The sequence below is a fragment of the Vombatus ursinus genome, unplaced genomic scaffold (assembly GCF_900497805.2).
Source record: "Vombatus ursinus unplaced genomic scaffold, bare-nosed wombat genome assembly UNPS02014959.1, whole genome shotgun sequence".
Taxonomy (NCBI): Eukaryota; Metazoa; Chordata; class Mammalia; order Diprotodontia; family Vombatidae; genus Vombatus; species Vombatus ursinus.
The window spans coordinates 18455687-18527775 of NW_020954737.1; the positions used below are offsets into that span (position 1 = coordinate 18455687).

The 72089-nt window shown below is 36.7% G+C and overlaps 1 protein-coding gene across 1 annotated transcript; it reads left to right on the plus strand.

Annotated features, from left to right (window-relative positions):
* Window positions 1-7885: 7885 nt before the first annotated feature.
* On the plus strand, window positions 7886-47955 carry SLC25A36 (solute carrier family 25 member 36). The gene is made up of 7 exons (XM_027845249.1): window positions 7886-8022; window positions 14092-14262; window positions 17512-17589; window positions 24979-25079; window positions 35172-35238; window positions 41983-42272; window positions 43886-47955. The coding sequence occupies exons 1-7, from the start codon at window positions 7982-7984 to the stop codon at window positions 44077-44079; spliced, it is 942 nt and encodes a 313-aa protein (XP_027701050.1). The 5' UTR covers window positions 7886-7981; the 3' UTR covers window positions 44080-47955.
* The last annotated feature ends 24134 nt before the right edge of the window (window positions 47956-72089 follow it).

Here is a 72089-nt window from a genome sequence, read left to right on the forward strand (position 1 = left end):
TAAGTGGCACAGTGGATTTAGCATTGGGCCTGAAGTCAGGAAGACCTGAATTCAAATCCATCCTCAGATACTTACAAGCTGTGTGACCCTGAGCAAGTCATTTAACCTCTCTTTGCCTCAGTTTCTTCATCTGTAAAATGAGGATAATACTAACACCCACCTCCCAGGGTTGTTGTGAGGATCAAATCAAATAAGATAATAATTGTAAAGCACTTAGCACAGTACCTGGCACATAGTGAGCCCTATATAAATGTTAGCAATTGTTCTTTATTATCATTAATATTATTATTATATATATGCATATATGCATTATACATACATATATACATTTAAGTATACATACATGCATATATGTTTTCTATATATGTGTACATGTATCTACATGTATGTATGTGGGTATGCCTATATTTATGTTACTATCTATACACATACATGCATGTGTGTCTATATAGACATATAGATATATAGACATGAAAATATCACAAGCAATACAAAGCAGCACATGTTAAGTGCCAAATGAGTTGGGAAAATGATATGAGCTAAGGTTCAAGGATGAGAATGAATCTGGAACATGTGAGAGGCAGCAATTGTATTACTCAGCAATACAAGGCCTTGTACACAGGAAGCACTTAATAAATATGTGTAATAAAGATCATATACAGAGTAAAAGAATAAATTCTACTAAATTCTACATGTCTCTATTAAACATCCACCTTTTGCAAGGACTTGTGCCTTAGAATTGGAGAGATAAAGATGAAAGCACCCTCAAGAAGTTTTCCTTCTCCTAAAGGGGATGTGGCATGTACACTGTTAAGTGATTTCTAAAAAACCATAATCAAGCATTTATTAAGCACCTACAATTTTGTTAGGCACTGTAGTATGATGGGGCAAAGAGTTCTAGGAAAATTTAAGGAGTAAGGGAATACTTTCAGCTAGTAGGGGGAGAGAAGGATTCAAGGAATGTGATTCAGAGCTAAACTGCCAAGTTTGAAGACTAAGGGCTATCAGAATACATACAGTAAAAGATTTTGGTCAAACACCAGTGAAACTGGATGACCCCTGAAGTTCCTTCCAACTCTTAGAATCTGTGATAATGACCCAACTGGAGAAGACTCATGCGGATATTAAAGAGGTTGATTGGAGCCAGATTTATAGAGGGTCTTGACTGCTTAAATATAAGGTCTTTGAACTTATAATATCAGTACTAGGGAGCTATGGAAAGTTTTTGGGCTGAGGGGGTGAAATCAATCATTCAAGAAGCATTTATTAAGCACCTAGTATGTGCCAGGCACTAAGGAAACAAGTAAAAACAATGAAACAATTCCTACCTGTAAATTTAAATGCTAACAGACAATACAAGTGCATATTGTATTCTAGCACACAGAAAATAAGTATAAAGAGAATAAATAAAAATAAATAGAAAGTAGTCAAATGCAAGGGAGTTTGAAAGGGAAGACACTAGCAGTTAGGAGGATCAGAAAAAGCTTCCATATAGAAGGCAGTGTTTGAAGGAAGAGAAGGATTCTCTGAAGCAGAGATAAGGAAGAAGTGCATGAAAGGGTGGCCAATACTAAGGCATATACATGGAAGATGGAATAATGCATGTGATGTTCAGAGAGGCCAGTTTGGTTGGAGCTCTGTGTATGGGAGGAAGAATAATGTCCAATGACAGCAGAAAAAAAAAATAGATTTCACCCTGGTTTTAAAGGGTTTTAAGAGCTAAGCTGAGAAATTTATATTTTATCTTATTGGCACTAGGAAGTGATTGAGTTGGACAGTGACATGGTCATGTCTCTCCTTAAGGAAAATCACTTTGGCAACAGAGTGGAGGATGGACCAGAGCAGGGAGAAAATTGTAGGAGACTGTGGTGATAACCTAAGTGAAATGGCAACAAAGACCCGAATGAATGGTAGCCCTACAAGTAGAAAGAAAGGATAAGATGTGAGAGATGTTGTGGAGGCAGAAATGTCAAGATTTGGAAATTGATTGATATGTGGGGTGAGGGAGAGTAAGGAGTCAAAAGTACAGAGGTTACCAACCTGGAAGACTAGAAAGATGGTGGTGCCTTTGAAAGAAATAGGGAAATTTGGAAAAGGGAAGTGTTGAGGTGGACAGAAAATAACCAAGTTCAGTTTGGGGTATGTTAAGTTTGAAATGGATCAGGGACTTTCTGTTTGAAATGTCCAATAAGCAACTGATGATGTAGACTGGAACTGAGGGGATAGAAATGATCAAAACATTGCTGTAAGAATATTAATCCTGATGTAAGGTGTTATAGATTGGAGGAGGAGAAACTCAGACAGAGGGGACCACTAAGGACACTATTCCTGTAAACACTAAGGAACAAGTGGATATGAATGGTGACAGTAAGAAAAAAAGGGACAGATATAAGAGATATTACTATGGAGAATTGAGTGTATACTGAAGGAAAAGTACGGCTCCAACAGAAGGCACCAAAAGACGAGTTAGACTTGATTGTTGCTGTGTTTGTCCTTCCCTCTCGAAGAGAGAGAGAGAAAGGTAGAAGGAGAGGTTTCCTTGTGCTGAGGAAGGAGAGGTCACTAGAGAATTGCCAGGCAACCTCTACCCTGCCTAACAGACGTGTGTTCTGTGCTCACAGATGCTAAGAAGCTTGGTTGGAACTCCCAGGGAACAGGACATTCTAGAACACTGTAATGTCAGTAAGGGCAGGATTTGGGATGATAATATAAGCAGGTAAAATGTAATCAAAGAGGGCTCTAAGGCAGGAAGGGCTTGAGGTGGGAGAAAACTAGGAAAGGAAGAAGTTAAGGGAAGGCTGTCTATTCAGCAGGGGGTAGAAAATGATTTACAAACACTTGAAAGACTCACTACTGAGGAGTCAGTGAAATGAATGTAGCAGGATGGAGATTGAAAATCTTTTCTTCTATGGTATTTTTAGGTAGGGATGTTGTTTTGTTTAACATTTTTTTCATATTAGTTTGAATTCCTTAAATGTGTACCTACCACTAGCCAGGAAATGGTTTCTCCCACAACTATCCTCACCTCATTCTGTAGCTCCATGTGGGCAAATTGTAACAGTGGTTTTGGGTTGGCTACAGGCTTTGTAATAATTCTCTACCAAGCAGTCCTAGCACTGGTAGCACATTTATTTTGTTATTAGCAAAGACAAAACCCTTCTTCTAGGCACCCTAGCTTGATACCTCAAAGTAATCTTTGACATCCTCTGTAACAATTCATTTATATATTTTAAAGTCCACAAGGTAATTTTCTCATTAAAAAATGATCTGTGTAGTAAGTAGTACAAGTTTTCTATCTCCAGTTTTAGATGCAGAAACTGAGACTCACTGAGGTAAAGATGGAGTTAAGTTGCCTGGAGATGGTCATGCAGATGGTAGAGTGACAGAGTTAAGACTCATATTCAAGCTGACAAAGTTGGACTTGAACTTTAGGGAGATAACTTTGGCAACAAAGAGACGAGGAAAGACTTGAGTCCAGGAGACTAACCAAAAATGTGATTTTATTTGTGTCTAGCATGTAGTAGGCATTTAATAATTGCTTGTTGATTGATTGCTTCTAAGGTAAAATTTGAATTCTTGTTTAGCATTCAAAGCCATTCCCAACCTGGCCCCCAACCTACCTCTCCACTAAGTACACTTACTACACATTCCTCTCCTACAAGCATTCCAGTCCAGCCAAACTGGCCTTCCAGCTGTTTCTCACACATGAATGGCCATCTCTGTCTCCCTGCCTTTTCACAGACTCTGTGTCTGGAATGAATTCCTTCCCAACCTTCCACTCCTAGAATCTCTAGTTGACTTCATAGCCCAGCTAAAGGCTTCCTGCTACTTAATAAAGCCTTTCCTAATCATCCCAGCTGCTAGTGCCATCCCCCAACAAAAATAACGTTTTCATTTTGCTTTTACTTACAGGTGCACAAGTTGTCTCCCCCTTATAATATAATTCCTCCATGGCAGGGACATTTTCATCTCTGCTTTGGATCCCCAGCACCTAATAAAAGTGCTTGGTGGAGGCCACCTGATACAGTGGAGGGAGCGCTAGGCTTAGAATCACAAGGTCTGAATTCCTATCCTACCTCAGATATCTATTACCTTGAGTGAACTGAGATACCTAGACCCTAGAACCTCCCTGAGTCTCCATTTCCTCAGTTATAAAATGAAGGGGTCAGAATGCATGGCCTCTGAGATCCCTTCTGGTTCTCAGATCTATGATTCTAAAGTAGGTACCTGATAGTTATTGAGGGGCAGTTAGGTGGCACGATGGATAGAGTACCAGGCCTGAAGTCAGGAAGATTCATCTTTGTGTCTGGCTTCAGACACTTACTAGCTGTGTAATCCTGGGTAAGTCATTTAACCTTGTTTGCCTCAGTTTCCTTATCTGTAAAATGAGCTAGAGAAGGAAATGGCAAACCACTCCAGTAACTTTGCAAAAAAACAAACAAACAAACAAACAACAACCACCCAAATGGGGTCATGAACAGTCAGACAGGACTGGAATGACTCAACAACAAAAATACTTAGTGATTGACAATAGAAGACAGTGGAAACATGGGATATCAAAACTGGAAGGGATCTCAGAGATCATATAGTCCATTTCCTTTATTTTACAGATGAAGACAATGAAATCCAGAGAGGCCACATAGGTAGTCAGGAGGCAAAGCAGGCATTCAAACATAGGTCCTTTGATTTGAAAGCCAGCATTATTTCCAAGGTTTCTTTTTGCAAAATGCCAAACTGCTTCATCCAGATTGAACATGGTTTCTGATATCAACCATAACAGCTTACATGAGTAGCACCCATCTCCCGCTTGCAGTGATGAGTTTAGGTCCACAAAGCACGGTGAGCCACATCTCCCCTTAGAGTTCTAGGATTGTTTACTTAGGTGCTATAGTAAGACAGTCGGTACAAAACATGTCCCCCAAAGTCTGTAATATACTCTCCATAGTACATATACCTTCTAGGGAAAAGTGGGCTCAAGCTTAGACAGCACATGTGGCAAAGAAGTAACTCACAGCTCCTGAAAGTCTTTTTTCTGGAGTCCTCAAAATGTTCCCCTGAGGTCTAGGGTAGTAGCCTTTATGTTGGGTTCTTTGTACAGCCTTGAATTTGCTTTCCTCATCACATCCAGTCTGCTCTTGGCTCCTAAAGCAGATATGGCTGTCATTGCATCATTCTGCTGCTAGGATACTGAAGAAAAATGCCAAATCTCCAGACCTTTTGAATAGAATGCTCTCTTCTCTCTGCCAACAGAGACCTGATTCCTTTGGTTCCAATTAGTTTTAAATGGGCGCTAGAAGTTCCTGCATCAATCTGAAAAAACTTCCTATCTACCTAGAGAGTTATCTAGACTTTGTTCACACCTAGTCAACAATCAAGATGAATTCTGACCTAATAAATGTTTCAGACCTAAGTGGAGTAAGGTGATTTTGACTCTTCCCCTGTGAGTCAGGGGAATCCTCATTCTCACTCTCCCTTCTCTGGAACCACACACTTAGGTCAGATTTCATCAATTAATTTAAAAAAGAAAAAAAAAATCAAGCTTCTTATATAAGAAGAAAAGTTTAGTCCCTTCAGACATCCCAGAGCAAGTGTATTTTCCCCCATGCATTAGGAACTGAGGCCACTGGAAACCACCTTCACCCTCAAGTGAAAATTCAAAGCAATTTGGCTAGAGGCCGGCAACCTAGCTCTGGATCTGGACATAGGAAGGGAGTGGGAAGACTGGGGCACTTGGCGCTTTCACTCTTCTACTAAGTTCCCCCCCTTCCCCAGCCCAACTAAGTATTTACCCTAACATAAAAGATTTAATGTTCAAAAATCCCTCTGGGTACCTGATACAACATAAGGCTTCCTAATTTTCTCCAGGGATCCCTGAAACACATAGTGAATCCAACTGGAGTCATGGACTCATGGACCAAATCTCCAGATGTCCCTTTCTACACAGGGTAGGCCCAAATTGTTCCAGGGGTCCCTGTATCATTGGCAGGCCAGGTTCCAGGAAAATTTCCTCTGGGTTACTATACATAAACAGCACCCAAAATTTTCCCCAACAGATCCCTTACACTATCCAAATACAGTTTCTAATTCACCTTTCAAAAGAACAAGGTGGGGGGAGTCTTCACAGACCTATGGAGCTCCCAAAAGGGGATTAAGCACATTGGATACTTGGGGGAGGGGGACCCATAAGTGGAAAGAGGGAATTTTCTAGGCCAGCAGGCAAACCTTTTCCTAAGGAGGAGCAGTCCATAAATAACTCAAACAAGTTGTCTAGATTCATGTCACAATAAGAACAACATTCTGGGTCTAAAAGTAAGAAAGAAAAAAATGAGTATTTTTGAACTATAGCTATGTGCTCTAGATGAACTTCTAGGCACTAGTTTTTCAGGGATACAAAATCCATACTCATAAGGGTACAGTAATACAGATATTAATATCTAAGTATTCAAATAGGCAAAGGTTATTTCAAAAGAACTGAACCCCTTTGAAAAAAACATATTGGAAACAGCAATTGTAAAATACACTTTTAAAAATGTTAACTTTTCTTTAGTTGACCTTGAAAACTAGGGCATCCAATAGCAAAAGAGTTCAGGGTGGTGAATCTCTCAGTGGGTCATCAAAAATATTCATCTTGCACGATTCCCCTACATACAGCTTATCCTCTGGAGCTACTCTCCCAAATCCAGGGCCAGGACTCCCGGGACTGCCCACCTACTGAACAATTGGAATTGTATTCTCAACCAGAAAATACTAAAGGACTCAGTGGTCTAGAGCGATGTATCATTAGGGCTGGTGTCAGATGGACTCCCACTCTACACATATGTGAAATGTTTAAAAACAGCCTAAAACTTTGTTCACAACTAGACCTCCATTGTTACAGATTTTTAATTGCTTAAGAACAATCCAAGCTTTGCTTGCATCGGTCAAACGAGATATTGACCCCCACCTAATACTAGTACAAAGGCTAAATGGGGCGAAGTGGTTTCAACTCTACACGTCCAGAAATGTAAACGTCAAAGAAAAATGGAAAAAAAGAAAAAAAGATTCAGGTGTTTTAAAATGTTTTCTTCCCCTTCCCCCCCCACCCCCAGCAGGGTTGGGACTTTCTGACCCCTCTTTGGTGAGTGTTTTGTTTTGCTTTTTTCTCCCTGGCCTTTCCCTTCTGAGAGTGCAACACAGTCATGAAGTTATGAGACCCCAAGGCTGTGAAGTCGGATGCAGCAAGGTCAATGTGACAATAACCCACTGCCCAGAGTACCCGGCCCTGCTAACGTAGGGCACGGGAAGGACACCAGACGTTCACTGTGCCACTGTGCTTACAACCCGCCCCCCACTTTTCGCTTGGCTGCCGGGGCTTCTAGGCCCCGTATCTATGGCCGCCATCCAGCCTCAGCGCCGTCGTTTACGGAGCGTGAAGAACCCGAGCCGGCGCCCGCCCCAGAGGTACGCGGTCCCCTACCCGGAGGCCACCACGGTCCCCTACCCTCCTGTTTGCCCCCCCTCCCTGCTTTCATTGAGAAGAGGCTTATTGATCACGTGAAAGCGGCGTGCGGGCGGAGTGACGCCATGGCGGGGGCGGGCCAATAAGAGCCTCTGTTTATGTCGGGGTCATTTGAATATTCAAGATTGTGGCCCCCGTTCCGCCCGCCTGCCTTCCCTGAGGTCCGCTTTCCGGGCCCCTAGCCAAGCCGGGAGGGAGGCTAAGGCGGCGGAGGCGGCGAAGGCGGGGAGTGCGGGCCCAGGGGCTGCGGGACCTGAGAGCCGAGGAGCCGAGGTGCGGGCGGGGGGAAGCAGCCGCGTCGCGGTTGCCTTGAACCCCCCCTCCCACTACGCCCCCCCCCTCGGCCACCCCTCCTCTGCTCCCCCCACCCCTCACGTCTGAGCTGCGCAGCTCGGGCCTGCCTGGGGAGCCAAGCCGCCGCCGCCGCCGCCCGGCCCCATCCCGGTCCAGCCTTCTGCACTCGGGGGACATGCGGGAGAGAGAATGAACCAGAGCGATACGTTGGTGCATCTGTTTGCTGGAGGGTACGGATCAGGTGGGGGATGGGGGGGGAGGATGGAAGGGGAGGAACAGAGAAAAAGGAAAGGGGGAAGGGGGCTAGGGGAAAGGGACGGCTTGGAGCCGCGGGGATGGGGGTGGGGTGAGGCCGGGGAACTGCCAAGTCGGGGGAAGAGGGTGCGGAGCCCTCGGCAGGATTGAAACAAAGACAAAAAACAGTAATAATTAACAGCTTGTCTGTCACGCCTTGCCAAAATGCTCCGCGTGCATCCCCTCATGGGGGGGTTCGGGCGGACTGGCGGGGGGCGGGGGAGGTGGCGGCGGTAGTCGTCAGGCCTCGCTCCTTGGGCCGCCTGTCCTCGTGTAGGCTCCGAGGCCTGGCAGGTGGTGACTCTTGTAGGTCGGGGAGAGGAGGAGGAGGAGGAGGAGGAGGAAGAAGAACAAGAAGAGGGGGAGGAAGGCCCAGAAACTGGGGAGCCGGGGACAAAATGGGTGCCCTTGGAGCAGCCCGAGGCCTCCAGGCCCGCCGAGGCTCCCGGCCTTTCTTGGTCTGGGCTCCGAGGAGCTTTAGGACCAGCCCAAGGGGACAGGCTTTGGGCTCTTCTCTAACCCTAGCCGGGCTGCTGCGGATCCACCCCGGTTATGGGGGAGGGGTGTTGGGGGGGGATGCCTCAGAGCCTGCTGAGTTGGAAGCACCCCCCTCCACCTTGTGCCCAAATGTGTTACCTAATGGAAAAACCTTAATGAATTCCTCTGTAGATAAGCTACATTCCCTATTGCTTTACTGAAGTTAACTGGGGAGAATTTCCATGTTTTGCCAGTAGTTTTCTGTGTTTACAGAAACTGGAACTGAAATCTCAGTCTCCTGACGTCTCTCTACCCTTTCCGTTATCTAATGAAGAGGACCATTTATGTTTGCTTTTTCTAAGGGATTTTGAGGAATATAAAGAAATCTTACTGTAATGTCATAGAAGACTATAAGTAAAGCCCTTTTGCATATTCCTTCCTTCCTTAAACTAAATTCCTTGAGAGAGGGTCAGAGGATCTTTTATAAAAGCTAGGTTTTATGCCATATAATTGTACAGTTAAGATCTATGTTGTCAGCTTCATAAGGTTGGGACACTAATTCTTTGTGCAGTGTTTAATACAGTTAGGCACCTAAAAATGCCCTTTGATAGTTCACTTTACAAATCTTTAACCTGAGGTGTTATGTTTTCTGTATCAATTGGAAGTGATAAGACTTTTTAACATTTCTTTTGACCAAGAATTTTTCCCCAAATAAATGTTTTGGGTTAGAGAGATGAACTGAATTGCTAATTAATGAAAATAACCTAAGGATATTTTCCTTTTAACTGGTTTAAACCTTTATGTGATCTTAGTATTGTAGATTTAGAACTGGAAAGGACCTTAGAGATCATCTAGCTCTATCCTATTATTTTACAGAGAAGGGTGAAATTAATTGCCCACATCCAGTCATACTGTATGCTTTGGAGCTGTGATTTGGATCTAGACATTTTAATATTAAATTCAGTTCTCATTTCACTAAACTTGTACCTCACTTTGTGGGATCTATGAGTTTCAAAGGAAAAAAGTATTACCAATCTATTATCTTGGTAACATCAGTCATTTCAAATAAATTAGATTCTGAGTCCATATTAGATTAGGATCACTAGTCAGTTATTTTGTCTCTATTTATAAAGGAAAAGCCTTCACACAGTTTGTTTTTTAAATTTAATATGTATGTATTTTCCTACACTTTCAGTTTTATCAGTGTGAGGATCTCCTTGTACATTATGCAGATCAAGATACAGTCTCCCCCCCCCTTAGGCAATTGGGGTTAAGTGACTTGCCTAGGGTCACACAGCTAGTAAGAGTGTTTGGTCCGAGGCTGCATTCGAACTCAGGTCCTCCTGACTTCAGGGCAGGTGCTCTAATCCACTGGGCCACCTCGCTGCCCCAAGATACATTCTTAAGAGAGTCCCATGGAGACAATGAAAGAGCTAAATGACTTACCCATGCTCACAAAGGTTGTGTGTGTTAGAAGCAGGACTTGACCCCCAGTCTTCCTGATTCCAAGACTAACCCTTTCTTGAACAAACTTTTTTTTTTTAAAGACCTAGGATTTGAGTCTAACAGATTTTTTAGGGCTCAGAATTGTAGGAATAAAGACAGGATAGTACATTGTAAAGCCATTGTACTAAGAGTAAAACAATCCAGATTTTAGACCCAAGTCAGCCATTAAATCATTTTAGATCAGTCCTTTTACAAATTCTTTGAACCTCAGTTTTATAGAATCAGAGACCTACTGGACATTGGGCAAATCTTTCACTCTCTTTCTAGGCTTCCAGTGTTTTCATTATAAAGTGAGATCAGTACCCTCACTATGCAGCTACAACAGGGAAGACTAAAGAGACTGAAAAAAAATGCCCAGTATCAAGGAGTTTTTCCTTCATCTGTAAAATTCGAATTGGACCTAATCTTGTCTTCGTGGATATTGAACATTTAAGCATTGATCTTTATAAGTCCTTTATGGGAGAGTGGATTTAAATTTCATTCTTTGTATGTTCTTAGGAGAAATGTGATGAAATAAATTTGGACTTGAAAATTCTGAGATCTAATTCTTGTTTTCACAGTAACCACATAGGGAAAATGAGAAATGTATCATTATTCTTGTCCAGGTTTTGGTGAGTTTGTGGTTGAAATTGTGCTGACCACTTTAAACCAATATCCCCAGTATGAGGAACTTCTAGTGTTGAAACTCCCTCCACTGGTCTCAGTGAACAGCTTCTTTACAAAGAAGTCTTACAGTTAGGTCTTAGTTGCCTGGGACCCTGAGAGGTTTGAGTGACTTGTGCATGGTCACAACCAGTGTATTTCAGAAAGCAGGACTTGAACTCAGGTCTTCCTGACTCTAAGGGAGTGCTTCTAACCACTACACAAAGCTGCTATAGTTATTACATGGATTAAATTATTAAAGGTCATAAATGTCTTTGGAAATTGACAGGGGTTAAATTTTATGGATAGTTAATATTTCACAGTAACAATGAATTTTATGATAAAGAAAATTTTAACACATTGGCGTTTTCAAACTGCCCAGTAGTGTTTACTGATACATAGTCAAGTAGGTAGTAGCTGTATTGTGTATATATTGGCTTATCAGGATCACAGAAAGATTTCTAGTAGCAAGCGGCATTGTTAAATAAGAAATAGTTGGAAGCTGGCACTGTACCTTGTATTCATCTGACTTACTCACATGCATGCCCCGTGCTTCCCATAAGACACTCTTTGGTCTGATTTATTGGCAGAGTTAATATTCAGAGTTGTTTTTAAGGTATGTCTTTGAGTCATTCTAGTTTTAAAAAATAACTATCCACAGATTAACTATTACTGCCTTTAAAAAAAAGTGATCATAGTACAGTTTTAGCTATAATTCAAATTTTGTGTTATTTTTGCAATTTTTTTTTACAAAAAATAAAAGAAGCTATATAGATTAAAATGTTCTTTGACATTTTTGAGAGAATCAAAGTTCCAATAGTTACTACTATATTGACTGTGCCTAGCTTTACATCACTTAACACAAACGGAGAGAGGGATATTACATATTGAAAGAGTTCAAAAAGAAAACAAAAATTTTGTGGCGTGTTTTGAAATTTGGTATGCAATTTCCATTTTTCTGTGCAGTTTTTTTCTATACTGAAAGAACTTTATAAATGTTAACAATATAAGATATTTCTTTATGTTGAACTCTTAAACTATCCAAATTGTATTACTATTATTGCAATGCTATTATATCAGAAATTGCTCCATTAAAAGAGTCATATCTTAGAAATTGAAAGCGTTAGTTGTGCAGATATTATCATAAGAGTATGTGTCATGAAGACCAATATCTTGTACATAAAAAGTATTCTGGCATTTATGGTAATTTTTACATTCTTCATTTCCTCTTTAAACCTTCTTTAATGTCTGTTTTTCTCTTTTACTTGATTCCTTTCCCCCACTAACCCTTTTCTTTCTCCTTTGCCTATCTTAGCCCTTGTAGGAACAAACAATTTCGTTATTTAGCACCATTCATTCATGGTACTTAGGACTGAAAAGGCTGCTGACCTTCTAGAGTATTAATAGACAGATTATTTCTCAATTGTGGTACAGTAAAAATAATAACCAATAGATATTTGTCATTATTAATGTGAATGTATAAATGTTCTCACAATTACAATATTTATAAAATTTTCCCAGTCTATGATTTTGCTTTGTAGATATTCCATTGGTCAGTGCAGATTACATCCCATCTGCACCTTCTGAAGCATCCTGTGCAATTCTTGAGCGGGTTATCCCATAGTTCCTTCATTTATAGAGGATCTGCCCCGCATGTTGGAATATACCTAAGAATAGCATAATTTTTAAACAGTCTATATAAACATTTATGTAAATTAAAAATAACTGGAATAATAAGGATATTTTTGACATAATGAAATTGTAAAAACATTCAAACAGCCTTACAAATAAGAATATTCCCAAATATAAAAGAAAATTAGGCAGAAGGCATAAAAATACAAGCTTTGCCTATATTACAATCTATATATAAATTTTTTAGGTTATGTTTGGAGGAGTGAATTATGAGCATATTTGACTATAGGTAGGCAGTCATTTTCTTTAACATAGTGATGTTGGGAGAGCAATAAGTGCACTAAGAAGGTGAATAAATGCAAAATGTATAAATATAAAAGATTATGAAATGGTAGTGCTAAAAGGAACCTTACAGATCATCTGATCCAAGTCTTCATTTTTCACCACTGACAACTAAAAGCAGATTGACACCAGTGAAAACTGTGTATGTAAAGATTATTTTGAACTCATCTAAGGCTTCTTTTTTTTAAAAAAAAAAATTTAAATGTAAAATTTTATGTGTCTAATGTAACTGGTGATAATTTGGTTCTTATTGTACTTTTGTTAGCTATCTAAAACAGCCAAATGTTATGTCTTTAGATTTTGTCTTTGATTCTCTGTCCTCATTCACCTTTATTTCTCTTCTGATGCATCCCAGGACAGATCCAGACCTGCAGCTTTTGGTTCTATTTACAGTCAAAAGCTCTTGAAAAGACCAGTCAAATGCATTGCCTGCTGAGCACATCTTATGATTCTGGCTCCATATGAAACTTGACCCTGCGTGGGCCAAGAATCTTAGAATAGTAGTAAAGCTCAAAGCCACTTACCTTGCACATGTCCAATAATCACTTTTGCACATGAAATTCTTTGACAGTTTTCAATCACTGAAGCTCATCTTACCTTCCTTTTTTCGCTTAATTCATTTAGAATTACTAAACTAAATTTTATTTCAATAAAATACTGTTTTCAGCACAGTATAAAAACATAACAGGTTTTCTGGAGGGTAACAGACTGGTGAAGAGGAAAGGATATTTTCAGTCAGAGTTGACGACGTAAATATCAGATAGAAGAATGAACAAGTCAGGTCAAGAACATCTCAGAGATGATCTTGAATGGAATGGTGCAGGGGAAGAAAACAAGCAACAGGGGGAGATGAGGATCAGATGTAACAAGAGTCACCTGAGTAGCTGAAACCACTGGAATGCATACTCTCCCTGTGGGAGTGAATTATAAGGACAGAAGAACTGAAGGTCTAGAGGAATTTCTATAATTAATGGAAAGTGAAGAAAAAAGTGGGCCAAGCAGTGATGGTAAGGAAGAGCTAAAGAAGGAACAATCAGAGAGATGAAAAAGAATTTGACAGGCCTAAGCAGAAGTATCCTTAATGCCTAGTTTCCTCTGTAGACATTTCAGAGATCTTTTTCCCTTCTGTTCTCATTCTTTTCACCTCACTACCTGCCTAAAAATTACAAAGCTTTTTCAAATGTAAAAAGATTTGAAACCTTTTTCCTCCAGGCATTTTTCTTCAACACAGATGAAAAATGTGACAAAAAAAATAAAAATCACTCACCTGTTTCTTCCCTGCTCAGAGCTATTTCTTATAGTTGAGCATCTGGAAGAGGGCAAAGTCTACATGTGGGACAGAAGAAAAAGTTGTTTTGAGGAACAAGTAGAACAGCAATTATTTCTGTGTGTTTTCTTTTTTGCAGATGTGGGGGAACTGTTGGAGCAATTCTAACATGTCCACTAGAAGTTGTGAAAACAAGGCTTCAGTCCTCCTCTGTGACACTTTACATCTCTGAAGTACAGCTGAACACCATGACTGGTGCTAGTGTCAACAGGGTAGCTAGAGTCTCTCCTGGACCTCTCCATTGTCTAAAGTAAGTACGCTTATGTATTCTCCTCAGTCTGTCAATAATACTAAGTAGATCTTGGCATGTTACATATAATTTACAAAATTTGAAACATTTTAAAACTATTTAATAAGATTAGAGAAGCTACTCTGTGTATTCAGATTATTTCAGTTAATGGTATTGTAAATTTCTGGTTGGCCTGTGTGGCTGGAATAGGGGAACTATGATTCTCAAATTATGTGTGTTTGAGTTCTATTTCTGTACTTAGGCAGAAGAACAAAAATATATCTTTTTTGTATCCCTTCCCAGGAACCTAACAGTGATATTACATGCATTAGATTAATGAGTTGATTAATGAGTTATATAATGTTTACATAAGGAGTAGTAGTACCAATATAATCTTGCTTTGTTTAATACTTTAGCTTTTCAAAAGTTATATATTGTGAGGCAGATAATTTAAGTTGATAATAATTTTTGCATGCAGATAGATGATGCACAATTTCATGTGTACATATTGGTATTTTAGCAACAACAAAATGATTTATTGATCTGAAAATAGTATTTATTATTTTTGCCTCCTGATAAAATATATTTTCTAGTAACAGAAATAAAATCATCCACTGTTAACCTTTGCTAAAAAAAAAATAACTTAATAGACAAAAAATAGTAATAATCTTTTTTATGTTTCAAGATAGCTAGAGCTTAAAAATGAGTTAGGAGTTTTCCCAACATTTTTAGAAGATCCTAAGTTTCTTAGAGAATCAAAAATGCCAAATAGTTGATAACCAACAAAAAATTATTAATTGCCTTCCTGTTTCGGGTTAGGCAGTGGAAATACAGATACAAAAATGAGACATCTCGTTACCCAAAGAACTTTCAACAGTCTTTCCTTGTACACCTGAAAAATAGAAAAATCATTGAAGATTAGCATTTTCAGGACTGCTTATGTAACCAAATGTTCTGTGTCTGCGTTTATCAGCCATTTAGAGCTAGACCTATTTGAACTAAGTTCAATGATGTTTACTTTTTAGTAGTAAAATAAACTCATCCTGTGTTGCCCTTTGCCCCAAGAAGATTTCATCTGCTTGTCCTTTCCTTTGTTAAATTGACTAAATTAAAGGGCTACTTTAAGATTTTTTTCAAACTTAAGAAAGAGAATGTTTTATAGAACATCATCTATAATGCATTGATATTTGATGCTACTGACCACCTCTCCTTAAAATATGTTCCTTTTTTGATGTGTGACATTGTATTTTTAAAAATTCTTTTTCATCTCTGTGATTGTTCCTTCTTTAGCTCTTCCTTACCATCATGGCTTGGCCCACTTTTTTCTTCACTTTCCATTAATTATAGGAATTCCTTTAGACCCTCAGTTCTTCTGTCCTTATAATTCACTCCCACGGGGAGAGTATGCATTCCAGTGGTTTCAGCTACTCAGGTGATTTGCCTGTTCTGTTTATTCCTCTGCTCAGCAGCATGAATTATATTCACATTTCTTACATTGCTCTGTAACATTGTTACGTTACTCTGTTTTGTCTGTAATCTTTCTACAAGGTTAGATGAAAAATCTCTGAATGGCAAAGAACTGTATCTGTTGTTTCTTTTGTGTCTCTTCCCTTTACCTAGTAGAATGTGCTGTTTACAATAGGTACTTATTATCATAATATTATCATAATAATAGAGTGGAATACTTGATAACAGATTAGTAGACAATTTAGTAACTTATCTGTTTAAATAATTTTGGAATAGATTATGATTCTTCTCTAAAGTGATAAATATGCTATGCTAAACCTTATTTTCCCTTTAGTGGTTGGTTGATATGTATCCCTAGCTAGGAAATACAACCCAGTCCAGTTGTAGGCAGATTATTGTCAGACTCAGATGTGCATAGGAGTTGCTTGTATTATTATTTTGACTCACAGATTAATCATGAAAATCTTTACTAGTATAACTGATCTCTGGGGGTTTTTCTTTCTTTCTTTTTTTTCTTTTTTAATAAATTTCTAGACAATCTTTCTCTTTTTCTTCATCACCAAAACTTCCTCCAGTGTATCTTCCTCTGCCCCCTTCCAAATAGCCATCCCATAAAACAGAATTTTATTTGCTTGTTTTTTGAGACTGGATCTCTTTATCTTACCTAGCCTGGAAGTACAGCAGCTTCATGGAGCTCATTTCTAATGCTGAACAGTAAGAAGCCTTAAACCTGCTCCCTTTTTCTGAACTGGACTACTTAGCCCCTCCTTAAGCAACCTGATAGTCCTTCGCTTCTGGGGCTCATTATATTAGTTCCAGACATAATATGGACACCTGATCAACTTTAACCCTAATGTAGTTCAGAACCCCCAAACTCAGGTGATCCATCAGCCTCAACTTCTCCCAATAGTAGGGATTACAGACATGTACTACCAGCCAAATATAATATTTTTAAAGTAGAAAAAAAGATTTAAAAAATAATTTGATAGAAAAAAATTGGCAAAATTGATTGCTCCATCAAAAAAAAATTCTGAAAATGTGTGAAAACTACCACATCTCTGGATATCCCACCTCTTTAAAGAGGTGGAGTGGTTGTGTGTTCTCATCCCTGCTTTGGAGTCATACTTTTTCTTTGTAATTATGTAATATTCACTTTTGATTGTGTTTTGCTGCATCTGTGTTGTAAACATTCTATATACAGTTTTCTTGCCTCTGTTCACTTCACTCTGAGTCAGTTCATGTAGATCTTTCCATGCTTCTCTGTATTCATCACATTCAGTCATTTTTTAGAACTCAGTACTGTTTCATTATATCCATATTCCACCTTCCCCCAATCAGTAAACATCTACTGTGTTTCCAATTTTTTGATATCACAAAAAGTGCTACTATAAAATTTTGGTATGTATGGGGACTTTCTTCTTATCAGTGGCCTCCTTGAGCTATAAGTCTAGTGGTGGAATCTCTGAGTCAAAGGGTATGGACATTTTAATCAGTTTATTTGCATAATTCCAAATTGCTTTCCACAGTGGTCATCCTGATTCACAGTTCCACCAACAGTGTACTAATGTGCCTATCTTCCCATAACTCCTCTTTTAGGGAGGAATATGAAACCAATATATGTCTTACCATGAGGTAACTAAATGAAGCCTTCCATAACTTTTTAGATTGTTCTTGGAAAACAAAAATTGATGATAAAAAAAAAGAACAGCACCTGATTAAAGTATACATGTATAATTTGTTGTTTAAAATATTTTTATGACAAACTTTACCTTCCTTATGAAATATTTTCTTTTTCTCTTTCAGGATGATCTTGGAAAAAGAGGGTTCTCGTTCTTTGTTCAGAGGATTAGGCCCTAATTTAGTAGGAGTGGCCCCTTCCAGGTAAAAAATAAAAATAGTAAACAAAAATATTGTTTTTTCGAATTTCAAGATAAATGAACTTTGACAGCTAAATGGACTAAAAGCACTATATGAAAATGTTTTTAGGGTCTTTGTTTTATTAAAAGTAAAAATCTATTTTCAGAAGGTATTAAGTTTGAGGATAGTGGAGTTTTGTGGCCACCTTTTATCTTCTCTTTTTTCCCCCCACATAATCCACTTTTCATTGTTAATACTAATAAGAATAATCATTTAGATTAACAATTGAAAAAATATATAATTGAATATATAAAACATAAAACCTTGGTATGAGAGATCTGGGTACTAGTGAAGAAAGTATAACAAAGAAGTTCTTGAATTTCTACACCAACTAACTAAAATGCTATCTCCCCCCTCTCCTTCATAGCAGTACTTCTTAAGAAAGTAGTCCATGACCAGTGCCTCCCTCCTTACCTTCTCTAACCCTGTGCCCTGCCTCCACCCCCACCCCTTCATTCAGCTACCTTTAATCTGGCTTCTATCCCTACAATGCTAATTAGGCTGTTTTCTCACAGGTCCTCATCTTACTTGATCTTTTTACTGCATTTGACATTATTAAGTACCTCTTTCATCTAGATAATATTTTCTCTTTCCTTTGCTTCAGAGATGCCTATTCTTCTGGATCTCCTAACTCTGATTCAAGGGTATATGCACAGATTTCAAGAGGTCTAAGAACTTGGATAGAAAAAAAATTACAACTTTATTACTTATCTCTTAAGTGAAATTTAGCTTTTCCTTACATTAAAAATGTAGGCAACAAAACATTATTCTGAGAAGAGTTCCATAGTTCCTCGGATTGCCATCTGGAGTCTGTGACTTTTAACAAGTTTAGAACCCTGGCTTTAATTGCTCCCATGTGCTTCATTTCTTATTTTATTCCTAATTCCTCTGAATGGCTATTTCCCAAGGTTCTGATCTTGATTCATGTATAATCCCACTCACTTGCATGCTTCCTTCCTCCTTTTTATCTCTCTTCTTTGGAAATCTCCCTGTCTTTAACTGTCCTCCCTAGGGAGATAAATCTTACCATCATTCATTTGTTCTCCCATACCTGAAACCTTGATGTATTTAACCTTTCCCTGCTTCATATCTTTTGCATTCTGCTTCCTCAGCATCTCTCAAATCCTTCTCCTTTTCTATTTCTGCTATCCTAAAGTAGACTCATTAACTCACTCTTGGACTATTTCAATTGCCTCCTAACAAGTTCCTCCTGCCTTCACTTTTCTTCCCCTGATCTAAGCAATCCTTCATACTTTCTGCCAGACTACTATTCCTTCGGAATAGAACTAATGATACCACTGTTCTGCTCAAAATCCTTCAGTGGTTCCCTATTTCTTACTAAGTAAAATTTAGATTCTGTAGCCTAATACTCAGGGCATTCCAACCACTTCCCTTTCCTATCTATCATATTATTTCCTCCCTCATAAGCTAAGCTCCAACTCAACTGAATTTCTTTGCCCCCCATTCATACCTGATATTTTTTGGCTCCTATGCCTTTGTTAATACTATTTCTTTCACCTAATATCTCCTCTGTCACTTTTCCTGTTATAATCCTACCCATCTAGCAGTAGAGTAGAAACAGTACTTTAAGGTTTTAGAGAGGGGCCATATAGACCTTCTCAGGTATCAGACCAGAGTAGTACCATGCATGATGTCATAGGAATGCAAATAATTTAGAAAGTATGAAATAAAAAATGTTAATTGCTTTCTGAGTTGAGAAATCTAAATAATGTAATTCCAGTTTTTAACATTTGTGATTAATGCTGCACATCCATATGTGGGTATCAAAAGGCGTGTGGGGAGAGCTTATTTTTTCCTTAAGTAATTTAACTTAAGTTAGTGGTCATTTGAAATTTTTCCAAGACAGACCATTGAAGGGAGTAAATACCTACAAAAAGGAACATATCAAAATGTATAAGAAAATGCCATAGTTAGATTTAAAATTTTTGATGGTATCTCTTCAGAGAGTCCTGTTGTAATAAAAGGAAAAACTTTGTCATTGGATTGAAACACCATGGAACTGGGTAAATTTGTAAAATTTTAGCAATAGACCTTTGCATTTTTTTTAAATCTGAATTACATGGGTGGAACCAGAAGTTCCATCTTTCTTTAAGCTTGAAAAATCATGAGCATTTACTATGCTTTTACTGTGTGCCACTTGTTGTTCAGTCATTTTCAGTAGCATCCAACTCTTTGTGAGTTCATTTGATCTTTTCTTGGCAAAGACTAGAATGATTTGCTATTTCCTTCTCCAACTCCTTTTACAGATGAGAAAACTGAGGGAAACAGGGTTAAGTGACTTGTACAGGGTCACAGAACTAGTAAGTGTCTGAGGCTGGATTTGAATCAGGAAGGTGAGTCTTCCTGACTCCAAGCCTGGCACTCTATCCAGTGTACTACCTGTTGCCCAACTACATGCCAGGCACCATGCTAAACACTAGGGACACAAATAACAAGTAGTCTCCCTGCCCACTGAATATTTTAAATGTACATAAATTTATGTATGTACATAAAATGTACATGCGAGATACATACAGAGCCGATGTAAGATAACCTTAAAAGGGAAGGCACAAGCAGTGAAAGGAACTGGGAAAGTCCTCCACAAGTTGGAATTTGACCTAAATCTTGAAGGAAAGCCTGGGATTCTAGGAGGCAGAAGTGAGGAGGCAGAATATTCCATGCATAGGAGACAACCAATGCAAAGGCAAGTTCACGAGATGGAGGTAAAAAGGACAGCAAGCACATCGGGTGTAGGAGTAGTGTAGAAGGTTGGAAAGCTAACTAAGAAAGGCTTAGGTTATAAGAACACAAAATCCTCCTTCCTCCCTCCCCTTCAAAAAAAGGAATTTATATGTAATTATGGGTAGTAGGGAATCACTGGAGTTTTTTGGGCAGAAGATATGGTCAGGCCACCCTTTCCTCAACTGTAAAATGGAGATAATAATAGTACTACCTCCCAGGGTTGTTGTGAGAAGCAAATGAAGTCACAGTTTTACAGCACTTAGCACATAGTAGGTTCTATTAATAAATGCTTATTCTCTTCCCCTTCTGACCCCAGGCACTATGCTAGGTAAAGATACAAACACAAGAGATCCCCTCCTCTGCAGGCTAAACTCCTGATTTCTGAACTTTACTCTGCTACAAAAACCTATTCCCTCTAGAAGTTTGATACACCCCTGGACTTCTCACTTTGGAAGTGCCCTTCTCCAGCATGGCTTTTCTCTCACTGCCTGGTTCCTCCTAGAACCTCCATTCAAAGGAGGACAACCAAGGCCATCTATGTCTATCTGCATTTCTCTCTAGCCTTCACTAGTGACTCTGGACTTTGTCTATTAGGCCCCAGAAACCTCTTCACTTTGCTTTTCTCACACCTGACAACTATGTTCTAAGGAAGATTCCTGGCCTTCCCACATTAGAATGTAAGCTCCTTGAACGCAGATTCTGTCTTTCTGCTTGTATTTGTATTCCCAGCACCTAGTGCAGTGCCATGAACATAGTCAGCTCTTTTTTCTTTCTTTGTGAGGCATTTGGGGTTAAGTGTCTTACCTGGAGTCACACAGCTAGTAAGTGTCAAGTGTCTGAGGCTAGATTTGAACTCAGGTCCTCCTGACTACAAGGTCGGAGCTCTACCCACTGTGCCACCTAGCTGCCCCTACAGTCAGCTCTTAATCAGTGTTTATTGACTTGACCTCAAAAAGAAGCAAAGAGACAGCAAGGTATAGTGGAAGAGTCGTTGGGTTAGAAGTCAGAAAACCTGCATTCAAAGCACAGCCCTACCATTTATAATCCAGGTGACTCTAGAGAAGCCACTTTACTTCTTTAACCCTTTGATATATGAGAGTTAACTAAATCTGTGATATAAAATTCTATTAATCAATTCATTCATTTGATACTTTCTAGTTAATTTGGTTTATTCTGACTTGTTTTTAAAAAATGGGGCCAAAGTTTCCATTATGTGTGAGGACATACTTGGCTTTCTATAGCCAGAATATCTACACAATTCACTAGTGATATGCTACTTGATAGCTATGTGACCTGGGAAAAATTACTTTGCTTCCTCAGTTTCCTTATTTATAAAAGGCATAATGCTTATAGTACCTACCTCAAAGAGCTATTTTGAGAACAGTGCTTTGTAAACCTTTAAGTGCCTGAGGTAAATATTAGCTATTTTTATTGCTACATGACTAAATTGGAGTGGGGGTGATTAGTACAGCAGAACCCACGCAACCCACATCAACATGTAGCAAGTTTCTCCTGAGTTACATTTTTAAGTGATGGGCCAAGCCAGCTCACTTGATGACTGCCCAATCTAACCATTATGGAATGGATCCCCTAAGTATAGTAAAACAGTATTATATTAAAATAATAACTGACTGACTAGATTAAAATGATAGGTTATGCCCTTCTCAGAAGAAGAGATAACACAGACAGCCAAGATTATTGAAGGATAAAAATTATTTCATCAGGAAGAGCTGACAGGAGGAATTAGGTACATAAAAAATGGGGAAATAATTTCTTAGATTTTAAGAAAATTGTTTCACATCTGTAAAAAAAAAAATGTCAGAATTGGGAGAGATGGGGAGAAAATTTGGAACTCAAAATTTTATAGAAGTGAATGTTGAAAACTAAAAATAAATAAATTTTTTTAAAAGTCAGAACTGATATAATGGGCAAGATTCACTCTTGAAGGGGAGCCTGACATATAAATGAGATAGTAAAGTAATAGTTCTTCCCTAGAGGAAGTTCGTGGCATCAATCATAGATTTATAGCTATAGGGGACCTTTTAGGTACTTTAGTCCAGTCCCTCATTTTCTAGATGAAGAAACTGGGGTCCTGAGAAGATTAAGTAACTTGCCCAAAATTCTACCAGTGGTAAATGTCAGAGATGGAATTCTAACCCAAATCCTCCAAACCTAAGATCCTTTCCACTGCATCATACATGAGGTAAGTCAGGTAAACCAGTCATTCCACTGACCCCTTCAAATTCTCACATGCATTGACTTCAAAATAATGTACAACATTATCATACTTTCAAATATAACCCTCTTTCCCAGTTTATAAAAAATTTCAATAAAATGTTTTGGGTTTTTTTTAAATAATGTCATTAACATTTATTTAATCATGTGGGTTTTCTCCTTTGAATTTTCTGATGCTTAAAAATACTTCACCTCACATCTCTATGATGCTTTATTGCTATTAGAGCATTTGCCTTATAATAATTTAGTCAACTATAGAGTGTTAGTTATAGGTCTCCTCATTTTGCAGATGAGGAAAATGAGTCTTGGATCAAATGACTTGCCCAGTGTCAAGTAGCGCATAGCAGAGCAAGACTTGAGACCAAAATTTTATTGTGTTGAGTCCATTGCTCTTTACATTGCCCCATGAAAAATGGTACTTCTGAAATTAAAGTTACATTTAGAAATGTTCAATTTGCCACATTTTATTCTCCCACCTTTGGTTACATTTGGCAATACATATGTATTTTTGTCTGTACTCTATATCTTGGTAAATATGTTATATCATCATTTAATAATTATTTTCCTGTTAAATTATTTCATTACTTAGGTCTCATACCTTGTCTACTTCCAAAAGGATTATAGATTTTAAAATGAAGAATGCCTTTAAATTCATCAGATATTTTCTTTTTTCCCTTTATCATTTGACATATTTAACATTATTATTCTATGAGTCATTTCATTACCATATCATCAAAATTATATCTATTTTTAAGAAAATGCATCCTGAATCGAGGAATATTCAGCCCTTATAGTTGAGCCATGTCAGTATTTTTTAAATAACAATAGTACCAAAGTTAATTTAAACTTTCAGTGCTATACCAATCAAATTACCAAGGGAATACTTTATAGAACTTAATAAAATAATAACAGAATTCATTTGGAAAAACAAAAGGTTTGAGATGTCAACAGAAATGATGAAAAGAAAGAAGGATGAAAAGGGAATAGCACTTGCAGGCCTCAAACTGTAAAGCAGTAATCATCAGAACCATCTGCTGTTGCTTAAAAAATAAAAAGACAGATCAGTGAAACAGACTAGACAAGGGAGAATCAGAATAATGAAACTCACAGCCTAGTGTTCAATTTTGTGATAGCAGAGAATTGGGAGCAAAGCCTATTTCAATCAGTTGGGGAATGGCTAAGCATGAATATGACACATGATTACAGGGCAGCATAAGAAATGATGAATACCAAGATCTATATGAACCAATTGTAGAGTGAAGTAAGCAGAGCCAAGAAAACAGTAAGAACAGTATAAATATGCAGTTTACAAAAATGCAATGCAAGAACAACCACATACATAGAAATTAAAAGTGAATGGCAAAATTATTAAAAGGATAAGCATGACTCAAAAGGAGCAATATGAGAAGACATCCCCAACCCACCATTTTGAAGAAGTGGGAGGTCCACAAATGTTGCACATATTTTCATATTTTTGATCTATTAATCATTTGTGATTTTGTTCTCTTTTTTCTTTAAAAAAATATTATTTGTTATATAAGATAGCTCTTTCCAGGAGGGAGAGGATTACTGGGGGAAAGGATATTGAAGGTGAACTATGGTAATGTAAAAAATAAAAATCATCAAATCATCAATGCAAACTTATTAAAAATAAAAACTAATTCCAAAAGGGATTAATCTAAGGACTTAGATTAATTTCTAAGATGGTTTTCATTGCTAAAATTACTGTCTGTTGGTTTAAAATGTTGCCTATCCTCAAAGTAATAACATTACTATTCATATCTGAATTCTTATTTTTAAATGTGAAGAGAAAGTAGTTCCTAAAACAGGATTTCTTGTGGTTCTTGTTTCATTAGTTAATGCAGTTAAGTAAGTTTATTCAGCAATCAAAAAAAATCAGTTTGCTTGTTTCCTGGTGTCCATACCACATTTGTACACTTCAGTAAATTTATTTAACCTTAAAATTAGCCCATTCCTGGTTTTTCTAATCATCAGAACCTTGTTCAAACACTTTGTTTCAGTTGGGCAATTGCTAAATAGCCTTAACAGCACTTTTTTGTTTGATCAAGTTGAAAAGATGCTAGCAATACAACATCTATCTTGTACTAAATAAATAGTATTCAGAATCTTTTTTTTTTTTTAAGCCAGACTGAAGTGCTTTGTCATTTTTCTAGGAAAGAAAACGTTTGTAGAACTAACAGTAGTAACCTAATGTTAGATGAGGTCATGGATATGCTTAACTAAATTTTGTTTATTATTTTGTATATTTTGTTAGCATTCTAAAATTAAAATGTTTATTTATCATTTGAAGTCCTAAATGAAACAACAGTTATATTCAGCTATAATAATGTAATTCAAGTTTTATTTTAATTTTAGAGCAATATACTTTGCCGCTTATTCCAATTGCAAGGAAAAAATGAACAGTGTATTTGATCCTGATTCTACCCAGGTTCACATGATCTCAGCTGCAATGGCAGGTAAGGATCTGTAACTTTGTTTTTCTAACTTAACTCTAGAACCCTGATATTAAATTAACTATAATGAATATAAATTGGAAAAGTTAAGATAATTTATCTATTTTGCTTTGTTTAATGCAGATAGTTATAGACTTTTACATTAACCACTATCTGATGAAGAATATTCAGTGGCATATCAGTGTGCATTTTTTTGTATGGGAGAGTTGGAGAAGTATGATCAAGTTAGGCTAATGGTAAATATTTATATTGTCTTAAATATCCTATTGAACACTTATAATTTAATTTTACATATATTTTTAAACCCAAGTATCACTTGCATTATAAAATTATGTAGCTGTAATTCATTCTTCTTTCCTCCTTGATTTTTATTTGTTAGTGCATTTTTCGCTATGCTGCATGTTTTGGCTTCTGCCTGAAATGTGCCGGCAGTTCTTGGTAAAGTATTAATTTGTCCTGTGCTTAAGTACTGCAGTTCTTTTTTTTTGTTTGTTTGTTTGTTATATTTCCTTGTAACTGAGATTGAATAACAAAAATGGTCTGGTGAATATGTTTATAGGATGAATGGTGGGAATATATTTTAAACATTTTATTTAAACCTGAGTAGCATTTTTTCTTTAAATCAGGCATAGATTCTTTGTACACGCTTTGCATAAAAAATGTTTCCAGGAATTTCCCCAGTCGTAACTACTTAATTGCAACATTCAATGTGATAGCTTTTACTATTAGAGTAACTAACGTTTCAGAATCTCTTCAATCACATTGCCTAACAGATAGGCCTTAAATGATTGGTTTGAAATCAGCCATGGTTCTGAAACGACTTGTCACTCTGCGTGGTAAGCACAACCAATGTCTCTCATCTGCCCATAAGATGAGATTTGATACATTAATACTTTATCCCAGATAAAACTATGTTGGGATGCTTCCAGGAAACTTTGAAGTAAACTTCTACAGAAGTTTACTTTTATCGACTATGATTTCTTCTTATCTATCAGTCAACCAACAAGTATTACTTAATGCCTAATGTGTGCTGCTCTATTAACTGCCACCTCACTTGTGGTTTTTTGTTGGTTTAATTTTTTTTAAGCTAAATATAGTTTGGTTTGTTTATTTTGGACCATAATGCTAAGTACAGGATAAATAATTAGACCATTTTACCAAGAAGTTTATGTTGAAATACTCACTTCACTAGGTTTTTGAATGATAGTCATTGATTGTCATACAATAAGTCTAGCGTATATCTTATGGAATTTTTAATAGTATTTTTAATAATCATTGAATAATAGAAGTTTGGAGCTAAAAATCTTAAAAGATTATCTTGTCCAATCCCCTCATTTTGCAGAGTAAAAAACCTTATTTAATTTTATTTCCCAAAACAAATTTCCTCATAGAACTTTGGAGCTAGCAAGAATTTAGAAATCATGTAAGTCCATCACTGATAAATTAAAAATATATAAAGTTGTACATATCAAATTGCTTGCCTTGTCAGTGAGGAGAGGGAGGAGGGAGAGAATTAGGAACTCAAAAATTTTTTAAGTTAATGTTAAAATTTGTTTTTGCATATAACTGGGAGAATAGTAAAATACTAAATTTTTTTTAACTCTGTAAAGGTTAGAAAGGTTAAGTTATTTGCCCGTGTCATTTAGCTAGTTAGTGGTAGCCAGTATTAGAACCCAGGTCTTCATGCAGGGTTCTTAAAAAAGAAAAAGCTAAATTTTTAGCAAAAGAATCATAAATTCTAAAAGTGTTGGAAATTGAACTGTTAGTGTTCTCTTGAACATTTTAGCGCTTCTGTACTCAAAAGCTGTATTTGGACACAACCACTGCATATTTTCTACTTGACAATTTTGCTAGTATTCAACCAGCTGAAGAGTTTTCTAGTTTATGAAAAAATATACAACAGGAAAAGAAAAGAAATCAAATAACAAGTTGATCTTTAAGGCCTTTTCCAGCTCTGAATATATGTCAATGATTATTAAAAATAAAAGGCCATGAAAACATTAAGACATAAGTGATATGGGTAATTATACTATGTGTATAAAAGATCATTTATGATATACCCCAACACAAATAATTACTTATGCCAAGATTATAGATTGTAGACATAGTTTTATTCAGCTAAAGTACTTAAAATAGTGGAGTACTTTTTAATTGATAAAGATACTAGGTAAAAATTATTTTAAAAAATAATACATATTATGAATATATTTCCTTTCTCTTTCTCTCCCCTTGCCCTCACTCCATACAAATTTGAGAAAGTTTCAGAAATGTGTAGAGAACTATTGACTTAATATTGCTTTAGATTGTTTATAACAAAATTTTTTTCCCTGATTACTTGTGTTCTTTTTGCTCAGAGAATTATAAAGAAATTTTTGAGTTTTCACTGTTGACATCATTTGAAATCATGAAAATGAGTCAGCTCTCATTTTAAAATTGCAAGGATAGATATTGTAATATAATGTATTCATACCACAGGTGTAGGTTCAAAATAACTTCTCATTGTAATGGCTTAGTATGTTTGTTTCACATTACAAAAAAAAAAATAGTGCAGTGGTTACTTCGGCCTTTTTCCTGGGCATGAACAGATGTTGATTGATTATCTGTCAGTGTTCTTTACAATGCACTGCAATTATTTCCCAGTGTGAATTCCTTGATCGTTTTAATACGTTATTATGATGTTTATACCTGTTTGGAGATCATTTAATTGTGCACTCATTGTATTCTGAGACTACTACTATTTGTTTGCAGTTATGTTTTTCTGAGAATTGTGATTCTAGGGCTTCTTTACAGTATTCATGAGCGTTAACATTGAGCTTTGCAGTTATATACTTAACCACATGATTGGTGAAACTGAATGGCCCCATGCAGATTCATTAAGGTAGCTTTTTTTTTTTCATTCTTGAAATGATCTAGTTCAGTATGCTCTAGATATTCTCCAAAAGAATTTAACGTTCTATAAATATGAATGATTTTGTGACTCAAAAGTGCTGGAAGTAGATTTCTGTGAGAAGCATTAAATAAATTAATGTAGCTACTCAAAAAATGCTAACCTTGTCACTTTAGCAATAGAAAATTTATTAAAAGCAACAATTGGTGGTATTGCCTGCAAGATTTTATCTGTATTTAAAGCACTCTATATACTGGAATGCAAAGATGAAAGAAGATAGTCCCCTTGCCCTGAAGTTAATAATCTAATAGATGTTTATACACATAAGAAGTAACCATCTAGTACCAAATTATTTCTAAGGTAAGGATTTAGCAAAACACCATAAATGCCTTTATTAATCTAGATAACCCCTGAAATCAAAGTTCATTTTGTATTTTAATTCCTTTCATGAGATTTAGTATCAGTATAAACTTACTTCTTGCATTTCCTTGGTTTTATGTTAATTTTTTTTAACCAAACAGCTTGTATATAACAGACCTGATTTGTAATTTTTACTCAATTTTTAGGTATGTTTTAATACTATGTGGAAAATTTCCACCACTCTGAAATTGAGACCTAAAAGTTTGATGCTTTTTTAATAATGTCTTAAATATTTACATGTATTTCCAAAAAAACAGTTAAAATAACAAAAACTATTTGATTAAGAAACTTCTTTTATAGAAAAGCTATTCTTGTCTTAATTCTAAATTTAACAGACATTAAGCACCCTCTGAGAAATAGCATAGAATAGTAGGTATACACTAAACTTGATACCAAGAATACTTGGGTTCAGGTTCTCCATCTGACACATGTTCATTGTGTGATCATGGACAAGTCACTTAACCTCTCAGTGCCCCCAGGTAACTCTCCTAAGACCATAAGGTACAAATTGCCTATCCACATTGGTACAGGAAAAGTCCTTTTACTGATGAAATCACAGGTCCGTATTCCTTCTTGCTTCCCAAAAAAAGCACCTTCTGTCTGCCTTGTGTTCTCCTAGGTGCTGGGGAGACAACTGAGACAGTCCCTGTCTTCAAGAAGTTTATAATCTAATAGTCATTCAAATTAGATACAAGAACGAAAGGGTGTCAGACTATTCTGAGATCAGATGAACTTAACTTTTTAACACTACATAAAACAGCTGTTGGAGGAATGGTGTGGGTTTGTCTGTATTTATATTTAAATGTACATACATACACATTTCTCTATAGAAAGCATATAGTAGAGAAGCTTTTGATTTATAACCACTTTAGAGTAGTTTAAAAATAATTTCACTTTTTGTTTTCATGGTTCAGGAAAGTGAAAGGTAATTTTTAGTCTTCTCCAGACTCTTTTTGGTAGATAATAAATTCAAATAGAAGTTAATATTTAGTGTATAATCAATATGTAACCATTTGAAGCTTCTTATACTTAATAGATACTACATGCATAGAGACAGCCTTCTGCACAAAAGTCAAATAATTTTCAAAGTACATTATTTCTGTTTAATTTAATCAGTGATGAGTGATGTACTTAATTTTTTTATTAAAATAAGCTATTTTATCCAGACTTCAATGAATTTATACACATTTTCTTAATTGTTGATGGCTATTCATTCATTTGGCTGGATATATTTCTTATGTTTGGATATATATTAAGTCTTCCTTTTACTTGTATTTCCACTCTGTTAAAACAAAATAATAAAAATACAGGGGGTCTACTCATGCAGGTTGACACCTTCTTTGCAACTTAGAGTCTTAGAGGGTTGCCTAGACCATTGAGAAGTTAAGTGACTTGTCCTTGGTCTTACAGCCAATCTACGTCAGAGGAGATACTTGAACCTAGGTTGTCTTGGGTCTGAGGCCAGCTCCACAGCTACCTCTCTAGAGAAATAAAAAAATAACCTAACACTTTCTAAAAGCATATGTTTTCTTTTAATGAAGGCTATCCATGATGCAGAAGCTCTTAGACATTCACAGTTACTTTTATAGGACCATTCATATCACATAGACTACTTTAAGAATTTTTGTTAAAATTAGTTATAAGTTCACTTTTTTTTTTTTTTTTGGAGATTTTGTGGTGATTGACTAAGCAGGCAGATTTCTAAAAGTGGTTCACCAACTTCACTAACAATGGATAGTCTTGGTAATAGAATCTTAATGAGCCCTCCAGAAAGCACATTTTTTCTTATTCTCCCTTGACAAGGTTAACATTTTTTTAGTAAATTGCAGGTTCCTTTTTCTTTTAGGTAAGTATTTAACATCACTTAAATGAACTGCTGCAGATGGCAGAAATTTCAGTACTCAGTGCATTTTTTTAAAATCTGTGGCCTGTTCTGATATTTTTCTTTTCTTTTTTTAAACTTTAAAAAAGTTAGATCTCACAGTAAATAATTCTCAAATCCTTTCCAATGGGATTCAATTTGTACACATGTATCTGATGGAGGTCACTGCTTGTTGTTATGATACAGAAAAGCCTGTGTCTATTTTAGGCATTTACTGTACATTTCTCCCGTGAAAAGAGTGAGATCCTGTCATCTCATGCTCCCCATCCGCAGGTCACTTCCTGTAGAAATATGGACTAACTTAAACCTCGTGAGTACTGAACTGAGCGTCTCTTGCAGCCTCTAGTATAAGAAACACACATTTGGTTTTTAATAGTTATGGAATGAGTAGAATGAAGGCAAACATTTTTGTTTTCTAGATTTATATGTGCATTATCTGAGAATGTGTAAAATCAATCTTAATCATTTTGTAGTAGCTTTTCATTTCAAAAAAGTATTGAAGGGAAGGATCCAGGTACCTTATACCTTTCATTAAGTTAGACAGCATATATATAATGACAGTTTTTGGTACCTAGCTTGACCATTACAATTTTGATCCCAGAGCAAAATTTAGGATGCCATATATCAATACTTGCAAAAATTTAGTACACCTTGATAATATTTAATTATTCAAGAGGCAGGGCAGTGTGTTCTGGTATCATAGGTGACACTTGACTAACAGACTACTCTTCTGGATATTTTTTAATCTTATAACTAAAATTTTCAAATCAAATGCAGGATAAGAATACCTTGGATCTTAGCTGTTTTATTTCTTAATTATTATTTGTTTGGAGGTGGGAGGAGTGTTTAGAAAAAATTTCATTTCTAATTAGTTTTCCCCTAGTACATTAGCTATTTATTTTTATCCATATGTAGGTTAACTAATCCAGACACATATCACTAAAAATGCAATACTGCGGGTATTTCTCACTTAATGAAAGATAGGTATTTTCACTGTAGTTTAAGGTAAAGGACATTTCTGTTAGATTCTACCTTTTCTTTGATTTCCATTACAAAATCAGACATGTTCTGTTGAAGAGAAACATCCATTGGTCCCTGGGGAATAATATAAATCGTTCTTTAAGAATATATATCAAACCTTTTAACAATACATATTTAAAAAGGAAAAGTGTATAGTAAAATATTAACCACTGATTACCAATTCATTGGAACTTTACAGTATCACTATTCACTGTAGAGCAGAATGCACGATGTGTTTAATTTATCTTAAATTACTCCATTCATTTGGGGTTTTGTGATTGAAATAAAAAAGGTTGGGTTACCTCATATATCCATATATATACATCGATGTTACAGTCAGGTTCTTTTGTGCTTAGACTATTAACAGTAACCTGCTATACTCAGTAAGTCACAAAATAATAAGACTTAAATAGCTTGTAGTATCAGAAACTACCTAGTACATCCCTGTGTCTTCTGTGTTGTGCAAGAAACTAGCACTTTGGCTAAGGCCTTTTTAAACAGCTTCCAACTACCTTAAACACTCAGAACTCTGCATTCCAAGGTAATTTTTGTACTTTTTTTTTTTACTGGTTTCTTCCAAACATCTTAATCCAGTAATACTTATTCAGTTAATTATATAATCCTTGGAAAGGAAACGATGATTTGTAAAGCTAAGTACTGAAATCCTTATTAGCACTGGAGCCTCACTTTAATGTTTATTAGTATAGTTCTCCAAAAATTGACAAATTTCCAACAATGATCTGAAAATCAGTGGATCGTGCCTGCATTGACCGTTCTGTCTCCACCATGATGGTTAACTGATGGCTAGTGTCCTCATTAGGGGCTGTTCACAGATCAAGATGTTGTTTGTTGAGCGTGGCAAAGTGCTGATTGTTATGAGAGTTGGGCAGTCCACCTGACAGCAGCAGCAGGGACAGTATGGCAGCATGGGACTCCCCCACATTCCGTAAGTTTGGTGGGTGTTGTTCCTCAGGTAATTTATGACTTAACAAAATTCCTAATTTTGGAATTTAAGTGACTTTCAGTTAAGTGAGGAATACCTGTAGTTTGCTTCATAACTTTTAAGTTTACCATAGAGGATATGTTTTAGATTAGAAAGCTACTGTTCTTTTTTAAAAGGTAAATTGTTCTGAGTAATGAAAGGAGGCAGTATGTTACAAAAGGAAGACCACTGAACTTAAAGTCACAGGACTTGAGTTCAAATCCTACCTCTGTCACTTAATGCCGGTGTGACTTTGGGCACATCTCTTCTCTCTGGGCCTTAGTCTTCTTTAAATAAAAGGAGGGGGGTTGGACTAGATGACCTCTAAGGTCCCTTCCAGCTCTATATCTATCTACTATTTCACCTTGCTAATCTTTTTTAATGTTTATTATACTCCAGGCCCCTTACTTAAAGAATTTTGTATCTTAGAACAACATTAGGGGTAGAAACTTGGATATCAAGCTCACATTTTTAGAAATAGACTATAATTTGCATTGTTTGATGCTTAATTTTTAAAATTGTGCTGATAAGCACTAGCAAAATATTTCAACTTAGCCAGTTTTCAAATAAATGTATATAGATAGAAAAAAATGAGGGGGGAAAGTATTTTATTTTGAAACAATGATATGAAAAAATTTTTTGTGGTACAAAGGGGTCCCAGTTTTCATATAAAGCTTCAAAAAGAAGAAATTGTTATTTAAATTTTTAAGAGCAATTCTTAAAAGCCATAATGAGCAATGCATAATGCTTTGTTCGTGTATGCTGCTTGGCGGTTTTAAACTAACAAACCTTTGATTTTGCTGTGTAGACATTTAGTTATGCAAATAAATAAATGAGGAAATGATTAATCATTAATATGAGATGAAATTGGGAAAGGTATTGGTGTCTAAAACTTGCTTCAAAATATAATTCTGGCATGTTTAGTTGGTCCTTTTCACATAGGAAATGGGATTCAAAAGAGGAAAAAACTTTGAAACATTGACAGTTGCAGTTAATGAACAAAATGTTTAAACAGTTCTGAGTGATTGTTTCATATATTCTCTTCTCTTTTGTTTTACTAAAATTATTTTTATTAAAGTTTCCCATTTGTAATAAAAAGAAGTATTCATGGCAACTTCCCAAATACTTAAAAATACTTATTATTTTTAATATCAGTTGGTGTTTCTAGAGTTATTAATCCCATTTTAGTTTTATGCACATGTATTTTAAGGACTAAAAAAATAGGAGTACCTACCTTAAAAAGTACTTATTTAGTACTTAAAAATAAGTACTGAAAAGTACTTTAAAAATAAAGAACTGAAGAATATGCAATCTATACAAAATTGTTTAACAGTTTTGAATTTGTTATTATGTTCTGCATGTCACTGAACCAGTTTTTCTCTCTCTTTTACCCCCTCACCCAAAACATTTTCCTTTTTGCTAAATAGAACAACCCTTTGGGTGGTCTTTAGCAATGTTTACAGTGTTAAAAGAGTGGCTTGAAAACAGTCTTAACTGGTTATTTGGCATCACGTGGGAGAGAGGGCTGTTTGATTGAATTTGGCTTTTTAAAAACTAAATTGGTCAAACCATTTTGAATATTATAGACGTAGCCATGCTGACCTTGAAAGCCAAGATAGGTTTATAGTAAGATTTTTCAGAACACTGCCTACCCTACAGTTTATGTTGCAATATCTAAGTATATTACAACATAACTCTTATCCCAGAAGGACTCTCTTTAGCTATTAAGTGGTACTATAAATATTAAAACAGTTAAGATCCTTACTAATTTTTGCAAATGGGTATTCTAATTTTTTATTTAAATTAAACATGTTGATTGAAGAAAAATGGCAAGAATTCTGTGAAATTTGTGTAGCTGAATTTTGTTACTCATATGTACATCAAAATTTTGTTTTGCACAGATATGAAGTATGCTTTGTAGGTGCCCTTTCATAATACTTGTGTTTCACAAGCCCCTTTCTTTCCTAATTCTGGGAAGGTGTCAAATAATGGATGTACACACACACACCACCCAAGAAATCCAGTGTGTAGCATCATAGATTGCAGTTGCAGCTTAGGTGCTCATTCCTCACAGGAGACCTGACCCCTTAATGTTCACATTAGTAAATGTATAGTATTCTAGCCTTAAAGTTAACTCCACTAGTTAACTTTACCCTGAGATTCTTTTTTCATTGGTTGCAGAAGTGAGAGAAAAGCCCTGATTTTTGTGGGTATGTCTTTAAGCAGATGAAAAAAATAAATTTGATGTATTAACCTTAACATAAAGCACAGTAGTTTGTATAAATAGCGAATAACCTATCATACCATTATTTTAACAATATTAATATTTGTATATTTATACATGTATTTGGAGCCAACCAGTAGTCCTTATTTTTGCAAGTCCTGGTGAAACACTAAAATATTAGCAAATATTTGATGGAGTTAATGAAGTAGCTATCTTAGAGATAGTAATTTATGATGTTTTTCTGAACCTTAGTAACATTGGTTCAGTTTGCATGCTTTTTAAACCTCAGACTAAATTTCAAATGATAGAATGTTTTTAAATAGGTACAATCATAGCTCCTTTTTAAAAAAAATTTTTTTGGTAGAAATTGGTTCCTGAATGAATTTCAGTTTAGGAAATAAAAGATGCTCTCAAAGAGAGCTCATTAGATCTGGAAAAGAATTTATATGCATTTATATTTTGCCTTTTAAAGACTTATTTACCTAAAATCTGAATTGGAAAAATGTAGTCATATGACATAAACTGTAAAATAAAAAAGGAGAAAGTTTTAAAGGAGTCATTTAAAGAATAGCTTCCATCAGCAAAAAGTTACTTTATGTGTTATGGGTTTTTTTTTTTAATTCAGATTAATTTTAGTGTTCTTCATTGTTACAAGAACTAATTTTAACACATTTGTTTAGGTTTTACTGCAATTACGATGACCAACCCCATTTGGCTCATAAAAACTCGGTTACAGCTTGATGCAAGGTATGTAATCAATAAAAAAATGAATTCATTGAAATTACTTTTCAGTTAGATTATTGTCTAGTTTTCTATAAAAGCCAGTAGAAAAGTGGAGAGGGCTAAATGAAAAATTAACTCTAAAGGCATTTAAGTGGCTATTCTAAGTTTTACTCACCATGTTTGTCGATTTTATAGATTTCCTTACAGATTAACACAAAATTTGGAGGGATTGCTAATTTTCTCTTTTTGGAAGACAAAATTGAAGCTAAGAAGATAAAACTTCATAGGGAGAAATATAGAATCTTTTATTTAGATTCAGAAAATCAACCACACAAGTATAAGGATAGAAAAGAAGTTCATGTTTTCTTTCGTTTTTTTAAACTAACCAAAACCTATGTGTTTTATTTGACTGAAAGTTCAGTGTGATATGACAGCCAACAAAACTGACTAGTCTGACCAAATAAATATACTATGCAGAGTTTAACAGAGCACTGCTGGAGCATTGTTTTCACTTCTAGTTGACAGTGAGAAAGCTGATCAGTGGTGTGATGGAAGGATCCTCTGATCTCCGAGGTCCCTTTCAGCTCTGATTCTGTGTGGGAAAAGTAGGTAAGGGATATTTAGCCTAGAAACAAGAGATCTATGATAGCTATCATGAGCACAAAGAATTAGATTTACTTCTTGTAGCTCCAGAGGACAGAACTTAGGACCAATGACTGGAAGTTGCAGAGATGCAATTTCATTTTAATATTTGAAAATTTTTTTTCTAACAAATTAGAGTCATTTAAGAAAGAAGTGGTCTGCTTTGTGAGAAATACCGTGAAGTATTCACACACAAACTTGATGACCTGCTAGAGAGGTAGTAGGGATTTCCTGCATTAGATAAGATGTTGTAGTAGTCAGCCTCTAAATTCCTTTCCAATTTAAGTTTCCCTAGCATAATAGGATTACATCTAATGATAGAGCATGAGTAAAACTGGACATGGACCTATAAACCCTTATGTGAAGATTGTTCACAGCCCACCATTGCATTCTTCTAATCACTGGCTTGACCATGCAGTTTCCATCCTGTCTGTTCCAACTAACAATTCCAGAGGAAGGGAAAAATTCACTACCTTTGCCATTTTGGTAGCAGTGACTTGCTTAAGCCTCCAGCAGGCATGTGGGCGAAAGAAAAAAAATACAGAATAAAGTTGCTGCTTCTGTTGCACTGGTAGCGCTTTTCTTTTTTGCTCCAGTAGTAGTAGTTAAATAAGAGAAAAGGCACTTGTAAATCAGGCTTGTTGAGAAGTAATTTTGTTTTAAATGGAGGTTGTAATGGATTGATATCATACCAGTACAAACCACTTCCAGAAGCAAATCATCTTTGCTTCAACAAAGGGAAGTGTTAATCTGTTAAAGGAGAGAAAGTCTTATAAAAGAAGTCCTAATTTCCTTTATAGTAAACCATTAAAAATGTTTAGTGAAGGGTCACTTGGAAGAATACCTAATGTCAGCTTTTCTGCTGTAGCTGATCAAGAGATAGTCCACATCCCTACCCTTTCATCCATATCACCTAGTGTCACCCAGAACTCCCCACTCCACTCCCTTCTGTTATGCCATCCCTTCTGATGGCTATGCAAATTCCTGACCTGTCCCTTTATACTAATCATGTAGACCCTTCAGAGTGATTATAACCTAACCACAACAGGGCCACACAGGCAAAATTACCTCCATCTCCAATATAGCTGCACCTCATGAGCCAGCCTGCCTGGGTTCACCTCAGTAATCTCCACACCATGGCAAGGGAATAAAAGCCCTCTCTTCCCTTTTCATTTTTTAGTGGGATAGATTCATACAGGACAAGTCAGTACCAAAGTTGTGATCTGCATTACAGATCTCATTCATTAACCTCCCCTCCTCTGAACTTTCACCTGAGGTGAAAGTCACCAGAGTTCACAACCTTGCCATCACTATAGATTCGTCACTTTCCCTCACCCCATACAACCAATCATTTGCCAAACCATAGTGATTCTATCTCCATAACATCTTAATTCTTTCCATTTGTATGCCCACCAACGTTATTCAAGCCCTCGTTAGTTTTTGCCTCAACTATTGTATAGCCTCCTACTTGATTTCCTACCACAGGTTTTCTCCACTCTAGTCCACCCTCCACACAGAGCTAAGGAATGAGTTTTCCATTCCTGTTTTACAGGTAAATAAACTGAGACATGGAGAAGTTAAGTGACATTTATAAAGAAGCAGCTATTAAATATATAAGGAATAATCTCTTTTTTGTAAGTGATCCTTCACCAGATTTTTTGACCACTCTACAGTAAAGCAAAATAACACTTGTTTTATATAAATCCCATTCATTGAAGAAAAAGGGGTTGATTCTGGGAGTAATGGGCAAAGGTGTGGATATCTCCTCATTATAGCCTTCATTTAATTTTTTTACATTTTATGTATAATTTTGGTAATGTAGCTTTTTTAAATTAAAGCCCCAGGTTGCTGAATCCCAGGAGGGTTCAGGAAAACCTTCCCAAGAAGGTCACAGAGACTTTGCTTTTTGATTGTTTTGGTCTTTTTCTTCTATTAACAATCATTTTTCCCTTCTCCCTCTTAGCTCTCTTTACCATTTAAAAAAAGAAAAAAAAAAGAAGGAAGAAAAACAAATCTCTACATTGGTCGTATCCAAAAATATGTACTTGCATTTTGAGTCCTTCACCTCTCTTTTAGGAAGTGGATAGCATACTTCACTCATTGGTCCTGCAGAATAGCAATTGCATTAAATCAGTTTTTAGTCTTCAAAGTTATTTGTCTTTGTGATATGTATAAATTGTTTTGATTCTTCACTCTCGATCAATTCATACAAGTCTTATGAAGTTTCTCTGAAACTCACATCATTTCTTACTATTCCCAATTGATGGGTACCCCCTTAGTTTCTAATTTGTCACTTTAAAAGGAATTACAACAAATATTTTTGTACATATGAGTCCTTTTCCTCTTTTAAAAATCTCTTTAGGGGCAGCTAAGTGGCGAAGTGGATAGAGCACCAGCCCTGGAGTCAGGAGGACCTGAGTTCAAATCCAGCCTAAAACTCTTGACACTCACTAGCTGTGGGCAAGTCACTTAACCCCATTCCTAGCAAAAAAAACAAAAAACAAAAACAAATCTCTTTAGAGATTATTAATGATTCAATGTCAACTTGAAAAGATGTCTGTCTTTGATGTCTTTGGGACAAAGGCCTGCTGATGGTATTGCTAAGTATTGCACAGGCATACTTCCCAATTGCTTTCCAGAATGGCTGGATAAATTCAAAGCCCCCCCAGCCATGCCTGTTTTTCCATTTCCTGTTTAAATGAAGAAACCCCCATTTAAAATTAAAGTTCCTCTCTGACAACTGATTCACACAAGCTTTTCTCTTGACAAACTATGACCCAGAGAGTTAGAAAAGAATTTAAAATTCTTTTAGACTTTAGTCTTTTAGACTAAAGCACAAGTCTAACCATATTAAATAACTCCAGTGGCTCCCTGTTGACCTCAGGATCAAGTATTCTTCCATCTTTATCTCATCCTTTTTCAAATTTCTATTTTTTGTGTAAACTTTATGTTGTACATTTGTAAATATGCATGTATTAGGGGTGTGTGCCCAAAAATGTTTTACTGATAAGGGGGATTATGATCAAAAATGTTTAAAGACCATTATTCTGGAGAATCAGTCAAATGTAGATTTTTTTTTTGTCTGTACTACTTGATTGCCCCTACAACCACTGTCTCACCAACGGTGACCAACAACCAACTAAGTGGTTATCAAAAAAAAAAAATTCTTTTTTAAAAAACAACCAGACTCCTGGGAGTTTCCAGCTCTTTTAATTATCTTTTCTTACAAGTTCACTGGGATAGCATGTATTACTGGAAACCTCAGCTACAATTATAGCCTCAGTCATCCTTGACTCCTCCCTTTCCTATATCCAAACCATTATTAAGTCCTGTTAATTCTATATCCATAGCATCATCTATATCCATCCCCTTTTTTACATTTGCACAGCCACTACCCTGGTTCGTGTGGTTGTCGTTGCTCACATCAACTATTACCTCTTCCTTGGTCTCCTTGCCTCCAGACTCTCCTGTTTCCGATATGTTTCCACAGAGCATTTGACCGTACGATGCCCCTAATCATAAACCTTTAGTGGCTTCCTTTTGCCGTTAAAATAAAATACAAACTCAGTCTGGGTTTTAAGCTTTTTTTCATTCTGATTACAGCCTTTGTTTTTAAGTACCCTGCATTCCTGCCAAAGTAAACATTTTGTCTTCTACCAGAGTATATACACACAGTGTCCTCTAGGTATGGATAGCACTCATCTCTCTTCATTTTCCCCTTTTGGAATCCAAGTCTTCATTCAAAATTCAGCTCAGGTGCCCTCTCTTCAGTAAAGATATCCTTGACCTCTTCAATTGTCAGTGGTCTCCACTTCCCCAAAATGTTTTAGATTGTGCTTGTCTGCATTCAGTGGTATCTCCATAACAAGATATGTAAGCTCCGTAGAGGTTGGGAACTCTTCTACTTTTGATTTTAACAGGCATTTTCTTAATGAGTTTACCCTGTGCAACACACAGTACTAAGTACTTGTGATAAAAAGAAGGAAAAAAACAGGCCCTGCCTGAAGGAGCATGTGAAGGTAATCTGAAAAGGGAAGTCATTTGCAACTGGCATGAAGGAGAAAGGCTTTTTGCCAAAGTTGAGTCATGAAGGAAGCCAGGGAAGTTTAGAGGAGAGAGTGAGGTGGCAGAGCATACTAGGCATAGGCTGTAGCCAGTGTAAAGGCACAGAGATGGGAATGGAGCTGCAGTTAGTCAGATGTCAGATGGTAGGATGTGTGGAGGGGAATAGAGTATAACAAGGCTAGGAAGGCTGTAAGGTACCAGATTATGAGAGCTTTAAATGCCAAACAGGATTTTATATTTTTATCCTGGATTATCTATAGGCTGCCACTGAAACTTGTGGAGCAGGGAAGAGGGTAGGAGTGACATTGCTAGAACCTTGACTTCAGGAAAATCACCTTGGCAGCTTAATGGAGTGTGAAGATGAACTCTAGGAGACTACTGTAGTTGTCTACCTTAGCATTGTGATTGTGTGAATGGGGAGAAGACTGTATATGAGAGGTGTAGTGAGGGTAGAAACAATAAGACTTGGCAGCAGATTTGATGTATAGAACGAATATGAGCGTGAAGTAAGTTGAGGATACTGAAATTATGGGCCTGGGTAACCAGGAGGATGATGGTGCCCTTCAACTGTAATAAGGAAGTTTAGAAGTGAGGAGGCCTTGGGGGAGATTGATAAGTTATGTTTTCAACATGCTGAGTTTGAAATACTTACAGGGTATCTAGTTTGAGATATCCACAAAACAATTGGAAATGCATATCTGTAGTTCAGCAGACAGACTAGGGCTGGATATATAAATCTGAGAATGTTCTGCATAGAAATTATCATTGAATCTGTGATAGCGGATGAAATCACCAGGTGAGGTAATATTGAGCAAAAAGAGAAAAGGGCTCAGGATAGAACCTGGGGGGATACTCACAAGAGTTGCAACATCAATGAAGAACCAGCAAAAGAGCCTGAGGAGTAGTTGGCTTAGTAGGAGGACATCCAAGAAAGATCAGTGTCAAGAAAACCTAGAGAAAAGAGATTTATCTAAAGGAGAGAGGTGATCAACAGTGTCAGGTGCTGCCAAGATCAAGAAGAATAAGGATTGATTACTATGTCTTCCAAGGTTAACTCTACTAAACTCCAGGATTCCTTTTATTCTAACATATTTATTCTGGTATCCCTTGTAGTACACCTTTATCAATAAAATATTTACTGAGTACCTACTGTGCAAAGAACATTCAGTCCTTAGAGAGGGGGCATTTAGGGAATTCCTGAAGAAGCTGAATTTTAAAACTAAAGGTATTTTTTGGTAAGCAAGGTTAGAATATTTAACATAGGTACCACAAAAAGAAAATTAAAATTGACCAACAATTACTATTTAGGGGCGGGGAAGCAAGGGCAAGGCAGTCGGGGTTAAATGATTTGCCTGGTGTCACAAGACTAGTAAGTGTCAAGTGTCTGAGGCCAAATTTGAACTCAGGTCCTCCTGATTCCAGGGCCAGTGCTCTATCCACTGGGTTACCTTGCTACCCCAACAGTTATTATTTGCGTGTTCTTTTGTTGTTGTTGTTGTTGTTTTTGTTTTTGCTAGGGTTAGGTGACTTGCCCAGGGTCACACAGCGAATAAATGTTATGTGTCTGAGGCCGGATTTGAATTCAGGTCCTCCTGACTCCAGGGCCGATGCTGTATCCTCTGCGCCACCAAGCTGCACCCTGTTTGCGTGTTCTTAGCAAAGCAAACTCACCATAACACTTAATGCCACAGAGTGTTTGGTATAGGGTGTGTCTATTTGGACCTGTGTCTAAGGGAGTTTAAGAATTTCTTAAAAGATATGAACCCACAGCAAGAATCATAATGAGGCACATCAATGTGGCTACGTATGTGTGTTTAATGTTCAATAAAATATTTCTTTGTTAGACATTTGGAAGATGGAATCAAATATGTTTTTAAAATTCTTTAAATTCAGACTGAAGGAATTTCCAACTCCTGATCTTCACAATTTATGAACTGTTGTTCCTTATCAAAGTGGCATATTCATCTGCCTCTTCTACTATGTTTAGATTTCTTTCTTGAAAAAAATTATAGACTCACAATTTTTAAGTTTATGATAAGCCATTTTCATTTTGTTTTTCAGAAACCGTGGAGAAAAGCGAATGAGTGCTTTTGAATGTGTCCGTAAAGTATATCAGACAGATGGACTTAAAGGATTTTATAGAGGCATGTCTGCTTCATATGCTGGCATATCTGAGACTGTTATTCATTTTGTTATTTATGAAAGTATTAAGCAAAAGCTACTGGAACATAAGACTGCTTCTAATATGGAAGATGAGGAGGATTCTGCAAAAGAACCTTCAGATTTTGTGAGAATGATGTTGGCTGCTGCCACCTCTAAAACTTGTGCCACATCTATAGCATATCCACATGGTAAGAGAATTTTGATTCATATTTGTCCGGTCCTGTTTACAATAGAAATCTATGCATAAAGCCTTTCCAGCCTCAAGCAAATGTGTTTAGTGTTTTAAATTCTAGTAGAGTCCCTTGGAGTTTATTGTAATAGGAATTGACCTGTGTGGGAGTTGCATCTTTATTCGGCATTCATCTTTTTCTTGTTCTAGCTTATTAATAGTTGAACAAGTAAATAAGGTAGACTCTGTGGCCACATTACTTCCCTCTCTTGCTTTTAATTTGGCTAAAGTACTTTACTCTTACTGTATCTCACTAAATTTCCCTTAAGTTTAGTATTATAAAACTAAATCCAAATGGAATATCATCTTTGTAACCTTGTAATGTAACTATACACTATTACTTTTAGGAGGCATAAAATAGAAACTTTAATTATTGACTCCTAAATTTAGTTCAAATAAACTTAATTACATACAATAATTTCTTGATTAGAAAATTTTCTAGAACATAAGTTTTTTAAGTTGGCATGAGTGTAGAAAGGGGCAGGGAGAAAAAATTCAGAAATAAGCACTGGGTCGTTGATGGATTCAGTAACAGAAGAAAGACCCAATAGACATGCCCCACTGAGAGAGAAGGACAGAAATCTTGGGGGTTGCACAAGCCAGTTACCCTGAGAGATGGTAGAGCTGTGAATACTCCAGGCATTCTGGAAAGCAATTTGGGATTGTACCTCAAAAGTTACTGTGCATACTCTTTAACTCAAGGATACCACTATTAGGCCTATATGGGGAAAAGAAAATATGTGTACAAAAATATTTATAGCAGCTCTTTTTGCTGTATTAAAAAACTAGGAACAAAAAGAATTGCTCATCAATTGAGAACTGGCTTGACAAATTATAATATAAATGTTATGGAATAGTCTTAAAAAAGATAGTTTTAGAAAAACCTGGGATAACTTAGATGAACTGGAACATAATGAAGTGAGTAGAAGCAAGAGGGGGAAAAGTATGCAATAAACAACATGGAAAGACTTAAGAACTCTGATCTGTGCAATGACCAACAACTATTCTAGAGGACCAGTAATAATGAAACATTCCGTCTATCTCCTGATAGACCCCAGCATGCAGTATGAGATACACAGTTTTGGACATGGCAACTGTATAGATTTGTGTTTCTTAACTATGCTTATTTGTTATAACTGTTATACTTTCTCTTTTTCTTTGAGTTGAGGGATTTGTTAAAAGCAAGTTTTGGGAGGGGGAGAAAGGTATGAAATGGGGCCATTGAAGCATCTTTAAAACTACACAGAAGAAAGTACAAACGTATTGTTTTGAAATACTATGTAGAAGATATTATATGTACTTTTTAAAAAACAAATCCATTATAGAAATTCATGTTTTCTTAATGAACCACTTTCTGTTCTACTTTTTGTATATGGAATATTTTCCCTTTTTTGGTGTTCTTTAAATTTAGGGGGGTTTTTTGTTTTGTTTTGGTTTGTTTTTTTTGTTGTTGTTTTAAGAAATAATGTTAGCAATGGAGAAGATACCAGCATAACTCTAGAAAGTGTTGTAAAGGTGATTTCTTTATGTAAAATAATAAGTAGTAAGATGTCTTTTTTTTTCTTCACACAGAGGTTGTAAGAACAAGGCTACGTGAAGAGGGAACAAAATATAGATCTTTCTTCCAGACGCTATCTTTGGTTGTTCGAGAAGAAGGATATGGGTCTCTCTACCGTGGTCTAACAACACATCTGGTCAGACAGATTCCAAACACAGCTATAATGATGGCCACCTATGAACTGGTAGTCTACTTACTCAATGGATAGCAGTATCTTGCTGCAGTCCTAAGAAGGGGGAAGACCAAAAGATTGCAGTGGACCATAGAATGTCAAAGCCAGCTTGGTGGACAGAAGAAAAATCATTCGGGAACATAATAGTTATGCCCTAAAAGGATGATTGGTGTAGGAATAAATGCAGTCCTGCTACCTTATTTGGCCTTTTTGGGCAATCTAACAAAACCTGGGCCAGCTCTTAAGGGAATGCCTTTAAATATTCCATTTTTCAAAATTGCCATTTTCTCTCATGTGTGACCCAACACAGTTAAATTCTGATTCCTAGTAAGGTGGGAGTGTCTAATGTTTTTACTCCATGAGTACTTTTCCAAGCAATGCCTCCAGTAAACATTAATTGTACTATACTCTTACCAAAAGATAGAGTTGGATAAAACATGGATTTCTACTTATATGTGTTCAACTCTGTTTTAAATTTTGAGTTAAATTTTAAAAATTAAGCTTCTGAGTACCATTTCCATGTTATCTTTTGATAAGGTCATCAGATCTTGTGGCCTAAAATGAACTATTTCTCACAATAGTCATCTTTATGGTAATTGGTGAAATGTCTGAAAAGGATATATTGAATCCTTTAATATTGAAATTTTTTTTATTTCCATTTGTGCCAGCTCTTGATTTTTGAGCAAAATGAGCCTTTTAAATAACTCTTTAGTAAATACACTTCGGGTCATAGGTATGCTTTCTTGCATCAAATTATGGATCCACCTAGGTTGATTTTTTTTTTTAACGAACCACAGAAAAATTAATTGTTGACTATTTTAGTGACTACATTATGTCCTGAAATCTTCCCTACATTGTAATATATGAAGACAAGAAATAAGATTCTTTCAAAAATAATTTGGTGGACCTAGGTGTCATTTAATTCGAAGGGAAAATATTTTACTGCTTCTGAAATTTGTTGTTGCTTGTTTTCGTAGCCATATCCCTATATATTAAGAACTTGAATCTTTGATTGATTTCTAGCACAATGCAGTCTTCATCCAGTTAATGGAGAAAATGGTAATTAAGAACGTTTTAAAGCATTTCCCTTACATATTATATCCCTTCTTTGAAGAGCAGCATTGTGTTAAACTGGCAACACAAACGTTAAAAAGGGGCCCCTAACATCTGACTTGCAGGCAGTAATTTTATTGACTTAGTTTTGTAAATGATATTTACAGATTGCATTTGACAAGAGAAGTTCATTCTGTAATAATTTACTAAGTGACAAATCAAAAGGTATTAAGGTTAAAATGTGCTAACAGTATGTAGCTTTTAACATTGTTATTAGACTTCTCAGTTGCACCTTTTAATCCTTAAATACGGTTTATATCTATGTGGCCCTTGACAAAGATGTTTACTATAATTTTGTCAGTAGACTTCTCCATATGGATGTTCCTACACTGGTTTACAGAAGAGTGCAATTAATCTCCAGTGTGACATTTCAGTATACATAGGACTGTAAGTTTTGTGCAATGGCTTTATCTTAAGAACGATTCCTTATGCACTTTGTGGCCTTTTTTGTGGGCTGGAAGCGGGGGAAGCTTGTGATTTTTTTTTTCCGTGTTAAGATTTTAAAATATTGGTAATGAATATTAGACAGTGTTCCAAACATAATTTAAATAGATGTCCCATCTATTTACTCATGGAATGTGTTGTATATCATTTTGGAGTTATGTGTGCTATATACATAGTTTTTCTTGTAAAAGCTTCTAATGTACTGTCTTCATTAGTAGTGTCCTCCCTACTGAGCAATTTCAGTGAGCCATTACAAGGTTCAGCATATAAATGTTTGATAGCAGTTTTTCTCTGCTGTCCGCAGTGAAGCACAGTGATCTCCCAGTTTTCCTTTAACTTCTAAGAACTGGATGTTTTTGAGGTGCTTTGATTAGAAATAGAGTATTCCAGGCTGTTTGGAAACCAAAAGTGAATTAAATGAAATAACAATTAATACACTTTGAACTAATTTTTACTTTGATGTATTTACTGAAAAACACTGAAAAAGATGGTTTTCTAACTCAGATTCATAGACACAGTCTACATCATGAATGTATTCTAGCCTTTCTGGTGCCACATATGCTACCTAATTACAGTGCCATATGTCCCATGAATGACTCACAAACATTAATTGAATTGAATGTGTAACAGAGGCTCCTCCAATCATAATGAGATTCAACAAATACCTAATTGATAATAACAAGAAAACTAATAGCTAAGCAAAACCGTACTTAGTTACTTCAAATTAAGAGATGAGTGCCGTTTAAGGATTAAAAACAGATCTAATCCTGTAAAAATTAAATTTACTTTTAATGCATGCATACATACAACATTAAAACATTAGTATTATTTATGTAAGAAAAAAGAAGATAGTATAACCTTTTGCTATGTCGTACTACTAAAAGAAGAACAACAATGAATTCTAATTCTAATTGACTATTCTTAATGTCAGATTTTCCAAAGCACAATCTCCAGAAGGTCAGTTTATGTGTGGAGATCTATTGGGTTAAATTATGTATGAAATACATATACAAACATTCTGTTTACCAAAGGCTTGTTAAAAGATTCCACCTCTTTCTGTTTTTATTGATTTTAACTGCTGAAACAATTTGTCATGATATCAGAGTTTTTGAAATAACTTTTTTCCCCCATTTTTACCATGTCTCCTATTCTGTCATCTGTTTGCCATTAGATCATAATACATGATTTCTGGGATGCAGGCAGCCAATTAGCATTCTTCAGAATGTACCTATTTATATATATGTAATCTTCATGGAAATTTAGTATTTATGTGATTATAGGTGAAACATAAGTCCTGGAATAGCATTCTGTAGTACTCTAATAGAACAGTAGATGGGACTTTAGTATATGCTGGGTCATAGAAACAGATGCCTAAGTTTTATTGTCCAAAGTTGAGCTTTATTAGTTATGATCATGGTATATGAATCCATGAAAAAACTGTACCACCAAAACTTTTTCTTATTATGGATAAGACTTTGTGGGGAAAAAAAACCTTACAAAGAGTACCACCTCAAAAAATTAGTAACTTGAAACCACAGTAGAAAAAATATCAATAAGTTATGTAATGGCATTGTCTCCTTATAAATCCTGATACAAGATATGAAACAGCATTTCTATATAGGACCAGCAGAGTTTGGGTATTACAAAGAAAAATGGTGTTTAATCTACCTTTAATTGACATAAGTATTTCTTTAAAGTTTTTAGAGTGGCCTTAAACTACTGAAAAAAAAGTCACGTATGTTATGATTATTAACATTTTAAGTTAATCCAGCCAAGCTAACCCTTCATCTTTTGGTATTGTTAGTTGTTTACATGCCCCTCTCCAATTCTGTTAGTACTGTAGGAACACCTTTTGTGATAGCACACCTCATCCCTTTCCTGTTCCAGCATTGATCATGATTTTTAACATTCCTGAGACATTACTTCCAAAGAATTTAATTGGGAAAAGACTTTTGTATAAAACTGTTTAAAATGAGCCCTGAAATACCTTCGGGTAAATAATGTACTCTTTCTTTCTGCCCACCCATCCCCTCTTGCCTGTCCTAAATGTTATTTACTTCTCTGTTCATTTTTATACTAATCCTTCCAGAAACTGAAAATTCTAATATCACTTATGAGTTTGTGTAATTTTTTTTAAGTCTTTACCCCTACATATGTGAACTTTGAAATTATGACCCATCAGTCATATCGAAATAGTTAACTCCATGAAAGTTGAAATATTTTGACATTCTTGCGAGGTTTGCTATTGCATCTATGTAACTGGCTATAAATTGTGTGCATATATGCTATATTTATGTTATCTAGCTGACTTTTGTTTGGACTGTTAAAATTCAAAAATTAAAATGCTTATGCAAATATGGTGACTTGTTTTTGCTACTATTTTGTACAATTTGCTAGTTGGTACTTTGAGAATTTAGTTACACTTTTCTTAAGATTCTAAGTAGAGCAGAAATGGCTGATATTCATTTACTTCAAGAGACTTTAATTCTCCAGGACATTAAGATTATTTTTCGTAGTGAGAATAAGAAACAGTATCATAACACTTAATATTAAATCCTTGCATAGCATTTTTTCTTCTTATTCATTATCCTTCTCATTTCCATTGAGGACAAATATTGTTTCTAAAAACTCCAGAAGACTTTTGGTTTAGTTTTAAAATAAATGAATCCTTGTCCTGTTATACTAAGGATATTTAATTTGTACAAACTTACTGAATTATCTTCCCATTTGTTTTGCTTGTAAAACTTAATGCAGTGTTAGTTTTGAGGAAAGTTAAAGTTGTTGAAGTAAAAAGTGTAAATATCTGTATGGTTACTCAGTAGAATTACAGAATTGGAAGTTAATTTGTTAGGACATCTAGTCGGATGATCTACTAGTTCTAGGGAGAAATAATAGCTAACATTTATATAGTGCTTTAAGATTTACAAAACACCTTACACACATTATCTCATTTGATGCTCTTTAATAACCCTGTGAAGTAGGTGTTATTCTCATTTTGATGGGATGAGAAAACTGATGTAGACTAGTTAAGTGACTTGTCACAGTCACACAGCTAATAAGTGACTAAGGTTTTATTTGAACTCAGTTCTTTCAGACTCCAGACCCAGCACTCCTTTCACTGCGCCGCCCAGCTGCCCAATTGAGGGCTCAATTCAAGGAAAAGATTCCTAACATTTAGAGCTATCCATAATTGGAATCAGCTGCCAGGGAGTTAATGGGTTCCCCTCCTCTGTCTTCAAGAAGAGGTTGACTAGGAAAGCCAAAGGGAATTCTTGTTCAGGTATAGTTGGAATAGATGATCTCTTGTGACTGAAAATTCTAGGATCCTGTTATTCTGGTACTAGCTGCCTTACAAGGATGTTGAGAAAAAAGCTATTTGTAAATTTTAAGACATTCTAGAAATGTGACTTACTGTTAGGAAGAAAGAATAATTTAAAGGTCCCATCCAAGTCTCACCTAAGTTATACAATACTGAAAGAGAAATTGGCAAAGGTTAGAAAATGTAAATACCTGTTAATTCAAGCATTTTTCCAAATGCAAGAGTAGATAAGGTTTTGAGTTTGACTTTGAAAAAGTGTTAGTAGTTCTGAAATACTTTTTTGGGGGGGGGAGGGTCAGGACCTCTGATTCATCAAAATGGGGAGATTGAAAAAACTCCTACCAGTGCAGATTGGCAGCTATTCTCCAGTTTATAATTTTACAGAGTTGCCTGGAACACAGAGAGTAAGGGTTGACCTCAACCCAAGGGTCACATTGCCAACATGAAGAAGTAGGTCTTGAACCCAGATCTTCCTGGCACCAAAGTCTCCTATTCACTGTACCACACACTATAATTTCATTTGAGAGCAAAAGAGATAATATTCAAAAGCACATAGAAGACACTTAATAAATGCTTATTCTTTTCACCTCCTTCAGCTGCCTGAAATATTTATACTTTTTTTTTACTGTCAGAGGAGATTGTGCTACTTCCTTCAGTTTTAAATGTTTGTTATATCTATGACCTTAAAACATTTTACATAGAATTTGTTTTATTTAAAAACTATGTTAGACATTGACATATTAGTTACCTATTTCACTAGTTAAGTGAAGAAATAAAACAGTTCTCTAAACATAATTCTCTTCCCATTAAAGAAGCTTATCATTATTGGAGAGACAAAGAAGTGGTGGTTTGAGGCTCATATGAGATTCTGTCAGGGTTCATTTTTAAAGCCATGTGTTTACAAGTTGTAGAAGTTGTAGAGAATTGAACTGGAAGTTTTTGGTTTCTCTAAGTTTGTACTGCCTGACACCTACTGGTTAAAAAATGAAAATTACATTCCAGTCAATGAATGATTTGGTCTATGAGTTTTGCACTGAGGGAATTGGCTCTTTTGCTTCTGTGTTGACAGCCAGTTAAAAATAACATTTAACAACCCCTCTTTTCATGCTAGTCATGGTGATAGAGAATGGGCCTATGATTTTATTGGTGTAGAGGATTGCCACATAGGACAACTACCAATGTAGATCAGTACCATCTCGATAGCTTATGGTCTTAGCTTCCTACAACGCTATAAGGTTAAGTAATTTGCCAATCACATAGCCAGTACTTGTCAGGCAAGACTTGGGCCCTTTTCTCTCTAGCTCCAAGATCAGTGCTTTATCCACTATCAGCTGCCTCTCATTGTAATAAAGGATATTAAAGGCATTAGCAGTAATAAGGGGGAAAATGTAACATCTTCCCTGTCCTCAAGGAGTTTACCATCTAGTTGGGGGTGGGGGGAGGGTAGAAAATAGACATACATGAAACTTGAATAATGCCAGGCAGGATGTGTATACCAAGCTGAGTGCTGCTTTGATACTATGTGAGTTCAAAAGTAGAAAAATGTGCTGTGGACATTATGCAGGACAGTAAGAAACTTTATGGAGAAGATAGAACTTTGTTTGGACCTTGGAAGATAGGTAGAATTCAGATAGGCAGGGAAGGAGGTGTTTTTGGCAATGAAGTGAACATTGTGGGGAACAACGAGGTTAGTCCACTTGGAATAATTTACTTTGGGAATTAATGAGAGATGAGATTCTGTATGTGGGACCAGATTATGGAAAGACTTGAAAGTCAAACATTCAAACTGTCTTGAGTACACTAGGGAATCACTGAAGTTTTTTAAAACAATAGAATGATGTGATAAAAAGATGATTCTGCAAAAGATGCTAATCAACAAAACCTAAGTAAATTTATTGATTAAGGTGCCTATTTACCTTGAACCTCAGGGAAGTAAGGGCAATAAAGTAATATTGACACCCATTAATGTGGTATCCCTATTATTTCATCCACTGGCTTCTTTCTTTCTAAAGAAGCTAAGATCCCTTGGGAACAAAGCTGTTAAACACATTTAAGTGTTTAAAAGTGTTAATTAAAAAGCTGTTAAAACATTTTCAATACAAAGTAAACTGAAAATAACTCACTTTATTTCCTAACCTTAGGATTTGTTAAATATAACAATAATAATAGCTGACATTATATAGAATCGAAAATTTAGAGGTAGAAGTGACCTTAGAATTTATCTAATTCAACACTCTATTTTTACAAATGAGAAAACAGGCTTAGAAAAGTGAAATCATTGAGAGGTAACTAGGAGGTACAGTGAATAGAGCTCTGGCCTTGGAGTCAGGAGGACCTGAGTTCAAATCCAGCCTCAGACACTTAACGCTTACTAGCTTTGTGACCTTGGGCAGGTCACTTACCCCAATCGCCTCACCAAAAAAAAAAAAAGAAAGAAAAGTGAAATCATTGAACCAACATTGTGGATAGCAACTGACAGAGCTGGAATTGGAACCTATATTTCTCTGTCTTCAAATCAATAAACATTTATTAAGTACCTACTATGTGCCAGGGGCTACATTAGACTCTGAGGGTACAAAGAAAAAAATGAAAATCCCAACCCTTTCTATTAAGGGAGACAATATACATATATAGAGATATACAAAATAAATACATAATTTATTAGGGGATAACACTAGCACCTGGGGGAATTAGGCTTCATAGAATCTACTGCTTTCCTTACACAACTAATAACCTTCCTCTGTGTCTACCAGAACAAAGTACAATATTCTAGATGTAGTTTATCCAGCACTATATTATATATTTTTGCTAATTTAGCTAAATATTATTAGCTACATGGGTCATCATGTCATATTGCAACTCATTAAATTTAAAATCAAAATGCCTAGGTTTTTTTTTTTTTAATTAACTGTTAAGCTGCCTCTCGCCCCTTCTCATACTTATGTGGTTGGGGTTTTTTAATCTTAATATAGGATTTTGCATTTCTATCTATGGGTTTTAACCATCTTATTTTCAATTCTTCAGTCTAACAGATCAGCAATCCCACCTAAGTTTGTGTCACCTATAAATTTGATAGGCATATAAAATTTATTGAAACCATTGAACAAACAGCCATATTGAAAAAAATGCTCTAAGATACTAATAATTAGAGAAATGCAAATTAAAATAACTATCACTTCCCACCATTCAGATTGGCTAAGATGACGTATGCTAGAGAAGGTATGGGGAAAAAAAGGTATACTATTGCACTGTTACTAGAGTTATGAATTAGTCCAACCATTTTGAAAAGCAGTTTGGAACTATCCAAAAAACTATTAAACTATGCATGCCCTTTGATCCAGTAATTCTTCTACTAGTTCTGTACTCCAAAGAAAGAAAGAACCCGTATGGACAAGAATATTTATAATGGTTTTTTCTGTAGTGACAAAGAATTGGAAACTGAGGAGATATAACTATCAGCTGGAGAATAGCTGAACAAGTTATGGTATATGAATTCAGTGGAATACTATTGTGCTATCAGAATGATGAAGGGTGTAGTTTTAGATACTTGGGAAGACTTGTATGAACCAACAGAAAGGAAAGTGAGCAAAACCAGAACAACTTATACAGTGACCCAATATTGTAGATTATTAACTCTGAAACATTTAGTAACTGATGAACACAATGACCAACCACAATTCCAAAGGACTAATGATGAAACATACTATCCACTTCCAGAGAGCTGGTGGACTGCAGATTGAACCATGTTTTCTTCTCTTTTTCTTTCTTTTTTTGGGGGTGTGGGGAGTGGGATGGAGGACATGGCTAATGTGGGGATTTATTTTATATGACTATGTTTGTCATGGGCTTTGTTTTTCTCACCTCAGTGGAGGAAGGGAGAGAATTTGGAAATGAAAATAAAATTGATTTTTTAAGCAATAAAATTTTAAACTGAGCCACGGAAGAACTACTTTAAATTCCTTTGGAGCTGGGTTTCATTACACCACACCTGGGTTCCACAGATTTCAGAGGGTCCATGAAAGAGGAAAAAATGCACCTTTATTTTCATCAGCTTTTGATTTTCTTTGTAATGTTATTTTATTTTAGAGATTTAAAAACATCCTGAAAGGGGGTCCATAGGATTCACCTGAAAAAGTGGTTTATGACACACACAAAAATAGACCCTGTACTTGAGACAATTCTTAAATAAGAGTAAGATCCCTCTCCATCTTTCCCACTTGTTTTATATAAAACTAGATAATCTAAAGTGATTTCAACCCATTTTCTGGCTACGTAGCTTGTTTGCTCTCCATTTTCAAAGAGGGTTAATGGCATCATGGGGTGATAGCTTGACTTGCATATGAATTGGCTAACTGAGGCAGAGGGACACAAAGTCATCAGCCTCACTCTCTTCTCATCAAAGTCCAGTGGCAAGACAAAAGTCAAAATGACTGGCAATGGCCCAGGATGTAGTGTATTATCTTGGTGTCTTCAATGTCTAACCAAGATCTAAGGGCTTCACAGTGACAGCTTCAGCCACCTTCATGGCCATTGGGACAAAATAAATAAACTCCCCTGTTTTAGCATTTAAAGCCCTTCATAATCTGGTGTCAGCCTACCTTTCCATATTGATGAAGCATTACTCCCTTCTCTTGCAGTCTTATGCTCCAAATGGGAGTTTATTATATGTGACTCTTTGTGACCCAATTTGGGGGTTTCTTGGCAGAGATACTAGAGTGGTTTGCCATTTCCTTCTGTAGCTCATTATACAGATGAGGAAACTGAGGCAAACAGGGTTAATGACTTGCCCAGGGTCACACAGCTAGTAAGTGTGTGAGGCCAGATTTGAACTCAGAGAGATGAGTCTTCCTGGCTCTAGGCCTTACACTCTATCCACTGTGCCACCTAGCTGCTCTAAGAATAAAAATAGTAACTAACATTTATATAATGCTAGCTGTTGAGTTTATGCTTTCTCCTAAAAGCAATGAAGAGCCACTGAAACTTCTCAAGCAGAGAAGTCACATGGTCATACATACACTTAAGGAATATCAATTTGGCAGTCCTATAGAGAATGAATTGTAGAGAGGAGAGAATGAATGCAGGAAGAACAGTCAGGAGTCTATTGCGATAGGTCATGAAAGAGGTGGTGGGGCCCTAGACTAGAGAGGTTGTGGCTTAAATAGAAGGGAATGGTTAGGGAGATGTTGAGGAAGTGAAATTGACAGAGCCTGGCAACCAATTGGTTATGGGAAGTGAAGGAGAGCAGAGTCAAGGTTGATCCCATACCCTTTCACATGTTTACCACACAATGTTTTATGTATTATCAGTAAACTGTATAATTGAAGTCCCAATCTCTAATTTGTTAGGGTCTTCTGACATCAAGTCCAGTGTTCCTTCCATTACACAGTTCCAGATGGCAGACAGGCTCAGAGATTAAATAATTTGACAATAGTCTTGTATCTACCAAATTTCAGAGCAGTCACAGAACTCAAGTCTTCTAATTCCTTGTCCAGTTTTCTTTTTCAGGACTCCATGCTGCCTTTCAAATGTTTAATCAAATATTTTATAAAATAACTGCAGGAGTTTGGAGCACTTAGATGAATTCATATTTCATCAAAACGGGTTTATGATTTCATCATTGTCATCAACAGTCATCAACTTTTCCTGTATTCTAGGTTCTGATGATACAAAGGTAATGGTCCCCATTAAATTCAAGGGGTTTATAATCTCAAGGAAAAAGGACAGCTACATAAAGAGATCGTAGATAATATAGCTGAAATGGACCTTGGAGGTGATCTAATCACAAGATTACAGATTTAGAATTGTAATGAAGAAATAATAAAGAAAAAAAAGAAACTGAGACACAAAAAGATATTAAAATGCTGAATAGGGAATTGATTTTTGTACCATACCACACTGTCTCTCAAATACAAAGAAGGAAAATGAGGCCTCATAGAAAGGAATTTATCAAAATTCACACTGTAGTAAATGGCAGTCAGGATTTGAATGTAGGTCTCCACATCCAACATGCTTTTCATTTCACTCTGTCCCCTATACAAATTAGCCCTAGGCTTGGTGGCCAATGATGGGTTAGTAGTTTCCACATCCAGCCTGGGTAGACTGAGTCACACTAAATTTATGATAATTAAATATTTCTGTGTCAGCAGTGTCTGGAACGATGAAAAGAAAGAAGTCCAGCTACACCTTTTCAATACAACAAATATTTATGTGCAAGTTACTCTTCAGGATACTGTGGAAGATAAAATGATCAATAAAACAGTCCTTGTCCTCAAGAAACTTTTCAGTCTAGTAGGAATTCCCCATACACAAACACCTTAGTACAATGTGTTCCCTTCTGTAAGCAATAAAAACAAGGTGCTTTATGAGTTCAGTGGAGGAAGCCTATAGATCATAGATGTTGAACCAGAAGGCTCTCTCATTCAACTCTCTCACTTTGCAGATGAGAAAACAGACTCAAAGAGATTAAGAGATTCACTCAAAACCACACAGCTGGGAAATGTCAGAGGGCAAGATCTGAACGCACCTATTGTTCAGTTATGTCTGACTCTTCAGATCCCATTTGAGGTTTTTCTAGGCAAAGATACTAGAGTGGTTTGCCATTTCCTTCTCCAGCTCGTTTTACAGATTAGGAAACGGAGGCAAACAGGGTTAAGGGACTTGCCCAGGATCACCAAGCTAGGAAGTGTCTGAGGCCAGATTTGAACTGAGGAAGATGAGTCTTCCTGACTCCAAGCCCAGCGCTCTGTGCACTATGGCGCCACCTAGCTGCCCAACTATTCCTTACTCTAAATCCAGTTTGCTCTGTGCACTAAGCCTCATTGCCATCATTCCCATGAGTAGGCTCAGGGAAATCTTCATGAAGGAGACAGCATTTGAGTTGAGCTTTGAGGGATAGATAAGACTTCAACAGAGAGCCAAGAGGACAAAATAAACAAGGGCACAAAAGCAGAGCATGTTTAGGGCACAAGGAATAATCTAGTCTGACCGAAACACAAAGGTAATAGAAATGTGGTTGGAGAAAAGGCTGAAAAGCTAGACTGGGTTAACAATACTCTAGAGAGCCTTGGATGTCAAAATGAAGATCATGGGATTTAAAACTCAGAAGTGACCTTTGAAATCACCTGATCTAACCTCATTTTATAGATAAGGGAACTAAGGCCTTGAAGAGACTAGATATCCTGCCCAGTTTGGAATTTATTCTGCAGGTAATACTCTGTAGGTATCTCAAATGAGATAAGATTTGTCAAGCACCTAACACAGTGCCTGGCATATACTAGGTGCTTAATACGTGCTTATTCCCTTCCCTTCCCATCCCTAGGTAATGAGGAGAAAATGGAGGTTTTCAAGTAGTGACGTATTCAGAACTGCTTTAACTAAATTAATCTAGCAGTGATGTATAGGATGAATCCAAGGAGGGGGAAAAAAATTAGAAGCAATGTGCCACTGACAATGAAAGATACCTTCAAGGTAGTGAATAAATAGGCTCAAATGGCCTTTTATTGACCCTCCATCACCAAGTCAATATTAAGCCATGATTATTCTTGAATTCATTTGCTTGCCATCAACCTTGTCTTGTCAACTAGATTATAAGCTCCATAAAGCTCAGTCCTGTCATAGATTCCTTCCTCTTCCTCAGCACCATGCAAAGGGAAGGGCATGAGTAGGTACCGAGTCAATATCCTATGTTGTAATAATGTGAGGGAAAGATCACTGGACCAGGAATTCAGAAGGCCAAGGTGCTAGTGCCAGCCCTGCCACTAACCAGCTGTGTGACTTTGGGCAAGCCATTTCCACTAAGCCTCAATTAATACTAACAACAATAATAGCTAGCATTTATGTAGTCCTTGAAGGTTTGCAAAGTCCTTTCTAAATATTATCTCATTTTATTCCCACAATAATCTTGGGAGGTAGGTGTTATTACAGTCCCAATTTTACAAAGAGGAAAATGAAGTAGATAGAGGTTAAGGGACTTGCCCAGGGTCACACCCCTAATATCTGAAGCCACATCTGAACTCAGCTCTTCTTGGCTCCAGGCCAGGCACTAGACCTACCTTGCCACTTAGCTGCTTCCTCTATACAATAAAGGTGTTAAATTAGATCAGAGCTGGAGAACCTGAGTCCTGAAAACTTTTTGTGACCCCTCAGTACAGCCTTTTTGCTTACTTGTAAATAATATGGTCTATGGTTTGATAGACAATTCTTTTTTAAATGGTGTTTTATTTTTTCAATTACAATTTTTAACATTCATTTACTGATAAAATTTTGAGTTCCAAATTTTCTCTCTCCCTCCTTCCCTCCTCCCCAAGACAGTAAGCAATTTGATATAGGTTATACATCATGTATTATATATCATGTAAAACATATTTCCATTTGATAGAAAATTCTTAGAAAAACCATGTCAATCTACTAAGCAAAAAAAAGGGTTCTTTGTCCCTGGAATAAGATAATCTTTCATCCTTTCTAGTTCTAACATTCTGTGATCATGGGATTGATTGAAATGCTGTTGAAGAGGATTAACAGGCTATAGTTTTTAAAGGACTTCATCATTTTACCCCTGAAGTAAGAAAAGACTAATAGATAGTTTATAAACAAAACATATTATACAAAGAGAAGAGTCTTTATAAAAGAAAATTTTTTTCTAATGTAAATGTGTTCTCTGATGGTTTGTTTTCCCTTCAGAAACCATATTAGCTGAATTTTTTTTTCTGTACTTGTCAAGCCCAGAACATTAGATAGGGCCTTGGCAACCAGTGAGGCTAAGCTCTGTTATAATAACTTTTGGCAAGGTTCAGGGAGAAATAGCCTTTTCTTGCCCTGCAAACATTTTGGAGGTCCTGTTAGGGTTGACTGCTTCATATTGATCTAAAGCATTGACAATAGAAGTTTTCAGAAGGGTATATTGTCAGCCATTCCTGGAAAAGTACTTTTATTTCTGCAATATTTGGGTTTGGGGGTGGATGGTTGAACCAATGTGGTATAATGTAGTGGCTAGATTCAGAGTTAGGAAAATCAGAGTTCAATTCCTGCTTCAGGCACTTACTAATTATATGACCCTAAGGAAGTCACTTAGCCTCTAAGAGTATAAGACTAAATTGTAGACAAGATTTGATCAGCGCCCATACCAAAATCACATAAAAGTTTTTTATACTAACATTTTAGAGAGATTTGTGAAACTCTTAAAGGCTTGATAAATTGCAACATTAAAATATGAAAAGAAGTAAGTATTGTATTATAGCCTTCCATGACAATATAAACTGTAATTGTAGTGTATTTATTACTAGCATGAAGCTGCCTTTCTACATCCTGCTTAGCTCTGTTTGATAACTAACTTTCCACTTCATATTAATAATTTTATGGTATAATGATGTAGTATTTGATTTAGAATTTAGCTAGGATGCAATTATAATTATAAAGCTTTTATAGCAGCTGGATACTTTCTTATTTGCAGCTTAGTTGGTGAATATATTTGCAAAATATTCACAAAGGATCCTTAAATAATTCGGTTCTAGGTTTAACATATATAATAGCGATAAAATCTTCCTCCTTCTCTATTCCTTCTTCCGTCCTCTTCCAGTCTCTTCAGACACACTTTTGATGGAATATATTTCATGCTGGTTTGGATGCCAGGACAGAAAATATTCTCCAAAGTCATGGGGAAAATTAAAGATTCATGAAATAAACTGTTCTCAGAGCGGAGGATGAAAAACACATTCTACCAAGTGGTAGAGAGATGGAGGGGGAGGTGGAGACTACAGGTGGGAAATGTTGCATACACAATGTTTCAATCAGTCTTGCTTAGCTGTTTTCCTTTGTTACAAGGGAGTATTCAATGGTAGCGGATATGACTGTGGTATAAAAAACAAAAAGCATAAATGCAGCTTTTAAAAATAAAAACAAGCAACATGTAAAGGGAAAACTGCATCTGGTTCTGGATCACCCCGATCCTTAGTAAACTTCATTAATGTTTAATATCATTATAACCCACTTACCAAAGAACCTATTCATTTAGTGGATCTATCATTTGTCTACTGTGAACCAGAATTACACAGCAATCAGTGGCAGAATTCATTAGAATTTTCATCTCAACGTTTCTCCCTTTCTTTTCACAATTTCTTATTACTTGTAGTGAAAGACTACTGTAATTGCAGCTGCATATGTATCTATGAGAGAATCAGAGAGAAGGAAAGAAAGGAATGTGATTTCCAGATGATTAGAGATAGTAATTACATTTAGAATTTCCTTCCTTTCAGGTTTCAGGTTAGGGACTTAAGCACTTTAGGTTCCTGAGGAAGCAGGACCAGGATGCTTCTGTAGACCTAGCTCAATGTTCACATTTCCCTAGAGGATAAGACCCGGAAGATATCAGCCATGTCATTGTAGGTCATGGGGTAAGGTAACCAGGCAACCAACCAATCAATCAACAAAAATTTTTTAAGCATCTACTATGTGCTCGGCACAGTGTTGTAGACAGAAATACAGAAGTCCCTCATCTCACGGGAGCTTACATTCTACTTGTTCAGTTAATTTTTTCAGTTGTGTCTGATTCTTCATGACCCCAGTTGGGGTTTTCTTGGCAGATACCAGAGTGGTTTGCAATTTCCTTCTCTAGCTCATTTTACAGATGAGGAAACTGAGGCAAACAGGGTTAAGTGACTTGCCCAAGGTCACATAGCTAAGTGTCTGAGGCTTTTGAACTCAGTTCTTCCTGACTCCAGGCCTGGTGCTTTATCCACTGTGCCACCTAGCTGCCCTGTATTCTACTAGAGTGACATATATTCACAGATAATACAAAATAAATACATAGTGATGGGGACAGCATCAACAACTGCAGAAACAATCATGTGGCGATTGAGCAGAACTTTAGATGGAGGTACAGATTCCAAGATTTAGAAGTGATACTGGAGTGAATTCTGGTCATGAGGAACAACCAGGACAAAGACCCAGACATGGGAGATGGAGAACCACATCTTTTAAGTTGAACAGCAAGTGGGCTGGGGTAGGCTGGAACCTACAATGTACATAGAGGAGTAATGAATGTGACATGAGGCTGGAAAAATCGACTGAAGCCACATCATGGAGGGCTGCAAATGCCAAAGGAGATGGTATTTTAACCTAAAAGAAATAGAAGCCACTGAAGCTTCTTGACCTGAGGAGTGATGTGTTCAGACCTGCCCTTCAAGAAGAACAATCTGGCAGCTGTGTGGAGAAAATAAACATTTATTAAGCACCTATTATGTGCCAGGCACTGCGATAAATGTTGGAGATACATAAAGAGGCAAAAGAAAGTCCTTGGCCTCAGCAGAGGCCTATCAGGAGGCATTGCAGTAGGGAGGGCCATAGGTGAAGTGGCCTAGACTACGTAAGAATGTTAGACCTGGAAAAGATCTCATCTAATCCATTCCCTTCATTGTACAAGTGAGGAAATTGAGGCATAGAAGTTTAGTTCATTTGTTCATGTGTACATCATTAATGGTGGAGATGAGATGAAGAGCCCAGCTCTTCTAATGCCCAGGTCAGTTCCACTTCCGCTATGCCACACTGCTCCCACTAGAACCCAGGCCTCCTGGAACCTGACCAGTGGGAAGTGCTCAGTTCCAACTTTGGCTTAACCCTTCAAATGCCCTGGAAAAGACATAGCACATCCTTAAATAAGCTGCTGCTGGCAGCAGTTTTTACTGTTACTAAAAAAGAAGAGAAAATATGTTTAGTGGGAAAAGCATTTTTCTTGATTGTTTTTGTCCTAAAAATGTGTGCATGTATGAAATATCAGGCAAGAAGGAATTCGAAAGTAAACAGTACATATCCCATAGTACATATAACGATTGGGGCGGGGAACACCATAGTTCTTTAGATATTTAGATCTAACCACAGTTGGGTCACGATAATAGAGCTGAACAGTGGCCAATAAATGTTTGAAAGCGGTGGGATGGGGGAAGCCAGTCAGTTTTGTTTAGGAGAGAAGCTCGAAGTCTGACAAGCATCTGGTATGGATTTGTTCTGGGATTCTTGGAAACCATTGTACTAAATTCTGATTTGTGAATGTGGAACTGTTATATCACATCTCCAAAGTGAATTTCCTGTCTTCTATATTGCAAGTATGCTTAGGAGCCTGTTCTTGTACATACATGGCATTTTTCTGGAACTGTGACCAATTACAGACACTTCTGCATATCTTCCCATTTCCCCTGAAAAGAGAGAGCACAGTCAGGCTGCCACTTATACTCATAGAAGTGTGGCTTACCCCAGCACAAGCCAAGAAGGGATGGTAGGAGAAAACTCTCATCACTTTGGCCAGGCAGAAAGATGTCGATGGAATAATTTCACATTCTGTGTAAATTGCTACAGCGATTAGAAAATAAAATTCATTTGGCCAAAGTTTGAGGACAGTAGGATCTTAGCCTTCCCCATGCCTTGGTCACCCTGTGCTTCCCAGGGTCAGTCTTCCGTAATAGAAGCTACAAGAAGCTCAGAAGTACACATTCTCATAGTTTTCTGATGGCACAAACTTTTCATCATCACTTGCATCCTGTTGGTGTGCCCTAGTGGAGAGTGGGGCACTAGCAACCAAATCAATTCAACAAACATTCATTAAATACCTACTATGAGTAAGGTATGGGCAGCTCTAGGTGTTGCCTTGGATACAGTACTGCACCTGAAGTAAGGAAGACTGATCTTCCTGAGTTCAAATCTGACCTCAGACACTTCCTAACTGTATGACCCTGGGCAAGTCACATAACCCTATTTGCCTCAGTTTCCTCATTTGTAAAATAAGCTGGAGAAATGGAAATAGCAAAGCACTCCAGTATCTTTGCCAAGAAAACCCCAAATAGGGTCACAAAGAGTCAGACAAGACTGAAAGGACTAATCTACAATTAAATGAGTAAGGTATAGATTGATTGATTTCTACTATACCATACTGAAGTTGTCTTCTATGTCTCATGTAATAAGTTAATGACAAAATATTTGATATATTTTGTCATTGTCATAAACAGGCTGTCTTTTCCTATCAATATTTCCTGCTTTTGTTAGTAATGTAGAAAAACAAAGATAATAATGGCTAACATTTATATAGCGCTTACTGTGGGCCAGGCACTCTGCTAAGTGCTTTACAATTATTATCCCATTTGATCGTCACAACTGTCAAAGGTAGGTGATGTTATTATGCCCATTTTGCAGATAAGGAAACTGAGGTAAACAGAGGTTAAGTGACTCACTCAGGGTTATACCACTAGAAGGGTCTAAGGCCAGATTTGAACTCAAGTCTTCCTGTTTCCAGGCTAGGTGTTCTAAGATGATTTGTGGGTTTAATTTACCCTAGGTTATCTTGCTAAAATAATTTGTCAACTCATCTTCTTGTTGAGTTTATTGGATTTTTAAAACTACACGGTCATGTCATTTCTACTACCTCTAACTATTTCCTATGATCGCATAGCTAGTATTGCATCAGAGACGGGATTCAATTCAGTTCTCAAAAGTCAGCCTTTCTGTTCACTAGCCAAGCTGCTTCGCTTCATCCTCTACATAGAGATACCTTAATCTCTTCATTCCTTTAATGCATTTTATATAGCATTAGGCTCTGCTTCACCAGCTCACAGGATGAGGAGAGGAAAGGGGCATACAGTAGAGAAGCATTTCTAAAACTACGTCATTTACAACTGAGAATGCCTCTAATATTTCTCCATTACATATAATGCTAGTTTTCAATACCTTCCTCCCTACCTCCACTTCCCAACTTTTTCAGAGAGAACCTCCATAGATGTGCTAGTGGCCTTCTGTTAAGAAGCAAAGTATCAGATTAACACCTCAGTAGAAATTAGATCTGGACCAGGAGTGAGTGCAACCCAAATAAATTCATTTCTACAGGAAGATTTTCTGTTAGTTTTTGTACTTCCTTCTGCAATTGACCAATTGTGTTTTTTAGGGACTTATTTTCTTCAGTGTATTTTTTTTCCAATCGGCCAATTGCATTTTTTAAGGACTCTTCTCCCTCTCTCATTTGACTTTTAAAATCCTTCTTGAGCTCTTCTAAGGAGGTTTTTTAGGCTTCAGACCAGTTCACATTCCTAAGGGAAGATTTTCAAATCCCTACTTGAGGCTGTTGGATAGGAAGGCTTGTGGGTAAGAGGCCCTACCTGTCTACTCTGCCTAGGTATTAAGCCATCCCTATTTGTAAACATTCATATATCATTGAAGAAATGCAATCCCTTGGATTACAGTGGGCAGAATGATACAACAATAAATTCTCTATATTCGTTTAGATGGTCAGGGTTTTTGTTTTGTCTGCTTTCTTGGAGACCAAGTTGAAACCAAACGAAAACCTTGACAGCTAGAGCCAAATGTCCATCTAGTGCCTTGTTGGTAAGGTTCAGTAGGTGTCATATCAACCTCTCTGCAGTATAGGACGCCCCACCCCCTCCATGTATGTATACATACACACACACCGCAGAGCTAGTGAAATAGAGCCTTTCTCAATGGGGGCTGGGATGCCTATGGCTCTACAGAGTATAGTCATTAGAGATTTGTTTCAGCTGTTTTTGGAGTCAGAGAACATGGGATTGACTACTGACCTTCATATTAACAACTCTGGACAAGTCACAGTCTCTCTGGGCCTCAAGTTCCCTATCTGTAAAATGAAAGTATTGAACTAGAAAGTCCTCTCAAGTCCCTTTTCAGCTCTAAAATGACAAATCCAGGATCTTATTTTTAGAGGTTTGTAAAAGGTATTTAACTGATTGATCAGTTCTGCAAGGTGGAAATGACATAATGTGTTGGATTAAAAGCACTCTTAAGTCAATAATATTTTTAAATATCAGTATTTAATACCGATATTCCTTCCTCTGAACAATCAACTAAAGAACAAGCCAGTTTCTCCCAACTTACTTAGGGAGTGACATCTTTCTGGAAAGTGTATTCCGTCGAGTATTACTGCAGGGTTTAATCAAGGGTTAGTGAAAGGGCTTTGTTGGAACTCGGCCTATGTGTGTCCTGGGCTCATCCCCTTTGTTCACCATCTGTCTGGGCTGGGTCTGACGCCTGCCATCTGAGGCCTGGCTCCTTCATGCTCCCCTCTCCCAGGCATTGCCCCAAGCACCCTGCAATAAAACAACAATAAGAAGGAAGCCTTTGAGAAGGACCACACTTCCCTTTATCTCCCCGAATTCTTTGTGTCTGTGGCAGTCCAATGACGGCCAGGCTCCAGATGGGCCAGCAGCTCAGGCCTTTTGTGACGGAAAAATTTCCATCCTTACATAATGGAGAAGAGCCTCTATAGCCTGGGAAGTAAAAGGAAAAGGGACATTTTCCAGTAATAACTACCAAGTAGTCACCCAGGGAAAATACATAGTAATAAAAATCCTGATTGAAAGTCTAACCCTCAACACAATATGTTGGTAAGTAGATAATTTTATTATTTTAATAAAATTTAAATAATGTTGCTAAATAATTAATAGGAAAGCACATAATTGAGAGGAAACAGAGCTTCAGATATGATTGCAATGATGAAAACCAAATTTAAGTGTTAAAAAGTTGAAAATGCTTCTGGATCTTTTTTTGGTTTGTTTGTTTAAGTGAAGCTCCTTTCTTATTAATCTCTCCACTTTTCATTATGGCTTTTTGCTTTTGTGACATCATGAAATCCTTTTTGTAGGGCAGATTCACCAAGAACTCCTTCTTCTTTAAGTGTTTTTGAAATATTTCTGTGATTTCTTCCGAAGATGGTCCCAACCTAAGGAGAAATCATTGAGTGTAGATGTGTGGGGAATGTGATACAGGAGAGAGAATGTTATAAGTAGATAGGGAAAAAACCATTGAAAAGGACATATATCTAGCTCTCTATTTTTGACTTTTCTATTTCAAAATAAAATTCAAGTTATATTGGGAAATGTTTAAGAAAGAAGCAGGGAAACATATTTAAGCTGGTTTATTTTCTTAGCTGTGTCCAAGAACACTTTTCATTAAAGAAATAAAGTATATGAATGCGGAATGAAGATGCCCTGAGATTTGAGTTCTAGCCCTTACCAAAGGACAGACCTCAGCCTCTTAAAACCAGTTTCTTCCTCTATTAAAAATAAGGATGACAATACCTACCTTATAGGATTCAAGTCCTTATTCTCCTTGGGTAAGTAATGAGGAGGTTGAGCTCATTGACCTCTCTTCCAGCTCTAAATCTATGATCTTTGATTGTTGTGCAGATCAAATGATACAATGCATATGAAAATGCTCAAAGAAAAATGTTCTATAAATGCAAGCTACTATTAAGCTTATTAAGACCCAACCCAGTTTCCCACAAGAAAGTGTTGGGCTAGAGGTTTTGGGCTGACTCAAATACATTTCATTACCTTGAAAAGAGGTCTCTTGCTAAGTCTCTTATCTTTCATACATTATTTGGCAAGAAGAGAAATGGTCTTGGAGACAGATATCTGAGTTTTAATATGCTTTCTGTGGTTTACGAACTATGTCATTTTGGGAAAGTGCATGTACCATTCTGACCTTCCATTTCCTCGTCTATAAAATTAAGACAATAATACTTGCTCTATTTACCTCACAAGATTATTGTGAAAAAGTGCTTTGGAAGCCTTATAATATTTTTAAATATGAATATTATTACATTAATATGATGCAATGACCATCTTGACCATAAGAGCCACTTTGTTATTGATGAAAGGGGACATTATGAGGAGGGATAATGGAAAACATTCCTATAGGCCATAAGGAGAGATCTTCCTCCCACTTAGTAAATTAAAATTTATTTCTATTCCTAAGTATATCTGCATTTCACAATTCTGGCAAATCATTTCATGGACATGTCCTTCAAATTAAGGAAGAAGGATACACTTAAATAATTAGCCTTGCAAAAGGATTTGTAATTTTAAAAAAAGAGAATGGAGCAAAAAGAAATTGATGAGGTGAAAAATATTTGAACAAATAAAAAGACTGAAAATTTTGAACATATGAGGTATCTACTATCAAAAACAACTGACCTAGGAAGGAGGTCAAGAAGAGATAATCTAAGAATCATCAGATTCCTTGAAAAACACCACCAAACAAATAAATGTGTAAATGCCATAAATGAACTTGCAAAATTGTTCTCTCCCCACCCCCAGAACAATAGTCAAAGTTTTCTCTTAAGCCGTAGTAAATGTACATCTCAATTACCAGGAATCTTGTTAGTTACTAAGGATCATTGGCAACGGAGTTGACAGACCTTCAGCAGGTCTGTCCCAAGAGTAGGTAGATTCACAGGAAAAAAGTATGGAAGAATTTCTAAGAGAATCTACCAGCTTATGTCAAGAGAAATAAGTATTGAGAGGCCTTGGGCACTTCGTACTTGACCCCTTGGTTTCAGTTTCTTCATCTGTAAAGTGTTGTACTAGTCTCTGAGGCCTCTTTCAGCTGGAACATTCTATAAATATGAAAATGGATAATATCAAGTTCAGAATTGTTCTCCTAATTCAGATCACTTCACTTTGCATCATCTCATACAAGTCTTTCAAATTTCTCTAAAACTGTCCCTTTTGTCACTACTTACTAATATTGCATTATGCCATTATTCCAAAATATACTGTATTTTGTTTGGTCATTTATTAATTGATGAGCACCCCTTAATTTCCAGTTCTTTGTCACCCCAAAAAGAGATGCTGCAAATATTTTTGTATGGATGGATCCTTTTCCTCTTCCTTTGCTCTCTGGGATATACCCCTTGCACGGGTATTGCTGGGTCAAAAGTATATGCACAGTTTAGTAAGTTGGCGTATTGTTACAAATTGTTTTCTAGAAGAAATGGACCAATTCATATCACCACCATTGTTCAGTCATTTTTAAGTTGTGTTTGTGACCCCATTTGAGGTTTTTTTTGGCAGAGATACTAGAGTGATTTGACACTTCCTTTTCCAGCTCATTTTACATTTGAAGAAATTGAGGCAAACAGGATGAAGTGACTTGCCTAGGGTCACACAGCTAGTATCTGAGGCCAGATTTGAATTCAGGAAGATGAGTCTTTCTGACTCCAGGCCCAGCACTCTATCCTCTGTGCCACCTAGCTGTCCTCAAAATCACCAGGTATGCATTAATATGTCTGTTTCCTTATAGGCCCTACAACATTTATTATTTTTCTTTTTTGTCAACTTTGCCATTCTGATGGATATGAGGTGAAACCTCAGAGTTGCTTTAATTTGCATTTTTTTAAATTATTAGTGATTTTTTATACTTTTATATACAGCTATTAATAGCTTAAATTTCTTCTCCTGAGAACTGTCTGTTAAAATTCTTTGACCATTTTTCAGTTGGTAAATGACTCTTATTCTTTTACATTTGAATCAGTTCTTTACATATAATGGACATGAGACCTTTATCAGAGAAAATTGCTATAAAGACTTTTTTCCTCTAGGTCATTGTTTCCCTTCTAATCTTAGCCACATCGACTTTGTGCAAAGGCTTTAATTTTATGTAATCAAAATTGTCCGATCTCTCTTTTGACATCTTCTCCATCCTTCCTTTGATCATGTACTCTTCTCTTAGCCATAGATCTAGAAGAGCATTTCTCCCTTGTTTCTCAGATTTGTTTATGTTATTTGTTTATGACAGCTAAGTCATGTATCCATTTGGAGCTTATCTTGGTATATGGTGTGATTGGTCTAAATCTAATTTCTGCCACACTGCTTTATAGTCTTCTCAGTAGTTTTTGTCAAATAATGAGTTTTTACCCCAGAAGCTGGGGTCTTTGGGTTTATCAAACATTATGCTATTGTGTTCATTTGTGGCTAAATGTTATGTGCCTAATCTATTCCACTGACTGACTTCTCTATCTTTTAATGAGGATTAAATCATTTTAATGATTACTGGTTCACAGTATAGTTTGAGATCTTGTACTGCTAGGCCCCCCTCCCTCCCACCTTTTTTTTTTCCCTTGAGATTTTTGACCTTTGGTTCCTCTAGATGAATTTTATTATTATTTTGTCTAGCTCTATAAAGTAATCCTTTGGTAGTTTGATTACTATGTAACTGAATAAGTAAATTCATTTTGGTTGTATTGTCATTTTACTCTTATTGGCATAGTCTTCCCACAAGCAATTAAAATTTCTTCAATTATTTAAGTCTGTCTTTACATGTCACTTGCAAAGCTATCCTAATTATCTGTGCTGCTTACTGCTCTTTTCAGTGAATTTTTTTAAATGTCACAAAGGCCCCCTTTTTTGGCGTCACTATTGGTAACACTCCTCCCCTCTGATCCCTTCCCCCACATCCCCCCCAAATTAAGAGGGAAGAAATGATGAAAGAGAGAAAGAAAGAAAGAGAGAAAGAGAGAAAGAGAGAAAGAAAGAAAGAAAGAAAGAAAGAAAGAAAGAAAGAAAGAAAGAAGGAAGGAAGGAAGGAAGGAAAGAAAGAAAGAAAGAAGGAAACCCTTGTAACAAATAAACACAAACAAGCAAAATGAATCCACACAATGGCCAAGTACTTTTCCAAAAGAGGTAGGTTTGGGGGCAGTTAGGTGGCTTAGTAGATAGAGCACGGGCCCTGGGGTTAGGACCTGAGGAAGACTTGAGTTCAAATGTGACCTCAGACACATAACACTCACTAGCTATGTGACTCTGGGCAAGTCACTTAACCCCAATTGCCTCCCCAAAACAAACAAACAAAAGAAGTATGTTTCCTTCTCTCATTCAGACAAGCATTTATCAATTGTTTACTAAATCTCAGGTACTTCATATGCTAAGCACTGAGGATACAAGGCAAGGCAAAAACATAATCCCTGCCTCTAAGGAGCATACCTCTTAATGGGAAAAACAATATGCAAAATGCTTTGTACTTACAAGATACATACCAAGTACAGGGAAGGTAATCTCAGAGTAAAGGCCTCTTGTAAAAGATGAAATTTGAGCTGAGTACTGAAGGCAGCCAGGGAAGGCAATAGATGCGGGTGAACAGAGTAAATATTCCAGGAACCGGGAATAGCCATTGAAAAGGCACAGGAAAAAGAGTGCCATTGAGAGGGACAGCAAGGAGACAGGTGTCGCTGAATTGTCATGTATGTGGATAAAATTAAAGCGTAAGAACACTGCAAAGGTAGGAAGGGTCCAGGCTGAGAAGAACTCCCTGCCCTGTGTCCATCCACATCTCTGCCTAGAGATAGTTAATAGGTTTCATCAAAGGTCTTCTGGAGACATGGTTGGGCATTGCATCAATTAGGTTTTAAGTCAATCCCTTTCATTTTACAAATAAAGAAACTAAGGCACAAAGAGAGCAAATTATTTTCTTAAAGTGACACAGATAGCAAGTGGAAGACACTGAATTTGAACTCTAGTGTTCTTTAGACCAAACCAGATTGCCTTACCATCTAATCTGACCCTCAGATTTTTGCATGTAAGGAAGATGAATCCTAGAAAGGGAAAGCGATTTCCCCAAAGTCATACAGCTAATCAGTGTTCACACAGGGAACTCTTGCACATATTTTGTACTTACTCAAATACACTAAGGATCAACCATCTTGTCATCGTGTGTTGACACTCGCCAAGCTGTCCTGATTATCTGTGTCCTCTTTCCACTAGGAAATCACAAACTTTCTTCGACATAGGAGAGTTTTTTTTTAATTACTGTAGGTGAAAATTTGATGATGAGGTTGTCTGAATTTATGCAGTGTGGCTATAGGCCCATATTCAAAGCCTTTCTAGTTTGTTAGAAACTACCAGGATTTGTGCCCCACTGGTGTAACCTTCAAGAGTCTAGAATAATCTCCATGATACCATGAGGCACTGAGGTTGGAATTCGGTACAGTCACATACTTATATGGCAGTAAAGTTTTATTTAATAAATGACAACTATCCAGCTTTTTTTTTCTTTCTAGTGGCATTTTGTTTTAAGAAATATAAAAGGGGCAGGTAGGTGGCACAGTGGGTAGAGCACCAGCCCTGAAGTCAGGAGGACCTGAGTTCAAATGCAGCCTCAGACCACAAACTTGACATTTACTAGCTGTGTGACCCTAGGCAAGTCACTTAACCCCAATTACCTAAAAACAAAAAAAAACAAAAATATATATAAGAGACCTTGGGTATTTGAGGGATTCTGTGTTCCTGGTTTTGAATACTCAATGAACCAGCCCATATTCTCTTCCCCCAGAGCTGAGTCTGCTAGTGGATCAAGTGTAAGACTTAGAATCAGAAAGATCTAGGTTCAAATTTCACCTCAGACACTTACTAGCTCTGTGACCAAATCATTTCACCTCTGTCTGCCTCAGTTTCCAGGACTGTTGTGAGGATCAAATGAGATAATATATGTAGGGTGCTTTTTGAAAGTTTTATATAAATGCTAGGTTTCTTTTTAAAAATTAATCTTGTGGAAGAAAGAATTCCTTCAAAAGGTGTGGAGGTAAAACGTTTAATAAGTGATGCTGATTCCATGAATTTTACTTTTAAGCCAACTATACTATAAGATAAATGTTTTTACAGCCTGGAATAAATACAGAGTGCTAAAAAACAGGCTCAAAAATATCTGTATCCCATATACATCCTACCGAAAGACATTAATGAAGAATGTGTTCTTTAGGCTCACAACCTACAAGTGGTCCTGGACTCCTCATTGTCTCTCACCTCCCCAAAGCCAATCTCATCAAGGCCTATTGATCTCACCATTGCAACATCTCTGCTCTGACACTGCTACCATTCTAGTGCAGGCCCTCATCACCTCATGCCTCCATTACTGCAGTAGGCTGCAAGTGGGTCTACCTGCCTCAAGTCTCTCCCCTGCCCCCCCTAATCCATTCTTCATTCAGCCACTAAAGTGATTTTCCTAAAACAGAGGTACAATTGTGTCATCCTCCCCTTTCCCCTAAGTCAATAAACTCCAGTGGCTCCCTATTGCCTACAAAATCTTCTGCTTTGACATTCAAAGCCTTTCATAATCCCCACCTATATTTCCAGTTTTCTTACACCTTACTCCCTGCCATATACTCTTCAATGCAACTGGCTCCTGGCTATTCCATAAACAAGACACTCCATTTCTCAGCTCCCAGCATTTTCCTTGTATGATCCCCATCCCTAGAATATACTCTCTCTTCATCTCTGCCTACTGGCTTCCCTGGTTTCCTTTAAGTCCCAACTAAAATCTCACTTTCTGCAGGAAGTCTTTCTCAACCTCTCTTAATTCTAGTGCCTTTCCTCTCTAAATTATTTCCTACTTATCCTGCACGGGTATGGCTTGCTTTGCATATATTTGTTTGCTTGTTATCTCTCCCATAGGTTATGAGCTCCTTGAGAAAAGGAACAGTCTTTTGCCTCTTTTTGTATCCCCAGCACTTTGAACAGTGCCTGGCACATAGTAGGTGCTTAAATAATGTTTGTTGATTGATTGATGGATCGATTGATGTTTGTTCCCCAGCAAGGTTGAGCCTATTGGTCATTTAGTGTTGTTGCCTATATTTGACCGTTGTAGTGGGAAAAGTTCTCAACCTAAAGTAAGACAATACCTTGCTCTAGAATCACCTCAATTCAGCACTTACTAGCTGTGTGACCTTGAGCAAATTCCTTTAGTTCTTTGAGGCCCAGTCACAGCCAGAGCAATGGCTGTTAGATGGAGTAATGGAGAGAGCACTGGACTTGGAGTCAGGAAGACCACAAGGTTGTTTAAAGAATCAACTGAGATAAGCTTCACAAACTTTAAAGCACAATATAAATGCTACAACATACTCTTAAGGTTAATCTGCATTATTTGCATTTTCTCCTTTGCTCTCTTAATTCTAGCTGATCAACAAGACAGTAACTTAATACCCAGTATGTACTTTGCAGATAAATGCTCATACTGAAAATTTAATCATCAGACCTGTTCCAGCTGGCTCCCGCACATCCCTGAATTAACTGAGAGTTTTGGCTCCCACAGCAAGCAGCATAAAGCCTGCCTTCAAATAGTAGTAATGATAATAACTAACATTTACAGAGCACTTACAATGTACCAGCCTCGATGCTAAGTACTTTTCAAATGTTATGTCATTTGATCCTCACAAACAACCCTGGGAAGTAGACTTATTATTGTCCCCATTTTGCAGACAAAGAAACTGAGGCACATAGGGATAAAGTGACTTGCTTAGGGACACACAGCTAGTAAGTGTTTGAGACTGGATTTGAACTCAGGTCTTCCTGACAGGCCCAATGCATTATCCACTGCGTCACATAGCTGCTTTGAG

Bases quoted from the DNA above. Each gene is read 5' to 3' on its own strand.
- SLC25A36 (XM_027845249.1), top strand. From the start codon at position 7,982: ATGAACCAGAGCGATACGTTGGTGCATCTGTTTGCTGGAGG. The intron at 8,023-14,091 runs GTACGGATCAGG...TCTTTTTTGCAG, and splicing joins GTGCATCTGTTTGCTGGAGG to ATGTGGGGGAACTGTTGGAG. The intron at 14,263-17,511 runs GTAAGTACGCTT...TTTCTCTTTCAG, and splicing joins GGACCTCTCCATTGTCTAAA to GATGATCTTGGAAAAAGAGG.